The sequence below is a fragment of the Astyanax mexicanus genome, chromosome 15 (genome assembly GCF_023375975.1).
Source record: "Astyanax mexicanus isolate ESR-SI-001 chromosome 15, AstMex3_surface, whole genome shotgun sequence".
In the NCBI taxonomy this organism is placed as follows: Eukaryota; Metazoa; Chordata; class Actinopteri; order Characiformes; family Acestrorhamphidae; genus Astyanax; species Astyanax mexicanus.
Window position 1 is genome coordinate 39,362,432 of NC_064422.1, and position 72,089 is coordinate 39,434,520.

General features: G+C 35.7%; 3 protein-coding genes across 6 annotated transcripts; all 3 read right to left on the reverse strand.

Moving 5' to 3' along the window:
- Positions 1-2,521: 2,521 nt before the first annotated feature.
- Positions 2,522-33,155, reverse strand: fbxo11b (F-box protein 11b). Of its 4 annotated transcripts, none has more exons than XM_049464554.1 (23): positions 32,823-32,865; positions 25,748-25,817; positions 22,995-23,122; positions 19,617-19,698; positions 18,319-18,463; positions 17,767-17,896; positions 17,456-17,539; positions 17,206-17,338; positions 16,974-17,080; positions 15,342-15,453; positions 13,940-14,046; positions 10,492-10,629; positions 10,174-10,391; positions 9,090-9,270; positions 8,815-8,937; positions 8,053-8,138; positions 7,811-7,887; positions 6,800-6,943; positions 6,481-6,591; positions 5,641-5,748; positions 5,442-5,550; positions 5,233-5,331; positions 2,522-4,528 (listed from the first exon to the last, which is right to left on the reverse strand). In XM_049464554.1, the coding sequence occupies exons 3-23, from the start codon at positions 23,100-23,102 to the stop codon at positions 4,399-4,401; spliced, it is 2,532 nt and encodes an 843-aa protein (XP_049320511.1). In that variant the 5' UTR covers positions 23,103-23,122; positions 25,748-25,817; positions 32,823-32,865; the 3' UTR covers positions 2,522-4,398. The 4 variants fall into 4 exon arrangements, 3 of the variants coding, with proteins under 3 accessions (XP_049320511.1, XP_022526066.1, XP_007250168.2); XM_022670345.2 differs by lacking the exon at positions 32,823-32,865 and adding an exon at positions 30,343-30,358; XM_007250106.4 differs by lacking the exon at positions 25,748-25,817 and having other exon boundaries at positions 32,823-33,154.
- Positions 33,156-35,454: 2,299 nt separating this feature from the next.
- msh2 (mutS homolog 2 (E. coli)) lies at positions 35,455-51,131 on the reverse strand. The gene is made up of 16 exons (XM_022670344.2): positions 50,888-51,131; positions 48,873-49,027; positions 47,733-48,017; positions 47,482-47,628; positions 46,173-46,322; positions 45,404-45,540; positions 44,643-44,842; positions 42,956-43,065; positions 42,738-42,861; positions 41,512-41,662; positions 40,634-40,731; positions 39,750-39,995; positions 39,389-39,593; positions 37,754-38,001; positions 36,416-36,594; positions 35,455-36,313 (listed from the first exon to the last, which is right to left on the reverse strand). Exons 1-16 carry the CDS (start codon positions 51,093-51,095, stop codon positions 36,137-36,139), a joined length of 2,820 nt encoding a protein of 939 aa, XP_022526065.2. The 5' UTR covers positions 51,096-51,131; the 3' UTR covers positions 35,455-36,136.
- Positions 51,132-52,459: 1,328 nt separating this feature from the next.
- LOC103041876 (epithelial cell adhesion molecule) lies at positions 52,460-58,404 on the reverse strand. The gene is made up of 9 exons (XM_007230968.4): positions 58,269-58,404; positions 57,967-58,068; positions 56,609-56,861; positions 55,877-55,942; positions 55,695-55,749; positions 54,482-54,580; positions 53,349-53,525; positions 53,176-53,220; positions 52,460-52,731 (listed from the first exon to the last, which is right to left on the reverse strand). The coding sequence occupies exons 1-9, from the start codon at positions 58,327-58,329 to the stop codon at positions 52,708-52,710; spliced, it is 882 nt and encodes a 293-aa protein (XP_007231030.3). The 5' UTR covers positions 58,330-58,404; the 3' UTR covers positions 52,460-52,707.
- Between the last annotated feature and the right edge of the window lie 13,685 nt (positions 58,405-72,089).

The window sequence follows — 72,089 nt, forward strand, 5'->3', positions numbered from 1 at the left end:
TGTATTAGTGTGTAGTATAGCACAGTGTGTATTACGGTGTGTAGTATAGTACAGTGTGTATTAGTGTGTAGTACAGTACAGTGTGTAGTATAGCACAGTGTGTATTAGTGTGTAGTATAGCACAGTGTGTATTACAGTGTGTAGTATAGCAGTGTGTAGTATAGCAGTGTGTAGTATAGTAGTGTGTATTACAGTGTGTAGTATAGCAGTGTGTAGTATAGCACAGTGTGTAGTATATTACAGTGTGTATTACGGTGTGTAGTATAGTACAGTGTGTATTAGTGTGTAGTACAGTACAGTGTGTAGTATAGTACAGTGTGTATTAGTGTGTAGTATAGCACAGTGTGTATTACAGTGTGTAGTATAGCACAGTGTGTAGTATATTACAGTGTGTATTACGGTGTGTAGTATAGTACAGTGTGTATTAGTGTGTAGTACAGTACAGTGTGTAGTATAGCACAGTGTGTAGTATAGCACAGTGTGTAGTATAGTACAGTGTGTATTAGTGTGTAGTATAGCACAGTGTGTATTACAGTGTGTATTACAGCAGTGTGTAGTATAGCAGTGTGTAGTACAGTACAGTGTGTATTACAGTGTGTAGTATAGCAGTGTGTAGTACAGTACAGTGTGTAATATAGTGTGTAGTATAGCAGTGTGTAGTATAGCACAGTGTGTAGTATATTACAGTGTGTATTACGGTGTGTAGTATAGTACAGTGTGTATTAGTGTGTAGTACAGTGTGTAGTATAGCACAGTGTGTAGTATAGTACAGTGTGTATTAGTGTGTAGTATAGCACAGTGTGTATTACAGTGTGTAGGGGAATCTGAAGAGCTGTTATTGAGCGTGTTTGCCTGGAGAACACCCATATTTACCTGCTTATTAAGAAAAGCCCGGCTTTATGAAGAGAGTCAATAGTGGCCTACATATCTTATCAGTTACAGGATAACCTGCTGAGACACGGCAGTAAAATCCTCCAATAGTACAAAGCACTGATGATTTAAGGACTTTGCTCTCACAATATTTGCTGTGTATACAGAGAGACAGAGCTCAGCACACGGCTGTGGGACTGTTTCAGCAAGGCCACACCTGCAAACGCCACCGAACTCCATTTTATAACAGCTATAATCAGGCTGTTTGAGCTGCTCTCGAGGCCTGAACACTATAAAGGAATTTTCTGAGACTAAAAAGGCAGAAAAGCTTATTTAGAAAAATGGAAGTAATTCATAACAAAGATTTATAAAACTGCTTAACAAACTTTGCAACTGTTAATGTACCGGTGCATCTCAAAAAATTTGATTATCATTAAAAAGTTACTTTATTTCAGTAATTAAGTTCAAAATGTGAAGCTCATATATTATATAGATGTATTACACACAGAGTGATCTATTTTAAGTGTTTATTTTATTTTTGATGATTATGGATTACAGCCAATTAAAAACCCAAAAATGAGTGTCTCAGAAAATTTGGATATTATATTAAGACCAATTGGTACTTTTGGAAGTGTGAGCAGGCTGCCAAGTCCTGCTGGAAAATGAAATCCGCATCTTCATAAAAGTTGTCAGCAGAGGAAAGCATAAAGTGCTGTTAGATTTTGTGGGAAAACAAAACTGCACTGACTTTAGATGACATGTCTCTCCAAAACAACACTGAACATCAGTAAATTTTACATTTCATTTGTAAATCAAAGGAGCAGAGTCTGGAGGAAGAGTGGAGAGACACACAGTCCAAACTGCTCGAGGTCTAGTGTGAAGTTTCCACCAATCAGTGATGGTTTGGAGAGCAAGGTCATCTGTGTCGGGGTCCTCAGAATTTTAACCACTGAAACGTGGAGCTACTTGGAGCTTGTTAATGGTGTAAAAAGGTCACTTTTTTACACCAGAATTGTGATAATGTTGGGAGAATTGACTAAAAGTGCTGTTTTTTGGAACGCTGGGGGAGGTGGTCTATTCAACAAAAGTTCATACTTGTTCTTATGCTTATCTAAATGAACTCATAAAAAAAGAGATCCCAAAAATAGATATGATTTATAAGTCGATTTTCCTGTAGTCTGAACACTAAAAAGGCCTGAAGCAGCATAAGTGTTTGGCTCATCTGTGGTTTAAAAGTGTGGAAAAAAATATTCTGGCTGGAATATAAAATATTGTAAATTATGGAAAGAACTCCAATATTAATATTTTAATAAAATAAAAAATCATAAAAAATATGGATATGGAAATAAATAGGTGAATATTATTAGGTAAATTTGCACATATGTTATGATGATATTTGTTCCTCCTGCACCTTCTCCTGCATCTCACTCCCAGCAACTCTAAACCCCCAAACTGTATCTGCATGAAAAAGAAAAGTTGAACTACTGTACAACTGTCAAATATATAAATAATTAATATTAAACATTTAGAAACACAAAAGATTGTGTTTTAAAAAGAACAATTCAGACAACATGTCATAAAAAGAATAAAGAGTGATGAACTTTGGACACCAGTCCTCACACCAGTCACATGAACTGCACCGAAACAGCCGTGATCTAATAAAGTTTATTTTCTTAAAAATGACCAGTTTCCTTTTTCCTTTTTTTCTAGGAAATTAAACCCTTTTTAAATTCATACTAGCATCTACATAATGGTTATTGAATACTTCACAATATATTAAGTCTAGATGTTATGGTACATGCATACAATTCAGGCGGCATGAGAAGCCACAGTCACCACATTACACATAGATGGGGATGAATCTGAGGGGCAAAAGACAACAAGGCTGTAGAGATGTGTGTCTCAGCTAAGAGGCCGGGGCCTTTATAACAGAGCAAACTCCAGCGATGCTTTTCAATTCTGTGTGTAGCACTTAAACACAGGCACGTGAAGGGCCTCGGACCCAAACAAACAAAAAACAAACAAAAAAACTACTAAAAATATACTAAAATATAAAGAGGGGGACATTTTTAATCAATGTCATGTTAATAATAAAACTACAAAATAAAAATAATATGTATTTAAACTAATTTAAAGAGTGAAGAAAGACTTCACCCTGATAATATTCTTCCACATGAACATTAGAACAGGAACATTGCCTTTCTTTGTGGATTTTAATTCTGTTTAGAAATCAGTCTTTTTTTTTTTGACTTTCAAAAAGGCATCGTCTCAAAAAACAAAACTAGGCAGTGAATAAAGACCCAAACACTGAACTGTGGAACTGGAATACAAATAGACTAGAACTGTCACATTCACATTTATAAAATAGAAATAAAAATAAAATAAATTAAAAAAAAAAAAAAATCCCGCACAAACAACCGCTTCATACCTCGCATATCGAAAACCATAGCTGGAGGACATATTTTAGTGTTACGTGTTTTCCAAATCTCATTTTGTTTTTCTCGTTAATCCTCTTTCACAGAAAGAATTTATATGCTGAGACACAGTATGATTACAAGCCTAACGTGCGCTAATGAAAATATTAATAACAATAATAATAATTATAATATATAATAAAATAAAAGACATTCAAATACAGTAAGATTTTTTTTTTGCTTGAAAATACAAAACTACATGAGAAAGCATTAAAATCATATTTGTTGATCAGAATAACATTAACATATTAAAAAAAAGCAAGTGCTAACCACATTTTTTTTAGCTTTCTTTTTTTTTATACCATACATATAATCAGCACATCTGTTACCTAGAAACAGTTGCCAAAGAAAGCCATGTTTTTTTTTTTTTTTTTTTAAATCATGGCTCTCCCTCCTATATCCAGGTTCAGGAAGCTGCCCTGGGGGAGGGGTTAATGGCTCCAAGTGTTTCTGGCCACTGTTACACGTCTGTACAAAACTGCAGTAGAACTTCTCCGCTTGAACCTGCACACATCACAGAGACTGCACAGGGTTATCGGTTTGGAAAGACCTAGGACGTTCTCCATCGTTCCTCTTCCAAAACTGGACGCCGCTGTAGTCTCGTCTCTTAATCTCCAGAATCCTGAGTCAACATATTGCTTCTCTGTGCAACTCTCAACTCTTCCAAAGCTCTACCCAAACATTAACCATTCTTTGTGGGTCAAGAGCCGTTTTTGCACTGAACTGAAAAGGGGAATAATAATAATAATAATAATAATTATAATAAAAAAACTGAACAGGGAATCTCTTGCTTCCATTTGCATCAGAACACTTTTCATTTAGAGCAACACACAGACAACAGATCTCTATCCAGCAAAGAGGCAGCTTTCCAAAGGAGGTCCACAAATCTCCTCAAAATGGTTTTTCCTTCCCACAGAACAATTGAAGTGAAAGATTTTGCGGTCCTGTCTCTTTACACAGAGTCTTTCCCAGCCCAAAGTGGCAGAAGCTCTCGTTTTGTAGGCAGGTTCGATTAAAGACCAGGGTGCTGAGATGGAGGAGGGCAGGCTGGGCCTCAGTTGTGTTGTAACGTGTTTGACTCTATAGGAGGCGCTGAGTCGTACAGAGTGTCCGTGTCGTGCGTCGGCTCTCCGGCTAACGTGCAAGGGTTCGACAAAGTACCCGCGCCGCAGTCACAGAAAAACCTAGACGGAACAGATTAAAAAACGGGATTAGACCAGCTGTGCGTGGATTAGGCAACATGTCCTGGATTAAATCGAACAACACTTGTAATTCTGTGATTCGAATGAGAGTGCAGCAAAAAACAACTCATACACAGAAATAAAATAATATAAACTGTAACCTTTGGCACTGCAAATTACAAACAAAAGCACACACACAGCTCCTTGTTTCTACACCCATTATCCAGCTGAAATTTTAGTTTCTAAATTAGTTTCGCTGATTTAGCTATTTATAGGTATATACCTGAATAAAATGAACATTGTTGTTTTATTCTATAAACTACAGACAACATTTCTTCCAAATTCCAAATAAAAACATTATAATTTAGAGCATTTATTTGCAGAAAATGAGAAATGGCTGAAATAATAAAAAAGATGCAGAGCTTTCAGACTTCAAATAATGCAAAGAAAACAAATTTATATTCATAAAGTTTTAAAACTCCACCAGTCTTGCACACTGCTTTTGGTTAGCTTTATGCCACTTCTGGTGCAAAAATTCAAGCAGTTCAGTTTGGTTTGATGACTTGTAATCATTCATCTTCCTCGTGATTATATTCCAGAGGTTTTTGATTTGGTAAAATCAAAGAAACTCATCATTTTTAAGTGGTCTCTTTTTTTCCACAGCTGTATATGAGAAAGAAGGAGGGTAAACAGTAAAAAGCACTGACCTATCATGCCGTATAAACTCGACATCATGCCCTTGGTGGCATTTCTTGATACAGTTCACACAGATTGCATTTCTGTCTGTTGTATTACAGGTGTGGCACCTGAATGAAAGAAAATATCACATCAAACAATTATGTGAATAAATGGTAACATGACCTGTAGACCTCTTCAGCTTTTTTTTCAGGCAACTACTACAGACCAGTTACCGTACCTGTAAAAATCGTGCATGGGATAGCTGGTGTAACTGGAAATCTTGTACAGGCACTGACCTCTGCTCACAGCCTTCTCTATGGCATCCTGATTGTTCAAGATTTTGTTGTCTGAAGAAAAAAAGAAAGAAACATTTCTATTAGATAACACCATAGATGGACAACAAGCAGACACCAGAGCTCAGGTTTAGTAATATTTACCTTTCATAGTGACATTGACACCAGAGGCTAGAAACAGCCCCCCAAATCTGTTGTTAAATATCTGATTGCCTTCTAGTGTTGCTGTGGCATGATTTGTGATCTCAATGCCTGTAAAGATAGGAAGAAAATATTGTACAATAAAAAAATTAGACTCCAATACTAACAAAAAAAGATCAACTGAAAAAAATGTTTTTTAATGAAAGAAAATATTAAATAAAAATAAATCCTGCAATCATTGTATTCAGGGTATCTGCAGGTATAGGGAAATTGAATTCAACACAACTCAGACAAAATTAAGATAGTTTCGCAATAACAAAGCTTCAAAATCGTATATACTCGTATATATTTACTGTATCTACTTTTAACTATTTGTTTGCCATTTATATGCATCCACTAAATATGCTGCACTATAATTTAGTGGTAGATTTTTGTTGTTACATAACTTTTTTTTGTTACACTAAAATTAGGGTTACTATTTAGGAAATAGACAAAGTTTCTTCTTCTTCTTTTTTGTTGCTACGGAAATATATAAAGAATATAACATGTAATATATTAATATAAAAATATAATTTATAATTATAGCAAAATACCCTGAAATATTGTGATCTTATTTTAGAGCCATATCATCCACCCAAACTATACTGTATTTTTCTCTGTGGCATTTTTAAGACCTAGTCAGTCATTATGACTAACTAAAACCAATTATAACTCAAATTAATTATTTTTGTTTAATTTAAATAAATGTAAGACATTTTAAGACTTCTGAAGAACCTGCAGATACCCTGTGGAGTACAGTGAACACTACTTAAAAAAGTACAATATAGTAGCACTCCAGCTGACCTGCAGCAAAGCCGTCAAATATTCGGTTCTTCCGCAGAACCGGGTGACTGTTTGTACTTATGAGAACACCAGCCTGGGCGTTTCTGAAGATGTCGTTCTCCTCTAACAGTCCTGAGTCACAAAACAAAAATGTAAAAAGATTACAAACAAATAAAGATTCAGAAATGTATATCTAAATACACAGCTCTAGAAACAGATTAAGAAATTACTTTAGTTTCTGAAAATCAAAGAAATCCATTTTTTTTTTCCAGAGCTGTATATTAATTGCTTGTAAATCTGAACTTGTAAAAAAATTAAATAATAAAAACTCCTCTCTTACCCCTGCCACCGTTGAATATGCAGATGCCGCCGTCCCGGCCGTCGTGGATTTTATTCCTGCGCAGTGTGGGGTTACTGTCCGTCTTAATCCACACCCCGGCCATGGCATTGTCGAAGATCTCATTGTCCTCAATGAAGCCCAGCCCTAAATAAAAACACATGAACCCTCAACACTCGAAAATAAAATGTTTGTGAAATTCTGAGAGCTACATTGTGTAGATGTAAATCACTTATTTTTTTTAATTACTGTAAATTACTTTTTAATTTATTTTTTAATTTATTTTTAATACTCAACATTTTACTAGCTGCATAACATTTGTTAATATTTTGCACATTCAGGTCATTATCTTCTGTGTTTTTTATGTACCTGAATCAGACAGCCTCAAATGATTATTTTCCCCCTTATTGTATGAATTTACATCCACTTATAGTACAAGCTAGCATGTGCAAAATGACATGACAGATTTGCCTAAATATTAAATGATTTTTTTTATGTATTATAATAAATAGCTTTTCTCAGTTGATAAACAGAAACACAAAAATAGATTTGTAAATTTACATGACTTTTATAAAACATTCTGGGTATTTTTATATTTTATATTTAACTTATCTGATAAGAAGCATTAAAAACCCTTTGGACATGATTAGTTTTTCAGGGGTTCTGTGGTAATTTTCTCTTTTATTGAGGATGGGGTCCTCTGTGATTTTATTCCTGTCCGGAACGACTATGCATGTGTTTTTCTCAGGCGTCCTCTAAGAAAATTACAGGCGGAATTATCTACTGTTTTTCGCTGAACGCTCCTCCGCCAATTTATTCCCGTCCGGACTCAAATTTCTGAACGTGAACCAAGAAAGCCTAAACTCACTGGTCCTCCTGTTTTTTCAATTGCAGTCCGGTTACAAGAGTTTTATCACTGAGTAGAAGTATGAAGAATTTTTCACAAACATCCCTCTGAAAAACTAATCCCATCCAGCTAGAGCTTTTCACTTAAAGTAAAAACGTAACACTCACCCGAGTTGTAAACAAGAATGCCTCCGTTCTGCCCTCCCCAGATTTTGTTTCGTCTAATTTTAGGGTTGCTCCCAGTTCTGTGCGAAAAGAAAATAAGTAAAATTAGTGATTGGCCATGCAATCCATACATCAATACATTCAGAACATGCACACAATATGTATACATCTTTTAGCCTGATTTATATGACCTAGACAATCCAAAGCAGAACCAGAATCACTAATACAACAACAGGCCACCCTACCTGATCTGGACCCCAGAGTACATGTGGTTGTAGATGTCGTTGTCTTCCAATACTCCATGCCCATTATCATAGAAGTAAACGCCAACCTATAGAAAACCATTAAAAACTGTTCAAAAGCAAAATAAATGTAAATCTTTTTAGAAAATATTGACTTAAATTAAAACCACATTGTTTGATAAAAATCAGAACACGAACACTAGGTTTCAATAATTTACAGTAGGATTATTCCTATATTTTTGATAAACATGATCTGTTTTTCAGTGTTGTCCACAGCAGGGGTGGGCAATTAATTTTCCCAAGGGGCCAAATTATAACCAGAGGCATTTTTGGAGCGCCAGACTAACAGACTGGTCTCAATTTGGATTAATTTTAATAATATCCTTTAAACAAATGCCGGTTTTTATGGTTTTGCAAAGCTGTTAATGGTTAGAATTAGGCAATTAAATGTAAAGCAGACATAGTTAAAACAGCAGTATGTTATTATTAACTCAACATTAAGAAACAGTTGAGAATAAACTAAAATATAAAGACCAGCATTCACTTTATCTGGATGGAGAGATTTATCTGGATAGGGCTTTTATTGAACAATGAGAGGCAGGTAAGGCAACAAGCTGAAGTGAAATAGGAGTAACAAGGCTATTTTAAAATGAAAGGAGTAGAAAGTTCAGATAATTGTGTGAAAATATAAGAACTAGAAGTAAAGATTTGTCTGAAAAATAAAATAATTACTCCAGTTACACCTATGAATTTGAGTTTAAGTACCTGTTTGCCACTATGTATCCTGTTCCTTCTGAGTACAGGTGTGCTCCCTGTGGTCACCCATACTCCTGCCAGAGTGTTGCTGTAGACTTCATTCTCCTCGATAACACCCTGGCCCTTCTCGTGCTACAAAAACATACATACAGGAATCACTTAACAAGGTCCCGAAAACCTTTTAAAAACATACATTTTAATTTGGTCAAAACTGTATGTATTAAATACATTTATTACAATAGAGCAATACTGTAATGAACAAATGCTGCACTGTGAGCGCTCACCACATAGATGCCTCCATGCTGTCCATCATGGATCTTGTTGTGTCTCACTATAGGGCAGCTGTTAGTTCTGATCTGAATGCCAGCCAGGGCATTTCCATAAATATCGTTTCCCTCTATGAGACCCCTGCCGTCTCCAAATATGTAAACACCTCCTTGGTTTCCATTGAAGATGGCGTTACCCCTGGAAGGCAAAAAAACAAAAACAAAAAAACAATAAATTATAAATCAATAAGCTTTGGGAATATGACATTAGCAGTGCAGCATATTACATATTTGTATGTTTTAGAACCTATAATATGAAAATACATTAAAATATGAACAAAAAGGTGCGCCATATTGTATCATACACTGTCACAATAAAAAATATACATATATCTTTTGATAAGCGATATTTGATGGTTTACTATTTACTGTAAAGTTTTTGGGGCATTTTTGTACAATAGTTTATGTTTGCAGTTTGTATGCATGCACTAAATATTCTTAACTTCAGTATGTTGTAATATTTTGTGCTATAAACATTATTTTCTACAAAATCCTGTTAGATTATTGTTGCTTATAATACACTTACTTACAATTACCATTTATATAGCGCCCTTCTGCCACTCAAGACATTCAAGGACCATTACAATTCTACACACACTTAACACACACCAGTGAGAAGCGGCAGCCAAATGCACACAGCATACTCTCAACCGGAAACGACTGTCCACTTGGAAGACTGCCTTGGGCACTCAGGAGTTGACTGAGCACAGAAATACAGTCTCACCAATGCAATTTATAGGGTATCCAATTGTCTGGGCAAATTAGAATATCCAATGTATGGATATTATCTCCTAGACAGTGACTTGAACCCAGGACCCCAGAGCTGGGAGGCGAATGTGCGAACCACTAAGCCATTAAGTTTACAGATTATTTTCTTTCTACTGCAAAAGTACATTGTATTATAATAATTTAATAATAATATCATTTTTATTTTATATTGTTACATAAAATATATGCCCTAAAATACCGTGATGTTTTAGGGCTCTACCCTTCACCCCTAGACAGCAGCAATACAGGACAATAGTAAAGAAGACTGACTGACCTAATCGTGGGGTCACTGTTGGAGGTGATCCACACACCAGCAAAATTGTTGGCGTAGATTTTATTCTCTATGAACTGTCCCCGGCCCTTCTCATGGACGTAGATGCCTCCTGTTTGGCCGTGGTGAATTTCACAGCGTACCACCGTGGGGTTGGCGTAGGCCTTCACCTCGAAACCTGCGATCCTGTTTCTGTGGATGTTGCAGCTCTCGAAGTAGCCCTGTAGGGGGAGACAAAAACAACCAGGGGTAAATCTATTCATTCAATCACTGCTGGGAATAAAGGGAACAGAAGAAACGGAAGCGGAGCAGCTATTGTACCATGCCGTGGTCGAATGTAAACACTCCCACGTCTCTGCCGTGATGGATATGGTTCCTCCTGATGATGGGGTTGCCATGGTTTTTCACCCAGATTCCCGCCAGCGCATTGTTTGAGATTTCATTATCTTCATAAATGCCCTGCAAAACACGTTCAGAGTTTCCGTTAAACAACTGCACAAACATTCATACACTGCTGATAAATGATGCATTTTACAATAGAACAGAAATGACAGTGCTGTAGCTCAGCCTGTCACAATAATTACTTTATCGTGTTACTGTATAATATATGTACAATGTCAATCATTTTGGCTGACCTTAATATTATCCATATAGCCAAAATATATATATTTATATTTCACAATACCTAGACATATTTTGTCATGCGGACAAAATGCGTGTTAACTACTGTTATTTAAAATTACAATTTCAAAGGATTTTTACAGTCTTTGTATAGAAAGTACAGTTGAGTCCTCCTGTTCCTTAAGCACTGACGATATGATAAGAAAATGCATCACAATACTATAAAATATCAATATAATGCAAAACTCTAACTCCTATTCTTACATATTCTTATATTCCAAATTCACTGACTAAATATCCTTAATAATTAATTCGTAAGTTATTGCTTTGAAAAAAATGGTGTAATTGCATCATTAAACTATTATTTTAATCACTGTATTATTGACAAAAAATTGACTTAAAATGGCAACATTTTTGTTTATTGCAATTATTTCTTCTTAGTATTTTAACTTTATGCAAATACGTTCATAAGGACATGCCTAGCTGTATCTGTATTGCTTTGTATTGAGACTGTTACCACACAGAACTGACTGGAGGGTGTGTCCTTGGTGATTTCTACCAATGAGGGGTATAGGCAGCAGGCTTTAAATCCCACTCAAATTTGATTAGAAAATGTTTAATACCCGTAAAAAAGGACAATTTTTTTTCAGTCATATCGGTTTACTACATTACTATTAGGCCTGTCACAATAGCACATTGTTTGGACATATTGCCCCATACATAATTGCAATAAACTGTATTATTGTAATCTTAAGACCATTTTATTCTTACAAAATGCTATTTTATATAATGTTATTATTTTATAATGACAATGTAATAAATAATAATACAACAGAACCATAACCTGCTAAAGATGAATTAACTTTTTTAGAATAGTCAAATAATTTAATTGGAAAATAAATTTCCTACATAAACACAATAACACAACACTGATTAACAGTAGACATACTGGCTCATTTATGTGAACAGGCATTTTCTTTTTTGTTAAAAAGGTAACCTTGCATTTTTATACATTTAACAGAACAGTAACTCCATAAATCATGTAAAACAAATGGGCCCAAAACCTCCTGCTCAATGGAGCAAAGACGTCTAGCCAAAAGCTGTGAAACACAGCCCCCTGCTGACAACTCCTTAAACTACACTATATATAAAAAACAATAAGAACACATTGAAATTACTGTTCTGATAAGTTACACATATCCTGAACCCGCTAAAGCAGAAGCAATTATGAAGCATGATAAAAACACAGAGAGCGGAACATTCAATAAGCTAAAACATATCTGGCCCATCTTTGGATATAATCCTCTATGGATTATTTTATATTAAAAAAAAACAAAAAACGAATGAGTGAATTAAACAGGTGAATTAATTTGTGTTTCAGACAATTATGCAATTAGGAGTGAATATTTACAATATGTTCGAAGATCCACATACAATGATGCTACAACATAGGGCTGCACTATAATGTACTGTTTTAGTATTGATATCATATTATCATATCATATACTTTAGTATTAATTGTACAAATCACAGAATGTTTAATGTTCTGAGGAATGTCAAATTGCATTTTTCCAAACATTTTTGCTTTTTAATACAAAGAAAAAAAAAAACACTGTTTTCATTTTACATCAAATCTATCATATTATTGATAATAAACAATACAATTTATTTTAATTCAGTCATAAATAACTTATAAATAACATGACATGCTGGATCCTTAAGTTAATCAACATTTGGTAAAATTCCTGTATTTTTAACCCAATGGAGCTCACACTTTCTTTGTCATTTTAACTCATATGAAGCTTCTAAGTAATATCTATTGAGAACAGGGCAGTGTTTCTTCATCTGACTTCATTTACAGAACGTAGGTGTGCTAAAGGTAAAACTAAACAACCTCCTTTTAAAAGTGTATTTTTGCTCTGTTCCAACCACTGAACAATTTGAAAGCTTTAATTAAATGTTTACATTCTATATAACTAGTTCTGACCTGATTTCTGGAACAAAATATAAGTTCTAAATCTGTTGCGTCATTTACACTGCGTTAGGATTTTAACTTATTTAATATTTACAGTCATGTTCCCACAATAAGCAACAGGACGGGGATAGATTTTGCATTTACTGCTGCTGCTAAAATGCGTGCCACAAAACACAGTTTGACTGACAAGGTCCTCAACAAGCACTTCCTGTGTGTTAGACCCTCCCTTTCCATCAAAAATCGCAGTTTGTAAAAGTGTTTCAGTGCTGTTAAAAGTGTTTTGCATCTTGCAAATTTGTTTTTCTGAAATGTAATGTTTATCATAGTTTTTTTCTTTGGTAATTTTGTTTTCTTGAATGTAATTATTTTTTGTATGTAAATTTGTTAAAATTTTTGTCATTTTGTTTTCTGACATTTAATTTGTTTTGCACTTCAGGGCCACTGTAATATATTGCCAAACAACAAAATAATGCAATATGTAAATGTTTCTCCAATATCGTGCAACCCTACTACAACCTGACTAGTTCTGAAGCTTCAACAAAAGAAAGCTTTTAACTACCATCAGCCTTCTTGACTTTTAGTTTTAGCACTGCTGAATCATCTGAAGCAGCAAAGCATCTTCAAATCACAAATTTTGTCTTTTTCATTACTCATAAGTCTTGGTTTAAAGTCGTTTCCTGTCACACAGTAAGTACTCATGCTCTATGCGGTTTACCACAAAATGGAAGTTGCACTAATTTACAGCGTGAATCACTGCTCTCTCAGCAGTTCCCACAAGGATTATAACAACATGTATAAACATGCTTAAACATGAATTAGATGCATAAACAGGTCAGGCTGTTTGGAGACGTGCGTGTTGAAGCTGAAAGTTCACAGAGTTACTTGACTCAAAGAACAATGACATGAAACAATAATACATAAACAAGAAAGGTACTAGACTCGAAACAAAAGTCAAGTCTGTCTAAGACCATGCTTACTACAGAATCCTCACTACTGGACTTTAAATAGCGAGCTAACTGTGAAAGCATGCATTGTGGAGTTCACCCCCGGTGACAGTGTTTATACTGGAGTTATTGATGGCACCATAAATGATAATGCTTAGTGTTCCAAGTACAGAAGGAGGGAAAAAGAAAAATCTGTGTGTAAAACAGCAGCTGCGGTTCTTGTTCTTACCTGGGCGTGATCTGTGATGTAGAGCCCCACGTTTTCACAATCACTGATGTTGCAGTGCTTTATGGTAGGACACGCACCTTGGCCGCTTACACACACTGCTGAGCCCACTGTAGAGACAAATGGAGAATGTTAATACACAAACTGGGGGAGGTTTTACAGATTTAATACACAAGGTTAGTGTTTTACGTTTTTTTTGGTTGGTGTGGTGCAGTGGATAACACCACCGCCTGTCAGTGAGCTATCATGTGGGAGACTGGGGTTCAATTCCAATTATGGGTGACTATGTTGTGCTACAGCAATAATAAACTTGTAAGTCGCTCTACATAAGAGCATCAAAAAAAAAATGCTGTAAATATAAATCTGCTGGTATGGCAATGATTAATTTAAGACGTTTTAATAAATTGCACAGGAAAATAAATATGCACATTATTATTAGACTTATAGCAATTATAAATAAATAATGTATCTAATAAACATAAAAATTCATTGTTTTACACAAACAAATAGGGAACTGTTTATACAATGCAGAGTGTAAGACTGGTGGAGGAGAACATACCAAGATGCATAAAAACTGATTAAAAACCAGGGTTATTCCACCAAATATTGATCTTTTGACTCACCAGCTCTTTACCTGCAATATTTGAGTTCTGAAAGCTATCTTTTTTGTTACTTTAATAATTTCTCATTTTCTGCAAATAAATGCTCTAAATGACAAAATTTTTATTTGGAATTTGGGAGAAATGTTTCTAGAATAAAACAACGTTCATTTTACCCAAATAGCAAAGTCAGAGAAACTGATTTAGAAACAGAGGTGGTCTAATTTTTTTCCAGAGCTGAGTTCGGTCAGGTTTTTTTCAGTTAGATTTAAGATTTTTTTTTAAAGACATTGTAATCTCATTCTCAGTGAAATTTTAGACCAGAGTTCTTCCTTTTTGCGCCAATCTCAGCTTGTGTCAAATTGCGTGATAGCTTACGGCAGCTGAGGCTTTTCGTGAAGTTTTTCTGCCTTGTTGCAAAACCTAAGTGCCAGTAAGCTAGTAAATAAATATTTAAGACCTTAGATGAGAATCTCTTAATTTTTAAAGTCCTTTTAATACCTTAAAGAACTTAAAATTCAAAATTTGAAACCTTAATTAACATTTGTTATGACTTTTAAGATCCCACAGGAACCTGGATATACCCTGTAAAGGTTTCTAAACAAAAACACTTTAACACTGGAATTTAAAAGAACTTAAAATTAAGCAAATAGCCTATGTAACTGTCAAACCAAGGATCAGCAAGTCTGGAAGGAGAAACTGGAATTAAGGTGCAGATATAAGGACGACAGGTCTACAGTATGCCTCATTTTGCAACAAATATGGGGCAGACAAAAATGCAACACAGCATTATTTAGAGGAATTACCTGTGCAAGTGCTGCGGATAATGCAGTGGTCAATGTTGGGGCTGCAGTTCACTGTGATCTCCAGGCAGTGGTGTGCATTGTGATGCTGGGCTGATTTATCATCAGGATTGAACTGTGGAGGGGAAAAAGGAAAGCTGTAGTTATTCTGGTCACAATAATACCTACAGTATAGCAGACCGAGCAGCAATGAATGGGCTGAGGCTCCCCTTCATACAATTACAACATTAGTTCTTTGAAAATCTTGTGTCTCATACAAACAAAACCTGTAACTGAAATATATATTCTGTCAAATCTAAACTGTCTGAACAGGCTCAAGAAAATGGTCTGTGACGTAGGCCTACATTTTTTAATGCAATCTTCTATTTTATATAAAGCTATGGAGTCTTAATCACAATCACACTGTGATCCTAAAACAATCTGCACAAGTTAGAAGGTTATAAATCACGCAGTACTGCCCTTAACAGCGCACACACAACAGCTCCTCCACTTGTCTGCATTACACTTTACCTGCAGCGCTGTGTATAGCCTACTAATAGGCTTCACACAGGCTACACAACACCATTCTTCTAACCTATGCTACTGAAGTTTAGGCCTGTGGATCATTGCGCTCTTGCTGGTGTTTTAATTATTTGGAGTTCCATTCTTAATAAACAGTTTTCTTAAAAAAATAAGTCCTGTGATTTTCCAAGCTGCACAGATTTCATGTATTCAATCAACTCATAATTGTAGGTCAAATGCTCAGTTTTAAAACTCGAACAGAACATGCATAGGCTCAGGTAGAGCTCCAATACCCAGCCCTTGGCCCCAGCCAACAATAATTTATCAGAACATAGGGTTTATTGCTGGGAGGTTGATAAAATTAACTTGATTAATCTAATTAGTTTTAATAGGATTTTCAAAATGGGATAATGGAGATAGTACAGCTTTACATTTAGAAGCTGCCAGAGGAGATCTCAGTATATAGTCATGTGTTTCTGTCAGAAAGGACCCTTATGTGGCAGTGATTGTCATATTTTATATATACAGTGTTTATCACAAAAAACTGCATGTAAGGTTGAAAGGGGCTGCTTATTATTTGAAAAAAAAATTAATAAATATGATAAAACTGAATGTCAAGGAAACAACAGATTGTGCTAGGGCTGCAACGATTATTCAATTTTGATTCTTTAAATTTGTCGATTAGTCAACAAATTTCATTGTTGACTAATCATTCATTTTTAACAGAAGTTTAACAAATTACTGGAGACAGAAGCGCAATGGGAGATGGGTAAATGGCTCACCTCACAAAGTGTTTCCAAAAATGCCCAAACACAACAGATTACATATTTAGTCATTAAATAATCAGAAATTTCCACGTTTAAACATCTAGACATTTGAATGCCTTTAAAATCTCATGTTTAGCTTGAAATAAATGGCAGAAAATAAAAAAATAATGACAAGATTAGTCGACTACCAAAATAATCATTAGTTGCAACCCTAGCTAGCACATCACTTTAAAAATGGTGCTGTCTGTTTACAAAAACATAACAAAACATAATAAAAACAATATAATAAATATAATTTTTGTATTTGAAGAATATTAAACACTTATTAAACATTTATTAAACATCACCACCCAGCCCTAGAACTTACCCTAATGGTCATATAACCCACATACGCATCTTCAGAACCCTCCATAAACACAAACGTTGAATCTCTAGTGTTCTCAATGACTACTTTATCAGCGACCTTTCCTGGAGCTGTGGGGGAAAAATGAAGGAAAAAAATAATAATATAAATGAGTTTCTTCTTCAAATGAGCTTTTTGGCACACTTCTGACAAACGTCTGACTTCCTCTATTTAAAAGTAGGTCGACCTGATTTACCTGCACCAATCATCGTAATGGGAGACTCGATGTAGATCCACTCATCTGTGTAGATGCCAGAATGAACAAAAATCAGCCCATCAAAGTGGGCCTCTTGTACACCACCTAAAGCATCCTCAATGGTGTCGTAGTACTGCAAATCAAAGAAAAAAAAATCAAGTATTAAAACAAAGTGTATTTTTATTTATTTATGAACGATTTTTGACAAACAGCAACAGAAATGACAGTGCAGGAAAATGATAGCACATACCAGCATGTTCTCTCTGCCTTTATATCTGGCTGGATTACTGTAGAAATGCTCTGCAAAACCAGGCTTTACATGTGCGCCTTTATACTGCAAAAAGCCAAAGGACAAAAGGAGTTATGAACCAACTACACGGGCTGAAAAGAATGAAAGCAACATGTTCACTATTTATTCATGACTCTTCGAAGGGCGGATACTATGAACACTGCTCTCCTCAACAAATTACAAACACATGAACTAGTGCTATCACCCTGAAAGAATGGAGCTCAGACTTCAGAGAGGGTCTGCTGCCCCCTAACAGAGGCGCTCGCTCATACCAGTTGCTGAAAGCTTTCCTTCCACGGGTTGGGCTGCTCGTATTCTTCAGGGTTTATCTGGTAGAATTTTCCTGGCTCTGGATGCATCATGGGCCGTGTGTACTCGAACACCTCCATGTATAACCTCTTCCTGTGGTAAACATGAAAGGATAAGATCAGACATCTGGACGCTTGACCTTATAAAAATACATTAAAGCTAAAGTAATAGTAACCCTTTGTACTGGAAAATCTTTATAATACAACAATTAGAAAGCAGTGAGTAGGAAAAAGCTACTACACTTATCTCCAAAGCACTTCAACAATACTTTAATAAGGCTCATGGGAGGCTCTCTTCAGAAGATTAGCTGAATAATACATTATGTTTTACTAACACAGCAAACAGTAAGTGACCCTGGTTCAGTTTCTACTGAACCCAAATCTGCTCACCTTGTACTAGAAAACTGTAAACTGTACTAGATCTTAATCTGGATGAGAAAAAAAAAGAAGAAAAAAAAAACAACTGTGCTCAGACATCGCCTATAAAAACTAAACGGTGCAAGACGTATTGCTCACCAGAGAATGGGGTCATTAGCTAGCTCACTGAAACGCTTGCACACACATGCAGCCTGGCACAGGTCCTGCTCCAGCAGGTAGGAGAAAATCTTCAGAACCACCTCATCTGGAAGCTTTTCTTGGAGATACTGTTCTGCAGGGGCAGCTGGGGTGAAAATAGAGGACATGTATAAATACATAAGATGCTCAAACAGAGGTATCATGAATTAAAGAACTAAGAATAACAGAATCAGGCAACAAATTATGCTTCTTTTTCTTTTCATATTTAAAGGGTTAAAGACATGTGTATGTTTAAACATGAATATATGAATTGCTCGACATTTCCTTTGCTTCACAAATCTGAATCTGAATTCTTCTCTTCTATCCATCTTTATAGCTGAAATCTCCTTTCACTGGATTTTGATTTAAAAAAAAAATGCCTGTTACAATTCATTTGTATATATCTGTATGTATTATTTATTTTGTTGGAATAAATTTAGCTGGAAAAATGTCTTAAATTAAGGGCATTTTCACACCTGAAAGTCTAGACCAAAGTCAGTTCACCCTCAGCATTCTAAAATACAGCATTTTTTTTGCAGTGCTCCCAGCATTATAATGCTAGTGATTGGGGCATAACGTTGCTCATGAAAATAAATCACTATCTTTACACCATTAACGAGCTCAAAGTATCTCAACAACACATTAAAAGAATTTTGTGGCCCTGGCATTTAAAACGAGGAACTGCTATGCCTCAGTCGCTAGCATTGTAAATCTGTTGGGAGCATCAGCTAAAAGTGCTGTCTTTCAGAAGGGGGCAAATGAAGGTGGGCTATTTGACAAAAGTTTGTACTGATTACCAGGTTTCACTACAACCAAAGTCTTTTTCACACTGAATTTCTCCTTTAATGTATTGCAAGACACTGCGATGTACTGAACTGTAACCCCTATATTATAGTCCAACCATATTTCTTTCATGTTCTCAGTAGCACAACTCTAAACATGAAGAGATCATTATAACCACTGCTGCTTCTTTTCCCATTTTATATGATGCATATTTGCACATAAACAGGGAAGTTTTGACGAAAAAAGGTGCCTAGTTTGATAGGTAGGTTGCTAGATTAGCCAGCATGCCAGCACTGTGAAAGATGGGTTTAAAGTGTTTTTTAGCTAATTTCTTCTAATCATAAATAGTAAATGATGAAATGTAGGTATGTATTTTGTTGGACTCACTGTTCATGTCCTACCACAGCCCCAGAAATTATTATCTAAATAACAAATCACATGAAATTCTACTCTTTATAATTTATAACTGCACTCACCTGGAAGTTCTTGGGACTTTCCTGACACTCTAGCGCGTTTTGCTCTGTGGCCAAAGTTTTCTGTAGCGGAAGTGGAGGCTCCCTGAAACATGCAGGAAAATAATGTCATGAAAAATGATAAAAATCCACATAAAAAACGCAGCATTTCGTCTAGGGTCAGATCAAGGGTTATACAATATGGCCATAATTAGGGCTGGGGCGGTATTGATTTTTTATAACCGCGGTAAAAAACTAACGCATCACCGCGATATTGCGGGTAACCGCGAGACCCCAACCCCCCCCCCCCCAAACCCCCCCCCCCCCCCCCCCCCCCACCCAAAAAAAAAAAAAAAAACACCGCAAATTTATTGGTAACAAATCTTTATTCTTCAAACCATACAGCCTACAAACAACATCTACATAAACCATAAATACAGCATAACAAGTGAACATATGCTGCCTGTATAATTCGTCATTGTACAGCTAACCTGTCTTTTTCCGTGCAGACTTTTTGAAGGAGGAGCTTGTCCGCCTCCCCCTTCTCCATCCATAGATCTATTTTAGGGCTGGCCCGAATAGCGGTTTTGAGCTCAAGATATTCGGCAGTAATTGGTAGCGAATATTCTAATATTCGTTTAAAAAAAAAAAGACGAATTAATCCACAGCAAAATTTTCCGCTGACCCCCGGCCCCGAAAAAAATATATTTCTCACCCCTTTCCTCGGGCCGTTCGGGCTCAAGAAGTCTGTGATAGGCGTCTGTTTTTTTTTTATTCACACTCTTCTTATTTCTCATTAAATATCTACTAGATATAGATTATATCTGTACAGTATCATTTATTTCACTTCCCTCCTGAATATTTGGAGTGCATTATGTCTCCTTATGTTGTGTAGTTATGTAGTTTTCACCCCAGAATTTCTGCTGCTGCCCAGGCTTCGGCTGCATCGCAGGGCAGGAGCGCAGCTGCGTTACGGCTATTTCGTTTGAATTGTGCAGTGCAGAGTATTACAGATTTTGTATTTTTGCACTTGGGCTATTAGCTCAATATTAAATATTTCGTTTGTTTATAAATTATTTTATATTCTTAAACCATGTTAAATTATATTCGATTGGAGGAAATTAATTCAGACATCATTTCTTTTTTGTCCCGTTACCGTTCCGCAAAAAAAATCCTTCTTTTAATCCCGCATCAGCCCGCCACATACACAGTTTTGCCGCACCTGCCCCGCGGTCCTAAATAAATTTAATAAATTACATTTAGTGCTTAAAATTAAAAAAAATATTTATTAAAACCGCGCTGAATAGTGCGGTCACGTTTCTTACCACATTACAAAAAAAAAATCGGTGTGTGTGTGCGCGTGTTGGTCCATTCTCCGCTCCTTTTTTGTGCTTAGGGTTTTTTTTGTTGCGTGCATGAGAATCACTGCGTGATTATTACAATTTTCTTAACTATTTATTAATGTGCTCCCACATCCTCTGGATTGATTAAACTCCTGTTCCCGCCAATAACAATTCAGTTCTGTCTGTGCCGCAAGATATCCTGACGGGACCCGCGTCATATAATATGTTGATTAAAATGTCGTGACGTTAAGAAATCGGCTCGCAAGAGACAACCGACCAAAAAAAAGACATTAGTTCCATTTTAAAATAATAGAAACCTGTCCTTTATGTTTGACAATTTTTGTTTCACTTTACGTGTCCTTACTCATCTGAAGTTTATTTATCTGAACTGAGTTTCATATGGTTATATTTGTAGCGGTTCTGAACTCAGTTCCGCGTGCTGTGAAAGAGACAAGGCGCAGCGCATTTTACCTCAGACTTGGTCAGATAACAACATTTCAGTAAAGATGGTGGTTATAGTTTTATATCATTGCTTTGCTGTTTGAACTACACTTCAACCAACCTTACTATTTTTACCAAGACTGAGGCGCAATGCCGCGCGTTCTCCGCGGTGCTCACGCAGAACAGCCAGCAGCCAGACAATGAATTAATATATTTTACTTTCTCAAAATGTGACCACGGAACACCTTACATGGCTCTATGGTTTACCTTGAGGTGGGTGAATTAGTTTGATGTGTTGGCGAGAGGTGCAGACACCACTTTCCGGCAAATCTTGCAGATGATTCTCTTCTGTTCTGAGTCTTTTTCTTCCTTTTTTCTCAACTTACTGAGCCTGCCCTGTAGCTTCCATTTCCGAGCCAATATTAGTGCTGCTAATCTTCACTCTCTTCAGCAGCCTCAATGGAGACGAAGTGAGCAGGACCTCAATGAGTACCACGCACCGCTTTTGCTTAACCCATTCGCTGCCGCGCCAGTGCAGCGGCAGCACAGATAAATGACAAAAATTTTTATATTCGATATTATGAATTTTGAGATCGTTTGACACCAATATCTATCGCGATCAAAATATATTTGATATATTGCACAGCCCTATAGTGTAGGACTTACACTTGACATATTAATACTGAATTCACCACAGTTGTGCTTATATGGAGCATTTTACTACCGCTCAAAACGCAGTCAAAAAGATTTGACAGCCATAAAAAAATGCGGTAATGACGGTAATGAGCTCATCACCGCGGTGACGTCCCATAACCGCGGTATTGCGGTAATAAAATTATCGTCACAGCCCTAGCCATAATATATCTTAATATCCCAGAGTATTTTTGCAATGGCAAAATTCTAGGCAATATGAAAAAATCACAAATACATTTTTATTAATTTATAATACAGTTAATGTAGATAATGTTTTATATATTATAATTGTTTCAAACATTCAGCAGAAACAAACTAAAAAAAAAAACTGTACACCTCCATTTAGTCTATTTAGTAAACAACAGTAACTTACCAAGACATACAAAATTAAGGTTGTCATATTAATGTGTTAAATCCGATTAATTACTTACATTGCTTATTACCTAATCATTACTGGGTGACTTTCATTACAGGAAGCTTTTGTGTCTATTATGCCAGTTATTCATTAATTTGCTCCTTAGCTAAAATTCAATTACCTTGTACAAAATACTTAGATGAATGTGATTTATTTACATTAATACATTAGCATGAAGCAAAAAGATCTACTAAAGAAAATTTTGTGTAAGCATATAAACTGCAAAAACATAGTTATGTAAAAATCCCCTTGAAGCTTTAAAGGTGAATAATAGACTAATGCACAATACTGCTTTTATAACATATAATAAGCAAACACCAATAAAGCTATAGTTCCTGGTATTTGCTTATTTAGGAGTATTTTACCCTCTTCAGTAACACAGATGCCGTGAAGTATCGTAGAGAATTTTCTTGTGAAACATCCTAATCATGAAATGGATTTTTTAAATTACAATATTTGTGTCTAAAAAGAGCATGATTCTGTTTTTAGTATGTGAAATCTGTCGATTACCTCCATACTGCTTTTTGTGGGACACGCAGTTCTCTTAGGCAACAAGGACTTTCTACGGAGTTGGTATGGACTGTTTTGAGCTCCTGGACCAGATTCTTCTGCAACCATATCTGCAGGGACGTCCTCATCTGCAGAGAAGGGAGAGGGAGGGAAAAAAAAGACCTCAATCAGCTTGGCATTTATCAACTTACAGTACCGGCTATGCAGCAAATAGTACCTAGATAAGGTGGGAGAGAGAAAGAGGGAGGAAGGGAAGGAAAGAGAGACAGCGTGCCAGACACACACAGATAGAGAGAGAGAGAGAGAGAGAGAGAGAGAGAGCTTAGCGAAATTAAGACAGAATCTCCTTTACAGTTCTGTCCTCCTGCAGAAATGGTGCAGCCTCCCTCTCAGCTCCAGAGAAGCCCACAAAAAGTGACAACTGGATTAGTAGGAACAGAGCAGGACTGGCATGTAAAAATAGATACACGCTCAGAGGTAAAGCATCTGAGGCCTAAACTGAAATCCAGTGGCCTTTTCTAAACACAAGAGGGAAAAGAATGGTGAAAGTCATGTCCCACATACTCTATTGTCTACAATTTAAATAAAAGTAATGTGAGTTACCCTTAACCTCTATACACTATAGATTTATATCACAGTAGTTCTGTTTAGAAAAAAAAAAACACTCGAGAAAATACTACGGTACTATGGTAAAAACTAGGGGTGTGCAGTTTGGCCCTATATATCTCAATATTTTTGGGTTTGTCTGCAATAACAGTTGTCAGTTTACGATAAGATTTTTTGTGGACAATATGGCATCTCAGAAATAATTGCCATAAACAACTCACATAATCAGACATAACCCTTTTAAAGAAAACTCATTTTTTAAATTAATAATAGTTTGGGGAAATATACACTGTTCACTATTATATATGTGACAAACAAAGAAACACAGTAGACCAGATCACGATTATCAAACATTAGAGGTAATGTCTACGTCAATACATTGATAATAATGTAATTATAGTGACAGGCCAAGATAACACTGATCTTGGTTATATGAACTTTCATTATTAATATTAAGACATTATTACTGTAATACTTTACAGAATGTATTAGAGTGTGAATAAACTGCAAAGGCATCACACAAATACATATAAAGCTTCACAGCATATAATAGAATATGGCTATTATCACAATATGATTTTTTTTTAACTCACTGTCAATATCACTGTATCAGGATATATTATGCATAACACAATATGGCACAAACCTATTCAACACTACAAAGATCTTCTGGATATCATCTGGAGATGAAGATTAAACAGTTCCCAATTTAAAAACACCATCAGTGACTGCATTATCTACCTGGCAGTCTTGAATATGGATGCATAATATTCACGAAAAAAAAAAAACTTTATGTGGGGAAAATGCTGTTTATTAGCTCGATATCAATGTTGAACATGATAAATTAACATTATAAATTAATTAAATTTCCTTAAAGCTGTTTAGTTGCAAATAATTTTTCACAGGTTAAGAAGGGGACATATATAGATATATAGACATTTAGTCCTCAATTTTGGTCTTTCTCAAGCTTAGGGTAAATGTATACTTGATTTCAGCTACACGTTCGAGTTTGTTTGATAGCTGTCAGTCACTTAACAACTCCTAAATGACAAAGCTTTGAAAAAAGGCTACTCGTGCCTGTATGATGTACCATAGGGGTGGGAATCACAAGGCATCACATGATACGATATTATAATACATTGCACATGATGCTACAACTAATGATAATTCTGGTAGTCAACTTGACGATTATTTTTCCAATTAGCTGAACAGACAACGATTATTTCTGCCATGCCCTCCGACTCTGTGGCTCTTGTTTTTAGCTCTCTGTTGCTTCAAAATGACATAAGCAGCTAAATGTGGATTTAAATGCTTTTTAAAATGTCCACAACATTGTCCTTTAAATGTGGAAGGTGCTGCTATTTAGTGAGGAACTGTGTAATCTGTTGTATTTGGGCACTTTTGGAGACACAGGCAGAGTTAAGTGTTACCCTCCTCCTATTGCGTTTCTGTACCCAGTACTTTGTGTAGTGCTACAAATTGACAATAAGTTAACAACAAACATTTAGATTCAACAATCTTTTTTTATAATAATAGAGCCTGTTGACTATATATCGACTAACCATTACATTCCAAATCACGATATTTTGGTATAATACTCAATATAAATATATAAGACAATATATTTTTATTTATGGGGTAACTTTTGTAGGTCAAATTAGTCTTAGTCTTATAAGTTTAGAACACCTACAGCTCTGAAATAAAATAAAAGACCACTAAAAATATATAGTATTTTATTTTACCAAAATTGAAAACCTCTGGAATATAATCAAGAAGAAGATGGATGATCACAAGCCCTCAAACCAAGCTGAACTGCTTGGATTTTTACACCATAAAGTTATCTTATAGCAGTGTGTAAAACAATGTTTATTTTACACAAACATATACCTATAAATAGTAAAATCAGGGACACTAATTTAGACACTGAAGTGGTCTCTTAATTTTCTCCAGAGCTGTATGTTTTAACAAACTATGCAATATTTGATGCCACATATTACATAGAAAATACACAAAAATAAAAGAATAAATCACATAAATCACAAATAAAAAGCACATCTATCAATATTTTGTCCCACCTCTAGCCTTGAAACTAGCAATACTTAATTTAGCAAGAAATCTGTATTGTGCACTAACTGCAGAAGCCCTACCTGTATAAAACACATCCACCTGTCATTAACCGAGATGCCTAGTCTGTCCTCCCTACAGCACAACTGGTACCTGGAGACAACATCCAAGAGTAAACAATGAATAAGAATAGACAAATAATAATAAACTGTATATTTATGGCTCTGTCTGCATCAACTCAATTTGGTCCCTGTGCCATCTCTAAAAAATGACTCAATACAAATTACAGCTGTCCTGGAATCCTTTACAGCAGAGAGGATCACTGAAGGATGGTGGAAAAAAAGAAAGACATCAAAATGTCTCATTTTGACTCATTTTTGTATAATACTGATCTGGCCAGCAGGTTTTTCTGCATATATACATTAGCTGCAACAATGCAATGACATAGATTTGTATAGATTAAACATTTACTGCAATTAAACATTTAATCATAAAGTTAACTATGTATGGCATCTTGTGCCCCAAAAACAAGGCCTCTGTGTGTCCCCACAGACTTAATTTCATATTAATATCAGCAAAAAAAACATGTTTCTGAATGTTATATTCTCTATAACACAACCTGCATTAGTGGACAATATGACGATATTGTATTATATCTGGAAAAATGATGTATAGCAGAAATTGCATAAAAGTTACTGTGCTAGTATGTGAAATTAAGAGTTTGTTTCTCAACATTTTAATAGATATTGTGAATGTGAAAGTCTTTATTATTATTTTGATACAATATTCCTATCATATCCCCAAGCTTTACCTGACTGTCATATTTTCTATGACACCCTTTGCCATTGGAAAGACCACAATAAGTCAATTAGTTGGCTATATTTGGTACACTAGCCTACAAAACTTGCAATTGTGGTGTAAAGACAATGTCTTGTTATTGTAATGTGTATTACAGGCAAAATTGATCCTGTAAACTTACTAATAACAGTGCAAGCATGCAGAACTGACAGATACAGCAATACTGATAAGGACACTTCAACATAATCATATCAGCCAATAATACAAAAATACACCCCTGCACAATAACACGCCCATATATATTTGCAAACATGGTAATATCAGATAAAGTGCTCTATTTTAACACTTACCAAATGCAGATTACTCTGAGTATACTTAATTTACATGGAGAGGTAAAAGGGTGTTTGAACCTAAAATGACACCAGTAGTATAAGCTGTAATTACTCAATTGCAAGATCTCTAGTAATACTAATGTACTTAGTGTCTTATTGTCACTTTAGATATTTTTATTGGAAAATATTCTTTCCAAGAAATTATTGCAATAAACAATATTTTTCAATTTAAGCCCAATTTATGTCAATAATATGATCTAATAGCATAAGAGTGCAATTAGTCTCTTTTAAAGAGCACTACATTTTTGCCAATAAAGAATATTGTATTAGGGAATATTTAAAATGTTAAAAAAGGCATACCCACTCATTCATATTAATGGGCTCTTAATGTACGTCAATTTATAGTAAGAAAATAACAATTATTGTAACAGGCCTAACTAGTTTAGTCTTTCATTTAAGATATAAACTATGAAACTTTTACTAGTTATAAAAGCAGATATAAAGATATATAAAGTAATTCTGATTAGATATATGCTACCATTGATTTACATGACATTTCACTCGCTTGAAACTGTACCTACATTTATTTTTACATATAAACGTGCAGATATCACTTACAACTACAGATATTTACAATTATTTTTATAATAATACTAAAAAATATATATAATTCCAGATTTCTACACTGTAGTTATGTAGTTATGCTTTTGGTAATGAAATAACATGAACATGACTACATTGTTCAGTGTCTATGGACTACCCATTACTAAAGCTGCCAATGCCAGACAAATAGGTAATCAATTGGGTCAATCAATCGCATCACATTCACTCAATTACCAGTCAAAATATCTGATATCAATTAGCAGAAAGAGCTAACCAACAATGCCCCAATACATGCTACAATACCTATTACACATACGGGGGGGAAATAAGCAAGAATGCGTTATTTGAGGCTGTAAATGTGCAGGAAAAAAAGGTTAAGTTAAAAGATTCTAATTGATTATCTAATAATCGATGAAGCCATCACCTAGCGCTGGCCTCTGCCTGATGCCATCCTGTCTGGAGTAATAATGTTATATAAGGGATCTGCTTTTCTGCTCAGTAATACCTTCACTTAATCCAGTTGACACACCAACAGGGACGGTACTGTATGTATTCAAGCAGGTGTTTCTGAAATGAAGTATTATTTTTTTCTTTTATGTTTAGAATGACCTGTATCTACCCGCTTCATATGCAACTTTAAATTGAAACAAAATAAAATGGTACATACTTGTTGAAAGAAGAATTGGACAATTTTATATAGCTTACAATCCTGTAGTAATACATAGTAGAAAGCCAAAAAGTGTGTCTTATATGCTTATTCATTAAATTTTTGCTGTATCGGGTATAAGGTTTCAACTTCAGCACTAATACAAATTGAAACATTTTGTGATATAGTATTTGTGATTTAACAATGCACTTTTGTTTTAATAAAATGTACTTATCATCTGTGCACAATCGTATACAATTAAATGTTTTTGGGTTTTTTGTTGCACCAACACGCATGCTATTTAAATTCCTTGTCCTCTCTTGTAATAAGAAAGCTGTTAAAACCTGATACCAGGCCTGGGTAGCAATTTTGCGCCAATTTTGCTCAAGTTCCTTGTGCAAAGGTTGCAAAGGTAAGGTTGCAAAAATACATTTGCATTGTTTTGTGTTATACAAAACCATTTTCTTCTTAAGTATGTAGTCTTTCTCCCAACACCCGACAGCAAAAGTGACTTCCGTCATCCCGCTCAAAGCTCCAAAGAAGCCACATATTGGTATTCATTGGTTTTGTTAAAGCTTACATCTGCTCAGGGTTAGGTGTACATATTTAGTAGCTACTAGCTCCTACATATGTACTAGTTTTTGTGCTGCAACCTTTTTAATTTAGTAATGCGAAAAGCCAAGCTGTGCATAACATGGGCTAGTTGAAACAAAAGTGTTAACTAAATTCATATTTACACATTACTAAATCATAACCGGTTGCATCACACAAACCAGTATATATGTAGGAGCTAGTAACTATTAAATATTTACACCTACCCAGAATTCCCACCCCAAAAGGAAACCATATCATGGCTTGTTTGGAGCTTCGAGCAGGATGAAAAAAAAAAAAAAAAAGTGTTTGTGTAAAATGTATATATACATATGTAGTAAAACGCTAATAACATATCAAACCTATATATTATACGATAAGACATACTGTTAAGGCAGTGATAATTATTAAAATAATGAATTAATTTCATTAATAAAATAAACTGGTTAAAGCCAGCCTTTTGCAGCCAACATGATGATTGATTGCTATGTAATACATTTGTTTTCTTTATGTAAAAGCAACAGTGGGTAACGCTGTATGCGTTATGCTTAACAGACAACTTCAAAAAGACTCTGAAGACTTTTATTAGACTAAGGTCTGACACCCTCTCACATCTAAAGACAAGTCCCAGACTTTTTAGTCACTGTTTAGTCACAGGCTAAGATTTTGCAAAAACTGGGGATCACTATTTGCGAGACTTTCTTTCTGTGATTAATATTGCATTATTATTCTTTTTGCTTACTCCACAGCTCCACCAGTTTCAGAGCCATCGCCAGAGTCCACAGAGTTCCACAAATGTTTCTGCACTTGCCTTGCGGCTTTTTGTAGCTCTCCTATTGGTTGTTGACACGGTTGATTTTACATTAATGCCAAGATAAAGAAAAAAAGACTGTCTTAAACCTTCAATCCTAACCACCCTACACTGAACGAAATGGCTTGAGAATCATTTGGTGTATGATCTGCAATAGTTATTACTTAAGACGCATTATACAGATTTGTGGTGCAACCAGATTTTGTAACAGTTTAAAACTAGGTAACTAGTGTTAACTTAGGACTTAGTATAGACTTCACCAACACATGTAATCAAGAGGAAGGTGGAGGATGATCACAACTATCAAACCAAGCTGAACTGCTTGAATTTTTGCACCAGGAGTGGCATAAAACTGTTCAAAAGCAGTGTGCAAGACTGATAGAGGAGAACATGCCAAAAAACTTTATTAATATGAACTTGTTTTCTTTGCATTATTTGAGGTGTGAAAGCCCTGCATCTTTTTTGTTATTTCAGCCATTTCTCATTTTATGCAAATCAATGCTCTAAATGACAATATTTTTATTTGAAATTTGGGAGAAATAATGCATGTAGTTTATGGAATAAAACAGTAATGTTAATTTTACTCCAACATATACCAATAAATAGCAAAACCAGAGAAACTGATTCTGAAACTTAAGTGCTCTCTTAATCGTTTCCAGAGCTGTATATGACCTATATGTTCAAAATGTATACAAGTTTTATTAATGAAGTAGTATACTGACTAACTAACTAACTAGTGTACTACTAACGTGCACAAATAGAATAAGAATAGCTACAATAAAAACAATAAACGTTGGTCTGTGTCTGCAGGGAACCCAACAGAGGCTTTGTCGAGTAGGCCTTGTCGTGCAGCTATGCTAAACTAGCTAACGTTTGCTAATTTAACGTTAAACCTACCTGTCACTTACTGCTGATACTCACCAGCTAGCTTACACGTTACTACTTAACGGCAAACACCACAAATGAGCTGTACAATTAACTATTTGACATAACTAAAGGTGAAGTAAATACGGGAGGATTTGTTCACATTCAAATCGACCTGAACCCAAGTGCGTAGCTAGCTAGCTATTTGTTAGCCACCTAGCTAATGCTAGCTAGCTTCTAGCAAATCCGGGGCCTGTGTAAACACAGGCAGTTTGAGGTAGCTAATGCCAGCTAGTTAGCTAGCTTAGCTAAACGAATAATAAAAATTAAAACGGCTAATAAACGTTTATAAATATATGTATATATTATCTTACATACCCTAGTTACTGTTTTTTTGCGTTTGCTTAGTTACCTAGCTAACAAAACAGCAATTTTGCTAACAAGCTAACCGCTAGCAAGCTAACGCTAACGAGCAAGCTAGCTTGTGTTAGCTAGCCAAGCTGATTTCACTACTAAGCTAGCTCATACTCATGTAATAGAAATATACATAGATAGATAAATAGATGGAGAAAGAGAGAGAAAGAGAGAGAAAGAGAGAATCAGAGGGATAGTGTAGTGATCCTAAAGGAAAAATAAGGCATCCACTACTTTAAAACAACACAATTAGCTAGACAAACACAACCAAAAAACACACATACACAGGGAGAATAGATAGATGTAGATATAGCTACAAATTGTATAAAAACTTTAGTAGAAGAGTGTAAACAAGTGTACAAGTGTGAATGGTGAAATAAGCCAATAAACAAAATCTATTCAGCAAAAGTGCAAGGTGTAAATAATATAAGACATATGATAAAATGTCTTATACATGTACCTATTTGAATATATACAAACACATATATATGAATATACCCACAGCTAGGTGAATATCCAAATCCATATCCATACCCACGTGTGGATGTCTAGAAGTACAACAGACATTGGACATGGACATTTATTTAAACAAATTCATTAGCTAATGTTTCTACTAACTGCTTCTGCTTTCTGTCAGGGAGCAAGAGTTTCTATTTGAAACATGTACTTCTTAGTCAAATGTAAATTTGTTTCATGCCTCTGGAGGGAATATGCTGTTTATTATTATTTTGGTCTTTCTTTTTTATGTTGCCAAACATAAAATTGTGGGCAATTATGGGATGATGCTATACACAAAGTTGGTTGTGTGTGTGTTTTTTTTTTAAATAAAAGTTATTCATTTAAAAAACTAAGGAATTGGTGAAAGGTAAGCCACAGACTTACAGATTGTAGATCTTGTTTCATGAAAACAAAAAAGCTGCATTTACTTTAAATATTTGGTTTAAATCTTAATCTGCCAGTGATGTCACTTATTATTTTACTTTTTTGTAGTATTTATTCATTCAGTTATTTATTGTTTACTGTTTCTGTTTTTTTTTTTTTTTAACTTTACTTTAGACTGTATTTAATGCTTTAGAAGAGACTTGATAATTTAGTTATTTCAGGTGATATCTATTAAGAAACATTAATAATCATTAATAATAACAATGCCAAAGACTCTATTGTTTAACATTTTTACTACTTATATATTTATTTAGTTACTTATTTGTTCTCTATATTGCTGTTTTTTCGTTTACTTTGCAAAATGTATCTAATGCTTTAGAACTGACTTAATTTATTAGTTATTTTTTTTGTTGGACATCTGTGTTATGCCTTCCTTGAGAACAAGACAGAAAATGTGTTTTCCTATTGGGAACCTTTAAAAAGAAAGAAATGTAGGTTATTTACTTTCAATACTGTTTTTCCATCGTATTGCTGTTTTTTTTTTTTGTTTTTACTTTACAGCCTGTATCTAATGTTCTATCTAGATTGGACTTGTCAGTTTATTAATTTGTTTATTTTGTGAGATATCTGTGCTATGCCTTCTTTAAGAGCAAAATACACAGTGTGTTCTTAATATGTAATAAAATTAATAGAAATAAATAATAAAAAAAGCTCTCTATCCAACAGAGATGTCTATGTTCTAACTACACCCCCCAAAATGGCAGCCCACTGGCTAGCTAAGCAGCTCAGCTGCGCAACGCATGTTTAATGCCCAAATACTCGCCCTGGTTCTCCTTGATTAACTCCAAATACAGCTCTTTCTCAATAAAACTGACTGCTGGGTTTTAACCTGCTCTTTTACGGTCTGAAAACTGGCCACAGCCCGCCAGCGCTGCTCTTACAGTTAGCCGACAGGCTACTTCATATTTGTGGCCAATGAAGCCAAACAAAGCGCGGCCTGGCCTTCTTGCCCACTGTCTTACAGCCTCGGTGTTTCCTGATGGAGCTAGACCCAGCTCGCTGCTTCAGTCCCGGCGACCCCTGTAGCTAACTGCCGGTCTCCCATACGGTAGGCCAAACGAAACGGGTAGCGAATTAGTAAATGACACCGAAAATAAATCCCATATCGCCGCATGTTCCCCGTCCGTCCCCCGCGCTCTCCCCGGGCCACAGCTCACCTCTTTCGCCGTTGTTCCTCTCCGGCTGCACCGGGCGCGGCCTCACTCTCCTCGGTCTCCTGCTGGTCGCTCTGACGGAGTTCATTTGGCGAGTAGAATTTCTTGTTTCTCCTCCAAAAAATTACAGCGCTTCCCTAGCTCGGTCTCCGCTCTGCGCTAACATAAGGTCCCTCCGACCCCAGCAGAGCTCCTCGCAGCCTTAAACACTTCAAATAACACCAACTCCGAGCGAGCTGGCCTTTTTTCGGGGTGTTCGCGGACAGCTCCCCCCTGTGCTCTCCGCTGCAAGCTCCGTCTCTCTCAGGCAGGAGGAGCCATTAGCGCACACGGGGACACTTTTTTCACATTACAGATCGGAGCATGTACACACAGCGCGCGCACACACGCGCTCAGCCTAACCCCCTATCACTTCAGTCTATTAACTTACCGTGTGATCATACATTTCAGAATAGAAAAAAATATATATATTTTATTTTAAAATAAAAATGCGTAATAATAATGATAAAAAAAATATCTCATTTCCCCATTTAGTATAATTCTAATATAATTTTCCAAGTCCTAGATTTTTTATTACTGCCCCATCACATAAAGAATTTCTTTACAAAAGTAGGTTGAATCAATGCATCTTGATTTGCAACAAGATTTTTCAGATTTTTTGCATGAAATGAAATTCTGATTACAAAAGTGAAATAATAATAAAAAGGTATAAATAATAAAAATATTTGTAATAAAAATAGAAAATCAAACGATTTTCCCTTAAATTCTGATTATATGGGGTAGAACCAAAACATTAGAAATTAAAAAATAAAATGTAAAAAAATAATGTAAATTTGCAATTTTGAAAAACGAAACAAAAACGGATGAAATACATTTGAAAATAGAATGTATAAATAATTAAATACATTAAAATACAAATAGAAAAAGTAATATTCAACATCAATTTTTTTTTTTCAAATTTGTAGTTTTTCATTTCTGTCTCCCACACTAAGAACTTCAGGAAGAAGTCTTTATTTGTAATAAACGTTGTTGAATTATACAATAACATCATGTTTTGTTAAAATATGCAAAAATCTAAAATTCTGATAATAAAAATGTAAAAATATGTAATACAAATATAAAAAGTAAAATTCAACATCAGTTTTCTCCATTTAGTAGAATTATAATTTCTTTTTAGAATTGCCTAGTTTTTCATTTCTGCCCCTTACAATTAGAATCAGAAAGAATGAACATGATTTTGTAACAAAAGAAGGTTGAAATATACCATCATGTTTTGTTACAAGATGCAAAAATGGGAAAAAACTGCGATTGCGAGGGGTAGAAACGAAAAACTATGTTTTTTCAAAAATAAAAATGGATAAATAATTGAAAAAAAAAGATACCTAATAAAAACACAGAAAGTAAAAATGTAAAATTAAAATGTTCCCTATTTAGTATAATGAGGAAGATATTGCATTTTAATTATTATTCCATATTCCTAGTTTTTCATTTCTGCCCCTCACAATCAGAATTTCAGGAAATAAATGAGATTTTGTAGCAAAAGTATGTTAAATAACACCCTCATGTTTTGTCACAAAATGCAAAACGGAAAAAAAATAGATTTACTCTTAAATTTCTGACTGCAAGGGGCAGAAATACAAAACTAAAAATTTAAAGACGTTACAGATATTCATTCATAGTTATCCATGCTGCTATAGCACACTCTCCCTATTTTTGTGTATTTGATTTTATTTTATCTATATTTATCTATTTAACAATTGTTCTTGGGTGTAACTGAACCATGTGAATACAATTTCGTTACACCTTGTACCACATGTGATGTGAATGATACTGTTCTTGAATCATTGGAAAAAATAAATAAATAGAGGACTTCTTTACTAAACTAAATATGAACAAGCTTTTTACTCATAAAGTGTAAAAGTACTGCTTTCAAAACTACTTAAAGTATAAAAGTAAAAGTAAAGTAAGGGTTAAAAATGCCATTAAGAACAAAAGCTTAGACACCCCCTCCCCAAAACACATTTTTCTAAAAGCCACAATGACTCTAATGCCCATTGAAAATGATTGTATTTTAGTAGAATGTAAATATATTAAAGCTATTTAAGCTTAGTTGGGATGTTTTGAGATGCGGAGTTCTCTTGAGTTTTTTGAGGCACGGATCATCTTCATACTAGGCTACATATGTCTGCTATGTTCTTGCTGGAGTGTGTGTGGGGGGGCGTGACGTGTGCAGGTGTGATGGATCACAGTATAAACCAATAGGGAGTCAGAATTGTATAAGTTTATACTTCTCTACATCCAATCACAATCAGATTCACTCTATCTGGATGGAGAGATTTATCTGGATAGGGTTTTTATTGAACGGTGAGAAGCCGGAATGAAAACAAGCTGAAATAAAATAGCAGTAACAAGGATATTTTTAAAATGTAAGGAGTAGAAAGTTCAGATAACTGTGTGAAAATGTTAGAAGTAGAAGTGAAAACTGTGTGAATGTTAGATTTCTAGTATTTGTACCTGACACCTTAGAGAAGAGTACATATGTTGCTTTAGTCATGTTGGTGTAGAAACTGTTTATGATAGTTTACAATAGCATTTCACTACTAGATGTTCTGCGTATGACAATCATGTGACAAACTTTAAAATGTAGAAACTTGAACTTTATTCACATTAAGAACAGTCATATCCAATCATACATTGTATTAACCGTTTAAGACAATATTGGATATGTGGAAAGCATGTTTAAATGAACATACTAGGATTTTTTCTTTGATGGCAAATTCTTAAGTTTTTGCTCTTTATCTGTTTAATTAATGGACTGGTTTTCTGGAAATAGATTAAACCCAGTTCTGGACTATTCAGCACTGTGAATGGAATTTCTCCATTAAAACTGATGTATGTATTCCAGGCCTAAATAAGTCTAGGGAAGCCAACCATAACGGTTTTACACTTTTATTAGTTTCAAGCATTTTTCTTATTGTATTTAAGTGCGTATAGTGTAAAATATAAAAAAAATATATAAGAGTTAACTATTTGGGTAGGCACTGTCAGTTCTATGACATGAGAATTTATCCACTAGATAGCAAAATTTCATTCAAATCAACGTTGCTCTATAATAAAGCACTACAGTGATTAAAGCAGATACAACAAAATACAAATTAGTAGTTTTTTTTTTCTTTTTATGACAAACAAAAACATAATGCTGGAAGACAAAACAGACATGAGTCTCTACAAACAAGACAAACATAAAAGAACATGTTATAAAAATACTTTTATGCAATAGATTATGCATCACAAGCCTCTGTACAGTCCTTTCACATTTAAACCACTTTCACGTTCGCAGCTCGGGAGACGATCTCGGTAACAAAGCTGTTGTTCTGAGCCACAACTTCAGCCTTCAGTTTACGCAGCTCTGCTTTGATGGCTTCATCCGTCATGTCCTCAACAGGCAGCGACTTCACCTTATCCAGGAAAGCCTCGATGATCTTCTCCCCATCCTGCAAGTAAATTACCACAAGAGAAAATTGCTTTCAGTTCCTGCAGAGAAGAAACAATCGACAGACTGCAGAGCACAAACAAAAACACTCAAAATGACCCACCTGTTTCTCCAGGCAGCGCTTCTTGGCTTCAGGCCCTGCATCCACTCCTTCCTCCTCAGCTCTGGAGATATCCTGGAACTCCTCAAGCTCCAGAGCTTTTTCTCGTGCATTAGCGATCACATGTTTGGGAAAGTTAGCCAGCTCGGCTACGTGGATCCCAAAGCTCTGGTCGCACACACCTGAAAAAGGAGAATAATCCACAAATATAAGTTCCACAGATATTTGATAATTTTTTTTAGTTAAACACTTATTAAAAAAACTGTTGTTTTTTTGTTAAAAATATCTGTTTCTAATATACTAGTGCATCTCAAAAACAATGTCATTGAAAAGTTACTTTTTTTCCGTAGTTCAGTTCAAAATGTGAAAATTATATAGACGTATTACACACAGAGTGATCTATTTAAGCGTTTCTTTTATTGTTGATTATTATGTCTTACAGCCAATGAAAACCCAAAAATCTGTGTCTCAGAAAATTAGAAGACCAATTGTTACTTTTAGCAGTGTAGGCAGTTTGCCAAGTCCTGCTGGAAAATAAAATCTGCATCAGTAAAAACCACAACGCACTGACTTTGGACTTGATATAACACAGTAGACCAACACCAGCAGATGACATGTCTCTCCAAACCAATTTTGCATTTCATTTGTAAATCAAGGGAGCAGAGTCTGGAGGAAAAGTGGAGAGACACACAGTCCAAACTGCTTGAGGTCTGGAGTGAAGTTTCCACCAATCAGTGATGGTTTGGAGAGACATGTCATCTGCTGGTGCTGGTCCACCGTTTTATATCAAGACTCCGATCTTCTTCTTTGAAAGCCGGGGGTCATGTTAGCTAACTAGTTAACCAAGCAAACCTAGCTATGTGATTTTCCCACATATGCTCTTAAATAGATAAACAATGTTTAATATCCTGCTGAAATATTAGATTTCCATATCTAGCAACTTTATGATCAGGTGGATTAGAACACAAACCACAAATACATAGTAGTAGTAATAATAGTAATAGTAATAATAATAGTAATAATAATAGTAATAATAATAGTAATGGTATTAGTAATAATAATAGTAAAAATAATAATAGTAATAACAATAATAATAAATTAGTGTCTGTAGCACAAAGCTACATAATTTCTTTCATCAAAATGTATAATATGCTGAAAATTAGCATCTTTTATTACCCAAATAAATTCACTGCTGATCAGTAGAGAATGTTGAGATAAGCTCAACACTTTCTTTAATAAGCTGTAGTGATATAGAAATGCTCTACCAAACGATTAATCAAAAGTTAAAGAGTGAATTATGAGGTATTTAATTATGAATTATTAGGAACAAGTTCACCTCACCCTTTTTCACCCTGTAGAGCATGGTGAGGGTGCTGTCAGTAGTCAGCGCGGTGACGTGGAGGTTGCAGACGGTAGGTTCTTGCTGAGCCAGAGCAGTAAGCTCATGGAAGTGTGTGGCAAACAAGCAGAAGGATTTGAGACGTGTGGCAATGTACTCTGAGATAGCCCAAGCCAAACCAAAGCCATCGTATGTAGACGTGCCACGGCCCAGCTCATCAATTATGATCAGAGAATCCTCAGTAGCAGAACTGCCAAAGAAACAAAGATAGGAGAGAGAATAGTTATACTAAATTTGAGGACCCAGTATATTTATATAATATTCAGTTCTCTGTACTGCAGACCTGCACTAAAGAATCAGAGTATACAGATTATCATTGAAAGTAATAACATTGAAGTCACCATTTGATAATTCTTTGATTTTAAAAATATTTTCTCGGGGTCCAAAATTCTGGTCTTTATACAACCAAAATGATTCTCATATTACTTCTCATAACTCCAAATTTCTACAGTAATATTTGAAACTTACATTACTATTACAAAGATTGTTTACAATTACAAAGAAGTTTTAAGTCACTGTTTCATTTGAAATTTGATTTATTTTTTTCTTTAATAAGCCTTTAAATTACATAACATTAAACAAATAACATTTTAACACAGAAATGTCATTTTTTTAAACGATTCTACAGACAGGTATTTGTGTTTCTGGTGTATATTTTTTGATTACACCAACTATTAAACAGGAGATTCATCTTTGTCACAACCAATTTTCTATGTCTTAGATCAATTTACATCAGGGTTCATACACTTTATAACCAATATATTTGCTAGAATTGTTCATGACTACGTTGCTTTAAGTCAAATTTTCATGACCATATGATCTTTAAAATCAGTGTAGACATGGACAATAAAACAAAAATTAACCAAAACTATAAGATATTATATTATAGATATTTATATGTTGACACAATATTCAATAATTATAAAATGCATGTCAGATCCTGAGATCTCCACTGTGTAGGGCTAAATTAACTAAATTAATTGAATTAACTCTGAGCTGAATTATTTGTTAGCTCAAAACAGCTTTTCTTAATCAATAATCGGAAACACACATTTCTGAATTATAAATTTCTGGGTATTTTTATTTTTCCTGTAAAAAAAGGCCTGGAAAGAACTATTTTCCTATTCAATGACTTTTCCAGGTTTCTCATGACCGTGCGAACTCCAACACGCTACCTTTATTTTAAATACGTTATGATGATCACTTCAAAGACTTATAACATGCCTGATTTTTTTTAAAGCCCCCCCAGGTAACATCATTTGCTTACTCCGAGTGGTCTTAACATTTTGGCTTCTTGGTTAGCATGCCAGATGCTAGACATATGCTGTTAAGGGATAATCAAATTATTAGCTTAATTTGAGTGGTCTTAATATTTTGGCTCATCTGGTGTATTTTGAACTGCAGTAACAAGCATGCTTAATATTATAGTTATAATTAAGAACCCTAAATACGATAGATTTTAAAGGACTTGAAATGGAACGCTTGTAAAACTATAAGCCAGTCCGAATACATTGCATATTAATAATACTACTAATAATAAAAATAATCACAGAAAATGCCATAATTTCAGTACTAACCGTAAGATCGCAGCAGTCTCCAGCATTTCTGCCATAAAGGTGGAGACCCCTTTGATCTGGCTGTCCCCCGCACCCACCCGGGCCAGCACACAGTCCACCACGCTCAGCTCGGCCTCGTCACACGGTACGAAGCAGCCAATCTGAGCCATGAGCACGATCACGCCCACCTGACGGATGTACGTAGATTTACCACCCATATTTGGACCTAGAAAAAAGAAAACAGAACACATAACCTTGTGAACATCACACCCAACAACCTCCTGCCATGTCTACCACATCCTTTATCTACTGCTCTCTACTGCTATCAAAGCCATCAGCTTCAGTGAACCATGAAATTGAATTCTCAAATAATGGAGAGAACCTGTAATAATGTGGAACATCTGCTCTCCTCTAGTGAAGGTTACATCATTGGGGATGAAGGCCACATCATCCTGAGCCTCTACACAAGGATGTCGAGATCCCTTCAGGATCAGCCTGCCGCTGCCTTTCTCCAGGATCCTGGGTCTCACAAAGGGAACAGGGGCAGCGTGGGACACCACAGCAAAGCTGACCACCGCATCCAGCTGGGCAATCACCTCGTTCAGGGTCTGCAGCGGCTCCACGTAGCCTACAGTACACAAATATAGTGTGAGAAAATGAAAGTCTATACCTGTATTCAGTACCAGTCCCTTGTAAATTAATTATTAGTCACTTAGTCACTTAGAGATACTTAAAGTTCTTGAAATGTTTCGGATTGGCTGAACTTTATTTCTTCCTTACGTTTTTTCTTTACTTTTAGTTGAGGAGTTCTTGCTTCTCATAATATGGATTAGAACATTACTCTAATAGAGCTATTCACTGTATACCTGTAACTCTACCTCTTCACTACTTTACAACTGATGCTCTCCAACACATTAAGAGACAAGAAATTCAAGTAATTAACTCTTGACGAGTTCAGCACAGCTGTTAACTGAAAGCTTGAATTCCAGGTGACTCTACCTCAAAAAGCTGACTGAGAAAATTCAGCAGAGATGGGTGGTGGGACATTCAATTTTCAAAGTTGTCATAATGACCGTGGCTAGAATGTGAACTCACAAGAGACTTTTACAAAATCACATCAACATTTAATGCAAGAGACCTTACGTTACACGTATATCAGGCAGGTAATATTGAAGAAGTCACTGGACATTAAACTAGCTCCTGTCACATGACCCCATCAAAGTATAAAGGGATAGTGAGACAGTAATAAGCAGACTTGCTCCTCACCTCCAGCAATGCCGATTATCTCTTTAACGATGGCATTCTGAGCCTCCTCATACTCCTCCCTGCTTTTAACGTACTCCTCATTCAAAGAGCTCAGCTTACTGCAAAACAGTGTTAATACATATAAATCCATCACAAAAAAAGTTTTTCAAGTTAATTTCAGTAACTGTCTCTCCAAACCATCACTGACAATCAGTAAATTATATATATTTATTTGTAAATCAAGGGAGCAGAGTCTGGAGGAAGAGTGGAGAGACACAGTCCAAACTGCTTGAGGTCTAGTGTGAAGTTTCCACAATCAGCGATGGTTTGGAGAGACATGTCATCTGCTGGTGTTGATCCACTGTGTTTTATTATCTAGTCTAAAGTCAGTGCAGTTTTGTTTTACCACAAAGTCTTACAGCACTTCATGCTTCCCTCTGCTGAGAACAACTTTTATGGAGATGCGGATTTCATTTTCCAGCAGGACTTGGCACACTGCCCACACTGCCAAAAATATCAATTGGTTTTATATAATATTCTAATTTTCTGAATTTGCTGTAAGCCACAATCAACAATAAAAGAAATAAACGCTTAAAATAGATCACTCTGTGTGTAAGACATCTATACAATATACAAGTTTCATATTTTGAACTAAATAACTAAAATTAAGTAACTTCAACGATATATTATTTTTTGAGATGCACTAGTATACTGTATTAATATAAATACATACTGAAAATTAATCAGAGTAACAATAAAATGTATTCGGACAAAATTATTGTGACACACTAATTCATTGTTTCTTCTGAAATCAAGTTTATTAGAGTATTAAAGGTAAAAGGAGTATATTTAAAATCAACAACATTCCCAATCAAATTTAAAATATATATTTTTCCTACCTGTTAGTAAACCGCACTCCGTTCTTCTGCACATCCAGTGTTGTGAACTTCTTATTGTTGCGCAGAGACTTCTCCTCTTTACAAGTGACCCGGAAGAAATAACCCATCTGTGCATTGGATTCCAGCTTTATTGTTTTGCCTGCATCCAGACCTGCAGCACAGTAAAGGGAAAAGCATGAAGAGTTCAACCAGGTATCTGCAGGTATAGGGAATTACTTTATAGAAACTTTATAGATTTACAGTAGCCTTACAGTGTACAAACAGATCGTGTTTGTTTGTCAAATAGGGTCCAGTGTAAAATTGGAGTTAGCTAACCCACATGTCCACACTACAGTATCCACTAGCTAAAATCAAGAAATGAATGTACCTGAAAATAGCGCCTAAATATTGCTGTTGGTTCCACTTAGTTCAGTCTGCCAATAAATCACTATGGTAACTTTCATATCAAACTTGAAAATTACAAAATGCAATGAACAAAAATAAAAAACTAAATTGTATTTTATGTCTGCAGCATTTTTAAGACTTTTGGGAGACAGATTTGAGATCTCCTTTTTTTTTTTTTTTAAACATCAATTTTTTAAAATGTATTCCTGGTAGTGCTGGGCAATTATAGCCTAAAAAAATTTGATTAAAAAAAAAAAAAAACAACAACAACGAATTTGTTATAAAAGTACAGACGACAAAGAAATGGTTTAAAACTAGGTTTACCTGTAAATATATTTCTAGATAAATATATGCTTTATCCCACAGGGTGTTAGTGCCAAAAGTGCTGGAACAGTGCAGGAACTTTTTTCAGTACTACAAATGTTTAAAAAAATGTACAAGCGATAATCTGTGGGAGGCGCCGGTAACCAAGGTATGATGGATAAACACTTCAGAAATGACTAGCGTTTTCAGGTATTTTAGATTAAAAAGATAAAACGTCAGCATATAAAATCTTGATTACTTTTTGAAAATTGTAATTAAAAATGTAATTTGAAAAAGCTAAAATCACCCAGCACTAACTCCTGGCCTTTTAAATTGTATAAATTCTGATCGGGTCACAATCCCACAAATAGTATGTATGGATATGTATGTATAATAGATGAGCTGCTGCTGTGTAAATTCAGCCTTGAAGACAAATTAAGATTTATTTATTTCTTGATGAATTCATTTTATGCCTTTTAAGGATCTGCAGATTTCCTGTCAACAAAGCGAGAAGGTTAAAGTTAAGAGGTCATTCTCACCAAGCTCACGAGCTGCACTGTTGAGAGCAGACTGCATGCTTTTCTCCAGCTGGTCCATGCTCTCCCTCAGTTCACTCAGTGTGGGGTCAAACGAGGGTTTCACCAGGAATTCATGGTGATCAATCTGCAGGAAGACCACCATCAGCATTACCAGAAAAACTGAGGAAAGAACACGATGTGCAGAACAGCAGCAAAGCAAACCATCATCATTAACAGACCTGGTTCATGTCCAGCGTGGTTTCAATCATCTCCTGAAACTTGGAGAAGTCGGAGGTGAGGTCGCTGAAGGGCGAAATGAAGGCTGCGTTCAACAGGACCTGATGCTTTCCTGTCAGAGGAGAGAAAAGGTGTTTTAGCAAAGGAGCTAGTGTATTTTTCAGCCTATAAGGTGCATGCATCATCAATGAACATCTACAGGGGTTGGACAACGAAACTGAAACAGCTGGTTTTAGACCACAATAATTTATTGTGGTGACGGACAGTTTTGGTGGAAACAGGAGAGTTGAGGTGCACATTGAATTCGTGGTTTTATGTTTTTTGGATACAATCCGGGTTAACACCCGAACATCCCTTTCAGACAGCTTCCTCTTACAGCGTCCACAGTTAATCCTGTTGGATGTGGTTGGTCCTTCTTGGTGGTATGCTGACATTACCCTGGATAACGTGGCTCTTGATCCATTACAAAGACTTGCTGTCTTGGTCACAGATGCTCCAGCAAGACGTGCACCAACAATTTGTCCTCTTTTGAACTCTGGTATGTCACCCATAATGTTGTGTGCATTGCAATATTTGGAGCAAAACTGTGCTCTTACCCTGCTAATTGAACCTTCACACTCTGCTCTTACTGGTGCAATAATGTGCAATTAATGAAGATTGGCCACCAGGTTGGTCCAATTTAGCCATGAAACCTCCCACACTAAAATGACAGGTGTTTCAGTTTCATTGTCCAACCCCTGTATTTTCTGGTCTATTTTTATACACAAGGTACACTGGAGGAGCATTATGGACACTAGTAAGAATGCCTACATCGAAGTGAGTAAGGGTGTCGCCATGTTTCCCTTCTAATGGGGAAGCGTATAATTCTTTATATAATAATAATAATAATAAAGCTAATAAAAAAAAAATTATGTTAATCTACACAGATTTCTCTTCTGAAAACTGTTTGTTTGGGTGAGTATAGTGCTTACATTTATTTACAGTAAGCTTATATTTCCAATATTTTGTGTAAGGGTGAGTTTTCGGTGAAGTTTCTCCAGCACTAAGGCTGGGTGCAGCAGCATTAGCTGCTAACTGCAGTGCTAGCGGGATGTAAATGATGATGCCCAATAGTGCAAGACTGAGAAACCCTTAGTGTTCTGGTAACCTAGCGGTTACAGTCCAACGTAGCTTTATTTTATTTTTATTATTATTATTTTTTTTTTTACACTGCAAACATACACATTCACCACAGTCCAACATACTAACCTCTAAACAGCGTTAGAGCTAGTGGGCTAATGCTTATGCTGCTGCACCCAGCCTTAGTGCTGGAGAAACTTAGAAACTTCACTGAAAACTCACCTTTATAACGCTGTACTTCAGCAGAGTGACTTTACTGCTTCTTAAAACATTTCTAAATAATGTGCACCGAATTATAAGGCACTCCTTATAATCTACATTTACATCCCAAACAATAAACAAAGCCGAATATTTTAACTGTTTTACAATAAAACTATAAGGGTTGTAACAATACTGTTAGTAAATGTTTTATATTTTTATTGTTCACTGAAGTCTTAAAACTGTATGCGTGCATGTTGAAAGACTTCATTTTAGTACGCAAACCATCAAAATATGAATAGAAATCCAACAAAAGGCTCTTAGAATAGATACCAAAGGATTTTAACTATGGATAAAAGATTAGATCTTCACCAGTGTGTCTCTCAAGAGCCTGCACAAGACCCGGCAGCTGGCCCACGGCCTGGTAGACCCGGTAACAGTCCTGCAGATTGGCACTCTGCCGCTGGAGCTTCTTAGCCAGACGGTTCAGGTCAGGAAAGCGTCGCAGCAGATCCTCCTGACAGCTCTGCCTCAGCTCTGAGTCCTCTACAAAACTCTCCACCAGATCAAGCCTGCAACACAAAAACACTGATCATCTCAACTGGAATTCCACCTTTTAATACACATTACTTCATATTTCAGTACACACTGGTTTCTCTCAGCTAATGTGTTTAACTGCACAATTATTAATGTTCTAAAGAACATTTTGTGTTTTGAGTTTTAGAGCTGTGAAATTGACTGTGGGGGAAGGCAGGCAGGTGTTCTCTGCTGTAGTGCTGTTAGCCAATCAGAGGAGATATATTTGCCTGTGTGAATATTCATGAGCAGGAGCCAAAATCCTGTCTTTCTTCAGAGACCTCTAATTCAGTGATCTAAAGCAGGACTAAATAGAAACACCTGAGTACTTTGTTTTAAAAAAACAATGAAATGAAATATTTTTGTCCACATGGGTGCTTGTATGATCATACCACCCATACCATCTTAGAGCGTTTTTGAAAACCTTAAAACCTGTTTTCAGTGACTGAATATATATCTGGATACATGTGGACCTGACGTTAGAGCATTTTCACATGTTGATTTATGTCACAGGGAAATGCTGGCTGGTTCATGTCTATTGTTGTTTAGGTCCTCACCTCTCTTCAATCTTGTTTTTGTCTATTAGAGGCTGTTTGAGCCACTGGTTGACCAGTCTCTGGCCCTGAGGAGTTCGGCACTTATTCAACAGCCCTGCCAGGGAATGGGTACCAGTAGGATCATCAGATGAGGAACCCTGGAGGGAGAAAGAGGCATTAGATCATTCTTTTTCATTATTTTAAAAACAGCTGCAGTATTATTCTTAATATAGTTAAATATGACATATCTGCTTTAAAAAAGTACGGTTAGTTAAGTGTGTGGATGGTTTAATGTTTTCCTGGAAAATCTTACAGCCCTTTTTATGGAGATGCCGGCTTCATTTTCCAGCAGGACTTGGCACACTGCCAAAAGTACCAATTGGTCTTCTATATTATTCTAATTTTCTGAGACACTGGTTCTTGGGTTTTCATTGGCTGTAAGCCATAATCATCAACAATAAAAGAAATAAAGGCTTAAAATAGATCACTCTGTGCGTAATACATCTATATAATATATGAGTTTCACATTTTTAAGTGAATTACTGAATTAATATTCAGTAATATTCAATAATATTCTAATTTGTTTACATGCACCTGTATTGGTCTATATGTTTAATAATTTATTGTTCCTAATAACCGATTTCTTCCTTCCAAATAGCATTGCAAATTACACACTTCCTTCCTTCAGAGTGTAATAAAATATCTTAACAATGAAAAAGCATTAAATAAAATGTATATACACAACCTAAGATTCCAACATATCATATAAAGAAGAGCTGCGATGTCTAACCTGAAACAGGTTGAGAGCCTGCACCGCAGCGTTGTCCAGACGCATGTACTGGTTAAGGTCGAATGTAGTTAACTTAAAAGAACCGAAGTTGGCCTCATCAGACAGAAGCTCCAGATATTTGATGACGGCGGCCAAGCAGGACACAGCAATCTGGGGACGGGAAAAAAATAAATAAATAAAACAAACATTGTAAACGAACATTGACATCATCCAGACTACGTAGGGAAACACAAGTAAACATGTAGTAACTTAAAAATGTTAAACAAACCAAAATACTCTGTGAAGAAGCGTTTAGGTGCTCTTATCTGGGGAGCTGTTAACTTGCGGTTTTTGAGGTTGGTAACTCTGATGAACTTATCCTGTATAATAGAGGGAACTCTTGCTCTTCCATACTTGGGGCAGTCCTGATGAGTGCCACTTTCATCAATGATTTTGATGCTCTTTTTGCCTGACTGCTTTTGAAGATATTTCAGATTTTTCAGATTGACTGACCTTAAATTTATAAATTCTTTACTTAGTTGAGTAGGTCTTGCTTCTAATAATCTGCATTAGAACATTACTCAAATAGAGCTATTCACTGTATACCTGTAACTCTACCTCTTCACTTCTTTACAACCGATGCTCTCAAACACATTAAGAGACAAGAACTTCAAGTACAGTAATTAACTCTTGATGAGTTCAGCACAGCTGTTAACTGAAAGCCTGTATTCCAGGTGACTCTACCTCATAAAACTGACTGAGAAAATCCATTGTCATTTAAAAACAGCTGTCTTTTAAGCAAGAGGTGATACTTTAAAGAATTTTAAAATACAAAGCACATTCTGGTTTGTTTAACACTTCGATGTTTAATAAATAATTCCATATGTTTTTCTTCATAGTTTGGATTTAAAGTGTGTTCAAATGTTCGACTGGCACTGCATCTGGTCAGAGAATATGTTAAATAAAGAGAAATATCTTATCTTATACCACAGTTAGTTCCGACCCTGCAATGTGATTGGCTGAGGGGAGTTCTATGAGTACCGTTATCAGCCAGTAATGCACCATGCACAATGATGCAGCACTTACAAACCAAACAGCGCAGCAAGGGAACTATTTTAACTTGGAGTGTTTATAACCATGCAGACTCTGTTTTCTCCTCCAACTCAAAATCTTTCAATACACAGTGATAATGGAATTGTGATATTATCGCAATAATACACTTGAGGTTTGTGCTATACTATGTAATATTGACCAGCAGAGCTAATATAGCACTCCCTCTTGTGTATTATTGCTTAAATAACCATGTTTTAAAAACCTGTAGGCCACAGACCTGTTTCTCCATCTCTGGAAGCGCTGCACTCGACACCGTCTCTCCTTTGCGAGCTTTCAGTAAGCGATTCAGATCCTGAACTATGTCTTTAGCTGTAAACTCCATCTTCTTCCTGTCTGATAGCAGGATTCCTCCACGCTGTATCACCTAAAACATCACCACACAGACAAAATACAAATAAGAATCTAGAGATGACCAGAAGATCAGACACAGTTCAGGTCCTCCTGTCCCATTTTTACAGTGCAGTTTACCTGTCTAAGTTTCCCCAGGTCTCCAGCTGTATCGCCCCCAGGCAGCACACACTCCTTGGGGCCAATCTGCACCAGCAGAGCTTCCAGATTGGAGAACTGGTCGTTATCTGGAAACTCACACACACCCATTTTCCTGAGTGTAGAATCCACGTAACCGACGCCCACAACCCGCTGCCCATCACCTCCCGTACCCAATCGGATCCCCACCACTCCAGCAGCACCTTCACCCAGACCTCCACCACCAAACAGGATCTCCTCAAACTGGGTCAGGTTTCCTGGAGAAGCCTGAAACAGAAGCAAACGACAAGAAAAAAAAAAAAAAAATGCAGATAAGGAAATTAATTAATCAGGAATAAATTTTAATAAAAAATCAAGTCTTTTTAGACTTGAGCATAGTACTTAAGCTACTTTTTTTAGTTAGTTAGGTGGTTGGTTGTTGGGTTTTATAGCCACTTCAGCAGATATTTGGCCATTTTAGTACCTGCTTGATCCTCAAGATGACATTTTTTCCCCTCTATTCTATTTTTTTATATATATTCAGGGTTCATACACTTTTTGACCAATAAATTTTCATGACTTTTCATGTCTTTACGGCAAATGTTCATGACCATACAGTCTTTAAAACATCACTGCAGACATTTGTCAGCTCACAATAGCTTTTCTCAGTTGATAAACGGAAACACAATTTCCAACTTTCCATTTCCATGGAAGGAATGAAAATAGACTGTTGGTGGGGTGTAAGGCAGCAATGAGCATTGTGACATGCCTTGTGCAGGGAGTAAGTTTTAGTGAAATTGTGATATTCAATAGGATATAAAATGAAACCATAAGAAAAGTATAAATGTTAAGGTATCAGTATTTACTTGTAACAGCAAATTTTAAATAGATGACTTGGTACACTGTACTGACTTATGTTGTTTGGGATGTAGAAATAAAGTCACCAAGCTGCTCCTTTAATTACAGTGTAATTCAGATGGCAACCTGTACATGAGCAGTGATATTACAATATTAAAATGTAATACATCTTGTATAAAACGGTTTAGAATGTATCGATTTTGATCATATGTTACTTAGCCCAATAGAGCTGAGCAGGGAATAAATAAATGCTAAATAGATGCTTATGTTTTTGTTTATATTTACCTTGTAGGCGATCTGCCAGTCATGGTCCTTGCTGCTCTTGCCACCTGCCTTATTCCTGTACACCTCCACTCGGTACTGCCTGACCAGCAGAAGATCCCTCACAAACGACTCAAAGTTCATCTTACTGAGGACCACACCCTCCAGCCTCCTGCTCCCTGTGTTTTAGAAAGACCACAGCAAAACCTCACTATAACAGAATGGACCAGGATCGAGACTCAGTACAGTACCAAATAAAACGAGTGATAGGATTCTGACAGAAAAGGAAAATAAGAAAGTCTATATGTATGGATCTTGAAAGACAGAAAATGTATTGTTTTTAAGCTGTGCTGCTAAGAATAAATCCATATAACTCTACACATAATGTCATACATTTTAAGTTTACTCACTCCACATTTCTTTCACTGTCTGAATTATTTAGCCAGAATATGTTTTATATTTTATATTCTTTTATTTACCACATTTAGCTTTGAAGACAGATCTGCACACTCTTGGAATTTAAGGACATCCAATCAATAATCAATGAAACTATGTTGATCTCAGACATCAGACCTGATTTATTTGTGCTCATCAATTTTCATGTTGACACAGCGTTTTGTATTAAGCTGTACTAACATTAAACACGTATATTTTGTTTGTATTATATTCTTATAGCCTGCATTGTGAAGGTCTTGCAGTGTAGAAAGTGACATTTAAACAATAATAATATTTTTGGGAAGCACCTTTCACCTACAAGTATTAATGTGAGTGTAGAAAAGCTCAGCACAACCATTTACAAAAACACTAAACCTTTATGAATGAACGTTAATACAATATCAGAATATTCACATTAACCAATGTCCATTAGACAATGTTGTTTTTCCATCGTTAACATTAAAAGATGTAAAGCAAACAAAAATGTATGTTTATTCAATGTTCTTTGCCTTTGACATGCTTTGACCACAATAATAACACCAGAAAAGATTTATAAAAAGGTACAACCTTGACAATACATGACACAGGTTAATGAGCCCTTGTTTGAGTCACTTGCTTCGTGCCCTTGTTTTGGTTAAGTGCAGAATAGTGGATTGGAACATGTCCAGTTACTTTGTTTTAGTAATTCAGTTCAAAATGTGAAATTCATAAATTATATTGATGTTTTAAACACAGAGTGACCTATTTTATGCGTTTATGTCTTTTATTGTTGATTATGATTATGGCTTACAGCCAATGAAAACCCAAACATCAGTATCTCAGAAAATTTAAATATTATTAAAGACCAATTGGTACTTTTGGCAGTGTGGGCAGTGTGCCAAGTCCTGCTGGAAAATGAAATCTGCATCTCCATTAAAAGTTGTCAGCAGATGACATGTCTCTCCAAACCATCACTGATTGGTGGAAACTTCACACTAGACCTCAAGCAATTTGGACTGTGTGTCTCTCCACTCTTCCTCCAGACTCTGTTACCTTGATTTACAAATGAAAAGTAAAATTTACTGATGATCAGTGATGGTTTGGAGAGTCATGTCATCTGCTGGTGTTGATCCACTGTGTTTTATTATCAAGTCTAAGTCAGTGCAGTTTTGTTTTACCACAAAATCTTACAGCACTTCATGCTTCCCTCTGCTGACAACTTTTATGGAGAAGAGGATTTCATTTTCCAGCAGGACTTGGCACACTGCCAAAAGTACCAACTGGTGTTATATAATATACTATTTTTCTGAGACACTGATTTTTGGGTCAGAGATAGATCACTCCGAGTGTAATACATCTATATAAATGTATAAGTGAACTGAAATAAAGTAACTTTTAAATGATATTCTAAGTTTTTTGAGATGCACTAGTGTGAGAGCTGCAGCTGCAGGAGGATAATAACTGGCTAAGCTAAGTTAGCAGCTGCAGTTTTATCAGCTGCTGCAGGGCTGTAGATTAGATTAAACGCTATTTCTGCAGAAACTTTTGATAATAAACATCTGACAGAGGTGTTACTGGGATGAATGATCCACCCAGTCCCCTGCAGGTCTCTCTCTCTCTCCTACCTGAGCCCAGGTATTTGATGACCCCCTGGGTTTTGAACACCTCCCGCGCGGTGAACAGCGCATCCTTGCCGTGCACGGTGTAGTAGTCGGTGCGGTCGAAGATCCGCAGCGTGGTGTCGGGTTTCTCCGGCATGGAGCTGAAGAAGCTGATGAAGCCGCTCTCTGAAGTGGAGTCCATACACACGCTCTGCTTCGGCTGCACCGCCATGCTGCAATCTCCCGCCACTCACTCACCGGGGGGCGGGGCTTAGCCTCCCTCTGATACTCTTTACAGCACTGCGGCGGAGTGAACACTGCCCCCTACCGCTCACCTCCCACACTGCACCCAGCTACTGCTACACTTTACAGACCAGTGGTTCTCAAACTTATGGAGCATGAAAAATTACATAAGTATACATAAATAAATGCACATATAGATTAATAATAAAAAAAACAAAAAAAAAACATGTATAAATACTTATATGGATTAAAAAAAAAAAAAAAAAAAAAATATATATATATATATATATATATATATATATATAGATGTTTTTCAAACATATTTTCAATATTTATATATTTTTGCATTCATTATGAAGAACGAAAAATTACATAAGTATAAATAAATAAATGCACACATAAATGAACGAATTAATAAATATATAAATAAATAAATACACGCATAAACAATTGTATAGATAAATAAAACAATTAATAAATACATTTTGCCATGAAAAAGTACACACTTTTCATATTTTCATGCATTAACCTTTTTTGGGGTCTTTTCTGCCTTTATGCATTAATTTATTCATTTATATATTTATTGAATTATGTATTTCTACATTTATTGATCTATTTCTGCCTTAATTTATTTATAAATTAATTTATTTATTCCAACATTTATTAATTTATTAACTTATTCATTCGGTTTATAAATAAATAAAATATATATTTTTCATTTTTTTATTTGGCCTAATTTGCATTAAGTATTACTTAATATGTATTTTTAAATCATTATCTGGCATTCATAGTACACATATATCACTAATTCTTGAGAATGGGGATGAAACAGGTTTTAATTTTGAAAATAAAAAGTTAGTTAAATTAAATATTCTGAATCTATATTATATACATTAAGGTTTTTGCTATTTGGCTGTAACCTCCTTATTTTATCTTTTTTCATTAAATAGACGTTTTCCACTTATTACTTGTATTTTATTTCTATAACTTGTACTGTGTTGTCTTGCAGTGTAGAGGAAGACATAAATAATCATTATTAATATTAATATTATTATTTGTGGGAAGAAACACCTTTGGCATAAAAGCATTAATTTTAGTGTAGATTCAGAAGCCCCAACTATTCAAAACATTTAAATGAACTTTTAATTAATGTCAAAATTTCAACATTAACCAATGTCTACTAGGCATCATTAAATAAAGGTTGTTTAAAAGATGTAATGCAAACCCATCACGTAAATGCTATCAAGCTAGGTTTCACTGAGGAGAGTTTTGTAAATATTTAAGCAAACACACAAACACACACTTTATTTGTATATATTCCAAGTTTTTTATTTTTTAATATCTGTATACAGAGAGCTATATAGGATAAACTTGAGTATACTATAGCATATCTAAGTATTTACTAAAAAAAAATACCTCATGTTCTTCTACAATTTTGTATAAGTTAATACAGATTATTATATTATATTTATCTATATTTATTACAGACATATAATATAAACAATATAAAGAGTAAAATCTGATGATCTCAATCCACACAAACAGTTTAAATATGTAGTCAGGGGTTCCAGGTTCCACACACCTGAAGTTCAGCTCAATATCTAAACGTCCTCCATTTCACTTGTCTGAAAGAAAAAAATAACACAATCAGAGCATGCAGATCTGTCCATTCTGTAAAGTGAAAAGTTTGGACAAACCTTAAATTCAGTATTTTATTCATTATTTAAAAATGTTCTGTATTGTAGATTAATATTAAAGTCATCCAATTTATGAAGAAAAACATATGAAATTATTGTTTAATAAACAAAAACGTGTTAAATAAGCTAGAATATAAAATAGTGCTTCACAGAGTATTTTGGTTTGTTTAACACTTTTAAGATACTACATGATTCCTTATGTGTTCCATCATAGTGTGGATCACTTCAGTATTTAATTACATTGCAGAACATTTTAAAATAAGTAAAAACCTCTGAATTTAAGGCATGTCCAAACTTTTGACTTCCACTTTATGTCTTAAATAGACGTTATTCTTCGGTCACATATTAACACAATATTATTGATGAACTGACCTGAGCCTTTTCATATTTGCCTCGCTGTTGTTTTCTGATCAGGAACTAAAGAAAAGAGATCAATCAACTTTATACCACTGTCCCATGAGTTTTGGCATGTCAGTGTAATAGTTTACAGACGCGTGTAAAATATGTTCAGTATGTGTAAAACTTTGTCTTACATGATTACTGACCAGAATAATAAGCCCGACAGCAGCTGCTAGTATGGCTACGACAGTGACTGTGAGGATTCCAAACGTGAGCCTCTTTACATCGTCAGCAGGTGCTTCCTCCTCCTCTTCTTCCTCATAATAAACCACAATGTTCTCCATCTCCAGCTTTTCACCTGTTCCCTCAATCACTTCATCAACCTAAGGCAGTACAAATAAAGTAATAAATATACAATGAATTAAAAACAAAGAAAATTACATATTAAAATTATTCATATCAAAATTAATCATTAATCTTATAAAGTTAATCATATTCAACAACCACAACATTCTGTAACAAATCTTGTGATAAGTCTTTCAGTAATAGATATTTAAATGCAAATAAAAAAAATAATGTAAGATTGGCCAAATTGGATTTTATGTTAGTGGTGTTAATTACTTTTCAATAAATAATTGTATCAATCAACAATTATTACAAAATATATTCTGTGATCAATCTTTATTAAAACCATGATTAAAAAAACTCTTGCTGGAATTTTCCTGTATTTTTTGGAGGGAGACAAAATTAATTTTGTCACGCCTGATGCTGAAGGCACTCCTGTCCCACACTCAGCTCTACCTGCGATCTCCAGTCCCGGACTACAGTACCCAGGATGCACCACATTCTGACATCACTCCCATTCACGATCACATTAGCACTTTCAGGAAGTCAATCACCTGAGTATTGATTTCACCTGTTACACTCACTATATATACATCCTCACTCCTTGCTGAGTATTGAGGATTTATCCTCGTACAACGCATTTTCTTTGCCTGTGTTATATCTCTGCTGTCCGACCTTATATTGGAATTTCGGACACTCTGAAACCTGACAAATTTACAGTAGCAGCAGTGTGTGCGTGAGTGAGAAAGACAGAGAGAGAGAGAGGGAGAGAGAGGGAGACAGAAGAATGATAAGAGAGAGGGGACGTGAGTGTTAGTTATGAGAATTTATCCACACTTCAGCATAAATACATTTGTTACCCTCTAAATTGAACAGTATCGATGCATTCACCAGCCTCTAGGGCAAAACATTTAATAAAATAAATAATTAAAGATAAAGTTTTCAGATTAATCAGTGCAATAACATGTAATTTTTTTACAGAACACATTCTCACATCTTTCTCCAGGTAATAGCCCAATCCAGACAGGTCCTGTGTATGATCTCCAATATCATTCTTCAAATCCAGAGTGATGAGTCGAGCATCAATATCATACTGCAGGAAAACAATGCGGAATTAGTAAAGTTAAAAGCAAGTTATTACTAGTAGAAGGTAAATGCAGTTTAATTGCATTGTTTGACATTCATTTTGAATGTCTAAAAAATAAAGAGGCTACCGTGGATTGTTTGGGTTAGGTCAGAAAGTTTCCCATAAAAATCCTTTTTATATCATTTTTGTGAGTAAAGAAACAATTTAAAATGATGTAAAGGTTTTACATCTTTAGGGTTCTTAACATAAAAATATATATTTTTAGTAAAAGTATTTATTATGTAATTTAAAATTGTCCTTTTATTGCATTATTTAAAGAACCATTGAATATAATATGAAACTTATAGCACTAACAGATACAAATGCTGATATTACTATGAATTATTTAGTTATCATTTGGTTTAGTATATCTTCTTTTTGGGACCTTAGAAACTAATGGTTAGTATAATAGTATAATAAGTATAATATGTGATGTGTAGTATAATAAGTGATGTGTAGTATGAAAGTAACAATGTGTGGGTTTAAATATACAGGGTCTAAGGCAGGGGTGTCCAAACTTTTTTTGTTGGGGGCCAGAAGGAGAAATATATTTGAAGTCACGGGCCACACTCTGTAATAAAACAAATAATGAAATATACCACTTTAAATAATTTATTTTCCTGATTTCTTTCATTTACACATCATTTTACTTGACTTACTATGTTTATCTTTGACAGTGTTGAGTAAACTAAGATTTTTCAAATTGATGTTTAATGTCATGATGTCTCTTAATATTAAACTCCTTAATTACGACAACTTTTAGACTCTTTGGCCCGTTTTTCTGCGCTAGAAATGCGCACTCTCTCCGCTTTTAGACTCTTTGGCCCGTTTCTGACACCTAGCATTCAAACTTTGAATCTCATATTATAAAAACCTGCTTAACAGCGGGCCAACTTTCATTCTATTTCTAAAATACTTCGCGAGCCACTCCAAAAAAGGAAACGGGCCGCAAATGGCCCGCAGGCCGTAGTTTGGACACCCCTGGTCTAAGGGGTTACCTAAAAAAGTTAAATACAATTATCATCTATAAACTACTGCATTTATAATATTTATATATATCATTTTTTTTTTTGGTCCTCACCTTAACCTTGATTTTGCTGACCTGTGCTTGGTCCTGAATGGCACTGGCTATAACACTGTGAATAAGTAACCACATTATTATTACCATAATATCCTGCTGCTACTTGTTCATTATTAACTGTACATGAGGAAAAACACAATACATTAAAATTACAACAAAGTCACAAGATTCCAACAACTCACCTCTGCAGCCCGGAGGGATCCAGGGCTTTACCGATCTTCCTGAGCTTTATCTGGTCATGTCCTGAGCTATGAAAAAAATATGAGTTTCTGAGGCTGGTAACAGAGATAACTCTTGGCTTAGTCTTTCTTTCCTGGAGAGGTCCTGATGAGTGCCGGTTTCATCATCATTAACATTTTTGATGGTCCCCAGGTCATTCAATGTGAAAAATTTCAAGAACTTTGAAAGTATCTTGAAGTGCAGTCGAGCAAAGACCATCAAAAACGTTATGATGAAACTGGCACTCATCAGGACTGCCCCAGGAAAGGAAGAGCAATAATTTACTCTGTTGCACAGGATAAGTTAATCAGAGTTACCGGCCTCAGAAACTGCAAGTTAACAGCACTCCAAATAAGAGCCCACCTAAATGCTTCCTACTACATGATTTCTTATGTGTTCCTTCATAGTCTGGATGAATTCAGCATTAATTTACAATGTAGGAAAAAAATATAAACATAAATACTATCAGTATTTCTGGATATGCATGCCTTACATGTAGTGTCTATCTATTTATAGATTCATAATAAGGATTAAACAACACTGTAAAACCCATAAAGGACATCAAGACAAGACAGAAGGTCAATCACAAGAAAATCTCACACCAAACACCACCTGTCTACCAGTATTGACCTGAGCTAAGATGTTTTTCCCTTGTTCGCCTTTTATTTCATAATTTAAGGCACAATCACACCTACCTCATCTCCACCAGTTCCTCACACTTCAGGTTTTTATCACTCTTGTCAGAGATGCACACTCCTGCACTGTCGACACACCAGCACACATCACTGTTATTACACTGCCTGGCCTTGAAGAGTCCACTGGAGTCACATTCTGGATCATAAAGCTCATTCCCAGCAGACAGAGCTGATTCTATGGGTTTGTTCTGCTGGAATAAAGAATGGTGAAGGCGGTACATCTCTGCCTTCATCAGAAAGCATTTTGGAATCTCTAATAAAGATAAAAGAAAGGGATTAAAAAGGTCTGAGAAAGATCAAGTCATATTTTTTTTGAGAAACTATAAGAAAGAACTATATGAAAACAGTCCTAGTAACAGAAGGTTCCACATACTAGGGCATCTCTATTTCTTTTATTGTTGATGATCATGGCTTATAGCCAATGAAAACCCCAAAAATCAATGTCTCAGGCTCTGGTTCCATGATTTCCAGATGAAATGTAAAATTTACTGACGGTCAGTGATCGTTTGGAGAGACATATGATCTGCTGGTGTTGGTCCACTGTGTTTCTTTCAAAACCAAGGTCAGCACAGTTTTTTCCATCTGCTGACCACTTTTATTTAGATGCTGATTTTAATTTCCAGCAGGACTTGGCACACTGCCCACACTGCCAAAAGTACCAATTGGTCTTATATAATATTGTAATTTTCTGAGACACATTTTTGGGTTTGTAAGCTGTAATCATCAACAGTAAAAGAAATACACACTTAAAATAGATCACTCTGTGTTTAATACATCTATATAATATATGTGTTTCATATTCTCTCAGGCTCTGGCTGCTGATAAATTGATGATCCTCGAATTGTAGTTGCAGAGCTTTATTCAGATGGAAAAATCAAATGATGAAGTTCTACACTGAATTTTCACACTGGACAATATACTGATACTTTTACATTATACTTATTATATCATATTGTAGCATATATTACCTTTTTTCTTTAATATATAGAGAAATACAATACCAGTCAAAAGTTTTAGAATGTCACTATTGTTTAGTAATTCAGTAGGAGTGCTGCATTAACTAGACAAGCTGCTGTTTTATTCTCTCATCTCAGTAATGAGTTTATTACTGCACTTTACTGCTAAATTTTGTATACTAGATTTTTTTTTTACCATTTCCATTTATCTGGACCTTTACATTAGTGTCATTTTTTTGTCATATTGCCCAGCCTTTAAACTACATAATATACAGTATAATAAAAGCTAAATTTTCTAATATAAAGAAACTTGAAGAACACCTTGTTAAAAGCAGTACAAAACGAAACTTAGAAGTGTATAAACTTTCAGAGAAAACCAAAATATCCAACAAAACCACATACCTGCAGTACAATTAATGATTTGCCTCTGCCCTTCACCAATACTGATATAACACTGGCATGAAGATTCATCGCATGTTGCCCAGCTTAAAAAGCCACAGGAACCTTAAAAAAAAAAAAAAACATAAATTACACTCATTTAAACATATGTATCAAAAACAAAATTAAGAATAATCTAAAATTAAGACAGGAAATCCTGGTCTTAGATATTGCTTTCAAATCTTCAGTCTTCACCTTGACCTTCACCGATACTGTACTACATAAACTGCTCTAAATATGAACCGTTTTTATTGTATTATACTTACAAGCAAGTGATCTTTCCACAAAAAAGAACAGAAAAATCAACAGGTTTCCAAACGAAGTCATGTTTGTGAGGAGAGAGAGCAGCGTACTGACCACTACACTATAACACTCTGAGTGTTCACAAGGAAAACCAACAGTGTTCACCAGGGGCGTGACATTCTGGACAAGGCTTTTAATAACAGAACAAGCTAAACCGGCCTATTTTAGGTCTCCTACTATACTGAAAGCTTTATATTAATAGGCTATCATGCAAAAACACCACCTGTTTGTTTCATCTAATACTTATACGTATACTTGCTTATCCATATATATATTTATTTTTTCAAAATTAAGGGTATTAGTTTCTATGCCAGGGGTTCTCAACTGGTATCAGCTCGGGACCCACATTTTCTCATGAATGAATGAATGAAGTTACACTTATATAGTGCCTTTCTAGAAACCCAAAAACGCTTTACAGTTTACACATTTTACACACAAACATTTAAACTCAGACCTTATTCACACACCAATCTGTCCAATCCATATCTGGGCACAGTCATACATTAACCCACACATACTTACACATACACACCAAATGAATTTAGCGTATTCAATATTTCAGGGTAATTTTTGAGAATCCAATTTACAAGATCTCCATGTTTTTTGTAGTGTGGGAAGAAACCCACACAGACACAGGGATAATCTCCCTACCAGATAGGGACTTGAACCCAAGACCCCAGTGCTGGGAGGCGAACATGCTAACCACTAAGCCACTATGACGCCACTGGGCCTCATGGTCATTAATTCGCAACCCACTTTTAAATATATATATATATATATATATAAATATAAATATATATATATATATATATATATATATTTATATAAATATATATATATATATATATATATATATATATATATATATATATATATATATATATTTGAAAAATAGCCTTCAAAAACCCATTTAAACATACATTTGCATGTAAATTGAATTTAAGAGCTTTTTTAAAGAAACTGAGGAGGAACATCAAATGTCTCAACCACATGTATAAAAATGCCCAAAATAAATAAGGCAACAAAATTTAATATTTCACTTCTCTTTATTCAGAGTACATTAGTTCTTGTACTAGGCATTGACTATGTCACTTTTTTCGCAATATAAAAGATGAGCACAAAATCAGATGAGCATTAAATCTTTTTACTTCAAACAATTTTCTTTAGTTCGGATGACTTTAGTATTAATCTACAATGTAGTTTTTTTTTATGTGAAAAACACCAAATAAAAAGGAGTTATGGGGTTTAAACGAAACTACACACACAACAAATGTTTCTCTTCATGATCAGCAGGTGTCAGTGCAGTCTAATAAAACAGACGGAGGAGGCCAGAGAAGCCAGTGTTGAATACTGCCTGTACATCATGGTGACATCTTAGTGGTTGGTGTGGCACAGTGGATAACAGCACTACCTGCCAGTGAGCTACCACATCATGTGAGAGACTGGGGTTTGTTTTCCTTTCTGGGTGACTATTGCTGCCTTCAAGTCCTTCTCAAAAAATTCATATTCATGAGTTTGGAGGTCGTTATTAAGACTTGATATGCGTTAGAGTGTTTTTTGGTCGGGTGGAAATGGAGGCCATTAGGGAAGTCCTTTTGTTTATACTTTTGGTCTATTACCCTAAAAAACAGGAGGTTTATATTGCCCTACTCCAATGTATCTGTCGGAGGCAGCTGCATTTGTTCCAAGTCAAGTTGTGTTTAGACATCAAAACCTTCTCATCTGCACATCTCTCTTTTTACCTTATCTGCTGTGGAGTTTTAGAACTGTGATATACTCTCTGAGAAAAGTTCGTTCAGCAGCTTTAGAGCTCTTGCAGTCCCTAAAACAGCCTCCTGCTCTTTTTTTTTTTTACATTACATTACATTTGGCAGAAGCTTTTGTCCAAAGCGACTTACAACAGTGAAGTACAAAAGTAGCTCTGTCTTCAGGAGTATATTAAAGATAGTGAGAGATTCTCCTGATCTGGTAGTGGAAGGTAGTTAGTTAGAGGTGTTAGGAGAGTAAGTGCTCTTTGAAGAGCTCTGTCTTCAGGAGTTTATTAAAGATAGTGAGAGATTCTCCTGATCTGGTAGTAGAAGGTAGTTAGTTAGAGGTGTTAGGAGAGTAAGTGCTCTTTGAAGGGCTCTGTATTAAAGATAGTGAGAGATTCTCCTGATCTGGTAGTAGAAGGTAGTTAGTTAGAGGTGTTAGGAGAGTAAGTGCTCTTTGAAGAGCTCTGTCTTCAGGAGTTTATTAAAGATAGTGAGAGATTCTCCTGATCTGGTAGTAGAAGGTACAGTAGTTTGTTCCACCATTGGGGAACTCTGTATGAGAACAGTCTGGATTGTTCTTTGCTTTGTGTGAATGTTTGTTTGGCAAAGCGAGGCGAGGTTCATTGGAGGAGCGCAGCGGTCGGGAGGTAGCGTAAGCCTTCAGGAGTGAGTGCAGGTAGGAAGGAGCTGTTTTGTCATCACCTTGTAGGCGATTGGAAGAGTTTTGAATTTGATGCGAGCATCAACTGGTAAGCAATGGAGCTCAATGAGCAGCGGGGTGACATGTGCCCGTTTTGGCTGGTTGAAGACCAGACGTGCTGCTGCATTCTGGATCATCTGGAGTGGTTTTACTACACAGGCCGGGAGGTCAGTGAGCAGGGCGTTGCAGTAGTTGAGGCGTGAGATGACGACTGCTTGTACCAGGAGTTGGGTGGCCTGTTGCGTCTTTTAATCTGTTTCAATAAAAAATAAAAATTGTAGAATATGATTTCATTCTTTAGAGCATTTTTATAGATCTGTTAATCTAGAACTATGTACAGAGAAGCTATGGGGTCCAAATATGAAGGTGAATGCTTTTCATTGGACAAGTGGTGTATACAATATCAGTAGGCTTAAGTTTCTCTTTATAACCAGCAGATGTCAGTGCTGGCTAAGAAAACAGACCAGTCAGTGGCTGTATCTGAATCTGAATCTTAAGAAATGCTGCCTACTAAGTCAGGATTCTGAGTCAGGAAGGCACCAAGTCACGTCTGGATCTAAATCTAGTAATCAAGCCTTCAGCATTATTGGGTTAAAATGTTAAAAGCAAATGATAACACAGCTAGATGCTCATATCTATTAATAAACTGTACATATCTTAGTGTAGTGTTTGGTGTGGCACAGTGGATAACACCACTACCTGCCAGTGAGCTGCTACATCATGTGGGAGACTAGGGTTCAATTCCTGGTCAGGGTGACGACTATACTGCACTACGCCAACAAGAGTCCTTGAGCAGGACCCTTAACACTATGTTGGCCCTCCATAAGACCTTCATCATTACACTGCCTTATAAGTGAGATTTCTAAGTGATCATTTCTTGCATTTTAGCTGTATCGATCGGATGTCTGCTTTGATGCCAAAGCAAAAAAGTGTATTTGTGCCTAATTCAGTTGTGTTTAGGCATCAAAATCTGATAAATCTCATCTGCACATCTCTCTCTTTATCTTATCTGATATAGTTTTTAGAACTGAGACATACTCTCAGAGAACAGTTCATCCAACAGAGAATAAAACATTCTGGTTTGGTTAACACTTTTTGTTCACAAAATAATTCAGCATGTGTTCCAGTATAGCTTTTTTAATATAGTCTTCAATATTAAATTTACAATGTAAAAAAAATCATAAAAATAAAACACACTGAATTAGAAAAGGTGTGTCCAATCTTTTGATTTGTACTGTACATTAGTTTAAATGTACAATACTTAGAAATGCAATATATCAGAAACCTGATTGGCCAGATTGTTGTAGTAAAGTACGCTGATTATACTTTACTAGATGCATAGAGCTTGTCTAGTTCCTTGTAAAGATTTATTGCCAATAGAATAGGACTCTCTGGACTGGGGAAGATAACTTTAAATGACATATGACATTAAATCCTTACAGCAGTGCTCCAATACTCTTGATTTCTGAAAAAATAAATAAATAAAATAAAATAAAAAGCAAAAAGATTTAGAATTGTGACATACTGTCCGAGAACAGTTTGTTCAACAGTTTTGGAGCCCTATTTCTTAAAGAGCCCCTGCAACAGCCTCTCTATGCTCTCTCTATTTCTCTCTCTCTCTCTCCATGTTCTGCTCTTCTTCTTCTTCTTCTTCTCCACCCACGTGACTCCTCCAAACAAGCAGTGAGTCAGCATATCAGCATCTAGACAGCCTGGCGCATGAGCTGCAGCCCGTGTGTACGTACGTACGTGTTTGGATGGGTCTGCGGTGTGTTTATCTTTGAGAAATTCGCTCATCCTCCAAAACTTTTTGGACTCTCAGGTCGGCTGTGGGATCGGTGTTGGAGGTGACCCACATAGTGGTGCAGCCTCCAGCCCTGTTCAGCGCTGCTGAAGATGAGCACGTTTCTAATGAAATGTCACGAGAGGAGGATGCGGGTGGGGAAGCGGTCAACTTCAGACAGAATATTCCCAACTCTGTGTCGCAATGCAGCTGCTGCACGGATGCGGTTGCCTAGCAACCGCAGCCTCAGCTTCACTGAAACCTGCTCATGGTTATGCAAGTCAACATGTTGGCAAAAGGTCTCTCTCTCTCTCTTTCTTTTTCTCTCTCCTTTTTTTCATTCTTTCTGTTGATTTCTGTCTTTCTCTCGCTCTCTCTCTGTTAACAGGATGTTCCTTTCTTTTTTTTTCTAGGGGTGTCCAGATTATTATTTAGGTTATTTTGCCTCCAGATCAGGTCAGAATCTTAGAGTAATGATTTTTATTAGCTGATGATGATCAAACCTGTTCCAATGTTTAAAATATATACCCTCCATTTATTTTTAGCTCCTCTGATCATATAGGACACTTTTTATATAGTTCTATAATAAATACAGACTGTAGTCCTTTATCTGTTTTTTCTTTATACTTTATTATTATTCTCCGTTCTCCCTGTTCTTCAATATTTAAGACTCTACAGGAGAGAAAACCACCACAGAACAGCTCTTAATATTATTATTATGATTATTTGGATGGTGGGCCATTATCATTTTCAGCACTGCAGTGATTAGCAGTGATTAGCATGGTGGTTTATAAGGTGTTAGTGTGTGTTGAACTGGTGGTACAGTGAGTGGATCAGATACTGCTGCAGTGCTGCTGGAGTTTTTAAACACTGTGTTTAATCACTCACTGTCCTCTACTCCACTATTACACACTCCTACCTATAGTTTGTGTTGCTCATCCTCTAGTTCAAATAACAGTATTAGTGGACTATTCTCAGTCCAACAGTGACACTGTAACACTGAACTCGTACCAGCCCAACCCACACTAACACCTCATACACCACCATCATGCTAATCAGTGCTAATCACTGCAGTGCTGAGAATAATGATCCACCACCCAAATAATAATAATAATAGCTGTTCTGTGGAGGTTTTCTCTCCTGTGAGGTTCTGAGAATTGAAGAACAGGATGATAAAGGAGGATAATAACAAAAGTATACAGAGAAACAGATACAAGATTACAGTCTGTAATTATTATAGAACTATATAAAAAAGTGTGTGATATGATCAGTGGAGCTGAAAAATAAATCATGGTTGTAGAAACTATGGAGTAAATATAAATTTTAAGTAAAAAGTAAGTAAAAATAAATATAAATGCACATTTAAATGAATAAATAAATACATAAATAAATGTATAGATAAACAAACTAATACAATAATTAATTAATAAATACATTTTGACATTAAAAAATACACACTTAAAATTATATCAGGAATCTATTTTCATATTTCCATCCAAGAACCTTTATTTGGGGTGGTATTTATAAGTATATTTATTGATTGATGTATTTCTACATGTATTTCTTTCTTTCTTTATTTATTTATTTATTTTAACATTTCTACATTTATTTATTTATTTACAAATTTCTTTTTTTGTATTTTTGCATTTGTATGTTAATTAGGTAGGCAGTCATATTTCTCATTGTAAAGTAGGACTGATCTGATTACTTTCATCTGATTCACTAGTTGGCCAATCCTGCTTTAGGGTGATGATAGGACCGCCTACCTAATTAACATACAAATGTTGAAATGCAGAAATAAATAAATGTAAAAATGTGGAAATAGATAAATACATAAACAAATAAAAATGTTTTAATTTTTATATATATTTATCTACACAATTATTTATGCGTGTATATTTTTTGTATTAATATATATGTGTATTTTTTCTATTTATACTTATCAAATTTTTCATCCTCCATAAGAAACAAGGAGGGGGTCATAATGTAATGCTTGATGATGTATGTGAGTGTGTGTGTATATGTGTACTTATGCAAAGAAAGAGACCCTGCTGGCCGGAACAGCCTGTCCGAGCAGGGCCTGGTTTCTCAGAAGCATTTTAGCACAAACACGACTGTAAGACAGTAATTAGAATATTGCTTTGAAAGCTCTCTGTATCAGATATGATGATCTTTTGGGAAACTGGGCCCTTATGACTGGGTTGCTGAGCAACCACTCAAGATGGAATTAGATTTGTGGCTTTGTAAACAACACAGTGAATCTGTGTGAGTGAGTGTGTGTGTGTGTGTGAGAGAGAGAGAGAGAGAAAGAGACAGAGTGAAAGAACATGCAGTTCACCCAATCAGACAAACACTTCTTACTTGTATTAACTGCAGATACTGCTGACAGGCATGTCTGTCTTCTCCATATATACAGCTCTGGAAAATATTAGAGACCAGTTTTGTAAAACTCTGAAATATAATTAAGAGGAAGATGGATGATCACAAGCCATAAAACCAAGCTGAACTGCTTGAATTGTTGCACCAGGAGTGCAGGCATAAAGTTATCCAAAAGCAGAGTGTAAGACTGGTGGAGGAGAACATGAACATGAAAACTGTGATTAAAAACCAGGGTTATTGCACCAAATATTGATTTCTGAACTCTTAAAGCTTTAGGAATATGAACTTGGATTTTGCATTATTTGAGGTCTGAAAGCTCTGTATCTTCTTTGTTATTTCAGCCATTTCTCATTTTCTGCAAATAAATGCTCTAAATGACAATATTTTTATTTGGAACTTGGGTGAAATGTTGTCTGTAGTTTACTATTACACTACATGTACAAATTAAACTCTTGTCACAGGACACTATTGGTGGACTACTCTCAGTCCAGAAGTAGCTTGCTTTAGCTCAACATTAGCTTAGCTTAGGCTAGCCTGGCTGGTTACCGTTCTGGCTGTCAGACTGGGGCCGAGGTGACGGAGCTGATGGATTTTTTCCCCCTTTTTTCCACAAAAGACGAGTCAGTGCTGCGAGTACGAGTAGCATGCCGTGGCTAGGCGCTAACCTGTGCTAAGCTAATGCTGCGACTGCTGCTGGTGGAGGCGTTTGTTCAAAACTGTCCTGTGTGTATATGCTCTTACTCGTCAACACGTCCATGGAGTGATACAGATTTAATGTGAGAAGGCTGTGCTGTTATCACAAATATCATCTCGGCTAGAACACTTCTTAACCAATCAGATTGTGAGGTCAGAACTAACTGTTGTATAATATTGTATAAATTAACTCTAAATCGAGCAATGTTACGGCAAGTTTGGCAACAGTTGTGATTAAGTTTTTGGGTATTCTCCTATGACTGTCTGTGAGTTTTATTTTGCTCATATTAATAAGAGATATTATATTTTGTATTGATTGTGATGAAAAATTATATTATGATGTAAATTCAGGCCATATCGTCCAGCCTAGGGCATTTTCGCTTTATCAGAAATCCTTCAGAAACACTTTATTCAGCAGCAGAAAACCTAGTCATGAACACACACACACACACACACACACTCTGCCACCCTGCCTCTGTCCTTCCATTGATGGTGAATCAGGCCACCCACTTGGGTACTGTGAACTAGAACAGCAGCCTACTTCTCAGTATAATTAGAGCTAAAGCTAGAGAGAGAGAGAGAGAGAGAGAGAGAGAATGAAAGAGAGAGTGAGGAAGAGAGAGAGAGAATAGATTGGCCTTGGATGCTTTTCCCCGCTGAGTGTTGAAGGGTGGGAGGACTGCATGTTAACACTGTTCATATAGTGCTTTGCTGCAGCAGAAGAGAAGCTTTGTACATACTTTACATTCTACTATCCAGCAACCCCCCCCCCCAGTCCCCTCCCATCTCCCCCAGTTCTCTCTCTCAATCTCTCTCTCTCTCTCTCTCTCTCTCATGCTTTCTCTCTTTCTTTTCAAGCATTCTGGTGTCTATGACATCATTATGCATTATAAAATTCTTAGCTACAGTAAAGTCAATTATACAATTATGTATAAGATAATAATAATTACGTACAAGTATTACATTGTAATTCTGGGTAGGCTGAGTTTCCTAAAAAGCTTAAGTTAATTAAATGTAAAACTAGCATTTACTCATATATCTGATATAAATGTCTAAAACTTATATTTCATATTATTATAAAGAGAAAAGAGCAAATGCTGAGTGAATAGAATATCACACAGCCACCGCTGTGAGTTAGTAGCCCAGAAAATGATATTTGGTTTTACAGCCTACAATATAGAGGCCAGGCAGTAAATATATTAATAGAAAGCTCTGTACAAAAATAAGATCACTTAAAAATTAGTTTCTTTGATTTTACCAAATTGAAAACCTCTAGAATATAATCAAGAGGAAACTGCTTGATTTTTTGCACCTGGGGTGCCATAAAGTTATCTAAAAGCAGTGTGTAAGACTGGTGGAACAAAATTAAGAGACCACTTCATTTTCTGGATCAGTTTCTGTGATTTTGCTATTAACAGGTTTGTGTTTGATTAAAATTAACATTGTGGTTTTATTCTATAAACTACAGACAACATTTCTCTCAAATTCCAAATAAAAATATTGTCATTTAGAGCATTTGTTTGCAGAAAATGAGAAATGTCTGAAATAACAAAAAAGATGCAAAAAAGCTTTCAGACCTCAAATAATGCAAAGAAAACAAGTTCATATTCAGAAAGTTTTAAAAGTTCAGAAATCAATATTAAGTGGAATAACTCTGGTTTTTAATCACAGTTTTCATGCAGCTTGGCATCATGTTCTCCTCCACCAGTCTTACGCACTGCTTTTGGATAACTTTATGCCTTTACTCCTGGTGTAAAAAATCAAGCAGTTCAGCTTGGTTTGATGGCTTGTGATCATCCATCTTCCTCTTGATTATATTCTAGAGGTTTTTAATTTTGTTTAAATCAAAGAAACTCATATTTTCTTTCCAGAGCTATATATGATAAAGAAACAGGTTTTACTGGTCAGCGCTTTGCATTTTGTATGTCTCTTTATTTTCCTCCCTCCCTCTCTCTCTCTCTCTCTCTCTCTCTAACAGTGAATAATATAATAGAAAGAGCTGATTAGTACAGAGAGAGAGAGAGACATAGACAGAGAAAGAGTGAGACACAGAGAAAGAGAGAAGCAGAAAGAGAGAGAGATACGCAGATAAAGCTCGGCCGGATGCAGAAGAAGCTGATGGAGGAGGTACGAGGGACTGGACTGACCTCCTTGGAGAGCAGAACTTCTCTTCCTCCAGTTCTGGATGTGCTAATGAGGGCCAGGAGCTGCAGAGCAGCAAGCTGGATAAAAGCATAATCCATTAATGCAGTATTACAGGCAAGGGCCGTCCTGAACACACAGCACCAACTGAAAATTACATGAAGTGCAAATTGCTTTCATATAATAAAAGGGCCAAGCTCACGATTAGGAGGTCAGGAGGAGAGTGAACGTTCGGGCACACTGGCTTTCACCACAAAGTGTTGCAGTGTGTGCACTATAGTGTGATCTAATAATGGACTTTCAACTTGGAGTATAACATAATTACATTCATTGTTACTTAGAGTATGTGTAGTGTATTGTGTATGACATCACAATGTCCTATGGAATTGTCACTCAGTAATATAGGTAAAATAATGTGCTTGACATCACATGATGTTATAGGATGGGTGGCTATAAGACATCACAAAGCATGATGGGCATGACATCACAATTTTACTGACAGTACAAAGAAGGAATTGTTTGTGACATCACAATGCATTACGGAATTCTTACTTACAGTACAAGTAGTACAAAGTATATGACATCACAGTGCATCACGGAATGTCCATGACATGACAATGCAGTAAGGAATTCTTACTTGCACTAAAAGTAATGTAATGTTTGTGACATCACAGTGCGGTATGGAATTCTTACTTACAGTACAAGTACTGTAATGTCTATGACATTACAGTGCGGTATGGAATTCTTACTTGCATTAAAAGTAATTACATGTTTATGACATCACAATGGTGTATGGAGTTCTTACTTACAGTAAAAAGAGTGACATGTCTATGACATCACAGTGTAATATGGAATTCCTACTTACAGTGCAAGTACTGTAATGTTTATGACATCGCAGTGTGGTACATAAAAATATTACTTGCAGTAAAAGTAATGACATGTTTATGACATCACAATAGAGTATGGAATTCTTACTTACAGCACAAGTAATGTAATTTTTATGATATCACAGTGCAGTCTTGAATTCTTACTTACAGTACAAAGAATGACATGTCTATGACATCACATTGTGGAATGGAATTCTTAGTCCATGACAACACAACATGTTATAGAATTGTTACTACCAATAAAAGTAGTGCAATTTCTATGACATCACAAATTGTTATAGAATTGTTATTAAAATAAAAGTACTGTAAAGTCCATGACAACACATGTTATAGAATTGTTACTACTGATAAAATTATTGTAAAGTCTATGACAACACAACATGTTATAGAGTTGTTACTACTAATAAAAGTGCTGTAAATGACAAAATGACATGTTATAGAATTGTTACTACTAATAAAAGTATTGCAATGTCAATGACATCACAAATGGTTATAGAATTGTTACTAAAATAAAAGTACTGTAAAGTCCATGATAAAACAACATGTAATAAAATTGTTACTACTGATAAAAGTATTGTAATGTCTATGACATCACAAATTGTTATAGAATTGTTACTAAAAATAAAAGTACTCTAATGTCCATGACATCACAGTGTGTTATATCTTTGCAAGAATTGCCAGTGAAATAAACCTTGCCCAACCTCACAGTTGGCACAATATGACAAATTTGTGGATAGGCGTAGGAACCGGGGGGGATGGGTGGGACATGTCCCACCCAATATTAGAAATAGGTGGATTTGTCCCCCCCAAAAATGAAATCAGTTCGCTCACATCAGCCGTAATATTAATGAGGAGACAGACCGGACCAATCGGAGGAGGAGAGTCAGTTTGCTGTTGGGGAAGCCCCGCCCCCTCGCTGTGAGATTTAGCAGCGGGATCGGGCTGCAGCTGCTTCAGCTGATTTTAAAAAAGATCTGGATATACGGAGATTTTTCTAACAGAAAGGTAACGATAGGCTAACCACGTAAACTGTGATGATATGTTTCTGATAACTGGTTAAAAATACACGTCTCTGAATCAAAACACACAGTTTAAACCCACTGTGATTAATAAACTGCAGCTGTGTTAGTGAGTTAGTTTAACTTAAATTAATTAGATAGGGAGTCAGGGTTAAATAAAAAAATATATATATGTAATGTTCAACTTGACCTGTACCTGATCAGCTAATCACTATTTCATTTTCAAACTGTTTATTAATTTAGGATTGCAGGACTTAGTGTGAGCTATAATGAACGAAAATGAATTTAACTAACTAGTTAACTAGAAGCTACATGTAGTGGATAGCCAGGATTTAGTACAGTACTTTATGTTTGTAGTTTAAAGCAGTTTCTTAACCCTGATCACTGCCCTAAATCTGTGTTTTCCACCTGATCCAGCTGATCAGCTAATAAACAGTCATTTACTGAGTTTACCTGTTAAAATCCTTTAGCCCCCTATGGAGCCTAAATTAATCATGTAAATCCAGCAGTGTATTAGACACATCATACCACCACTTTATTAAATGCCTTTAAAGCAGAGGAAGCTCAAGAACATGCAGAACAGTGTTAATATGCAGTAGAATATGTAAGAACAGGGTTGAGAAATACTGCTGTAACGTGACTTCTGTTCATTTGTAGTTCACAGTAAGACCACATGTCCTGATGTTTATAAAAATCTCTATGCAACGTAAAGTTACATTCTTTTACATAAAAGGACACCATCTTAAGAAGAGCTCTCAGTAGAAAAAATAAATAAAAGCGCAGGAGAAAATGTAAATATATGACAGAATTGACATGCCAATACATAATAATAATAATAATAATGATAACCAAATCTGTTATATTATTTTAAATATTAGGTGATAACTGATAATTTTTGTTAAATGTATATAATTCAGACATTGCATGCATATTTTTTTCTAACAACAGTAGCTGTAACGTGGAGTAACATGTTTAGGTTGTAAAATCACCTTATAATAATAATTTACTTTTAATTTAAAGTAATTTCCACAAATGTTGTTCTAGGAAACTATAGGGTGGGCTTGGGTTCATATTGGCAAATGTGTCCCCCCCAATATCAAGCCCGCTCCTACGCCCTTGGTGGGCTCAACATACATAGATAGATCAGATGTTCCTTTCTGTATTATTCATGTAATGGATCATCTTCTTAAGATATTTTATCTTATCTGAACAGATACATATTTTTCACTTTATAGGATCATCAAACCAACTTCCATCACACTCTCATCACAGAGCTGGAGTTCCTCCTGCAGTTATGCGTTCCCCTCAGCACTCAGACCTGCGCTCTCTAATTGCAGTTGCAGTTTATTCACTACAACAACCCCCCACCCAGCAGATCTCTGTGGTGTGTGATGTAGCGAACTGCTTGATCTGCCAGTGGTCTGCATGAGCTGAGTGGAATTTTAAACTTCTCTACTGAAGCTTCACACACACACACACACACACACACACACACACACACACACACACACACACACACACACACACACACACACACACACACACACACACACACACACTTAATCCTGTGGTTCAGCTTGCAGTACTGCTGAAGATCAGATCAAAGACTTTGGGCCTCCTATCTTACACCCTTCGCAAGGTGTGTCACAATGCTCATTGCTATCTTACAACCTGCCAACAGTCTATTTTCACCCCTTACACCTGAGTCATTTAAATAGCAACAGGGCTTCTGAATATATCTACACTGATTGGCATGGAAGTCAGGAAATTAGGTGCATTCTGGTAACCTTCTAGTGTACTGCTAGCTTGCCAGTGGAAAACACAGGTGCGCCACTTACTAATTTGAACCCTGACAACAATCAACCGTCAGATGTTCATTGCTATCTTGGCAACACAGGCACATCATGTGTGCTTAGCATGCATACACCGAACACACAATATACTGAATACAAAATTAAATAACATTGCTATTCCTGTAAACAACCTGCTCACACACCTTCACAGCATGATCAAGCTGGTCAGTTTCCTCCTGTGAGAAGCGCAGAAGAGCTGCACCGTTAAAATAACAATCCGCCAAAGTTAAGAAAGCACCTGGCGCTTAACACAAAAACAAAACATCCCCATGATTAATTAAGAGAATTGGTACATGCTTTTGTGCATTTCAGGCTGCAAAAGGAGTACTAATTAACAACACACTCACATGCCCTAAATCAAACTGTGCGTCGTGAAGGGCTCGCCTAAAGATCACTAAAGTAGGGCCCATAGGGACCCATAGTGTATTCTATAAACTACGGATAACATTCCTCACAAATTCCAAATAATAATATGAATAAATGTATATTCATAAAGTTTTAATCAATATTTGGTGGAATATCCCTGTTTTCTAATCCCAGTTTTCATGCATCTTGTCATGTTCTCCTCCACCAG

What these genes read in the sequence shown, in the direction of transcription:
- fbxo11b (XM_007250106.4), bottom strand. Translation starts at nt 32,907, where the DNA reads ATGAACTCCGTCAGAGCGACCAGCAGGAGACCGAGGAGAGTGAGGCCG. An exon ending in CCACAAAAAGCAGTATGGAG is followed by an intron (nt 19,699 to 22,994) that starts GTAATCGACAGA and finishes TGCATGTTTCAG; the next exon opens with GGAGCCTCCACTTCCGCTAC. An exon ending in TACTCTGGGGTCCAGATCAG is followed by an intron (nt 7,888 to 8,052) that starts GTAGGGTGGCCT and finishes CTTTTCGCACAG; the next exon opens with AACTGGGAGCAACCCTAAAA.
- msh2 (XM_022670344.2), bottom strand. Translation starts at nt 51,095, where the DNA reads ATGGCGGTGCAGCCGAAGCAGAGCGTGTGTATGGACTCCACTTCAGAG. An exon ending in AGGCTCTCAACCTGTTTCAG is followed by an intron (nt 45,541 to 46,172) that starts GTTAGACATCGC and finishes TTCTCCCTCCAG; the next exon opens with GGTTCCTCATCTGATGATCC. An exon ending in AAAAACAAGATTGAAGAGAG is followed by an intron (nt 44,843 to 45,403) that starts GTGAGGACCTAA and finishes TTTGTGTTGCAG; the next exon opens with GCTTGATCTGGTGGAGAGTT.
- LOC103041876 (XM_007230968.4), bottom strand. Translation starts at nt 58,329, where the DNA reads ATGACTTCGTTTGGAAACCTGTTGATTTTTCTGTTCTTTTTTGTGGAA. An exon ending in TGTGGAAAGATCACTTGCTT is followed by an intron (nt 58,069 to 58,268) that starts GTAAGTATAATA and finishes TTTTTTTTTAAG; the next exon opens with GTTCCTGTGGCTTTTTAAGC. An exon ending in GAGGAACTGGTGGAGATGAG is followed by an intron (nt 55,943 to 56,608) that starts GTAGGTGTGATT and finishes TTTTTTTCATAG; the next exon opens with CTCAGGACATGACCAGATAA.